This window comes from Physeter macrocephalus, chromosome 14 (assembly GCF_002837175.3).
Source record: "Physeter macrocephalus isolate SW-GA chromosome 14, ASM283717v5, whole genome shotgun sequence".
NCBI lineage: Eukaryota > Metazoa > Chordata > Mammalia > Artiodactyla > Physeteridae > Physeter > Physeter macrocephalus.
Genome location: NC_041227.1, coordinates 57,742,547 through 57,812,789, shown reverse-complemented (window position 1 = coordinate 57,812,789; position 70,243 = coordinate 57,742,547). Strand labels below are relative to the sequence as shown.

The 70,243-nt window shown below is 50.8% G+C and overlaps 1 protein-coding gene and 3 long non-coding RNA genes across 14 annotated transcripts; 1 reads left to right on the top strand and 3 right to left on the bottom strand.

The window, feature by feature from the left end:
* Positions 1-13,792: 13,792 nt before the first annotated feature.
* LOC114487751 (uncharacterized) lies at positions 13,793-24,157 on the bottom strand. Of its 5 annotated transcripts, none has more exons than XR_003683118.2 (3): positions 23,823-24,157; positions 20,275-20,397; positions 13,793-19,735 (listed from the first exon to the last, which is right to left on the bottom strand). It is a non-coding gene; the product is annotated as an uncharacterized lncRNA (long non-coding RNA). The 5 variants fall into 5 exon arrangements; XR_003683116.1 differs by lacking the exon at positions 23,823-24,157 and adding an exon at positions 21,217-21,346 and having other exon boundaries at positions 20,275-20,409; XR_003683114.1 differs by lacking the exon at positions 23,823-24,157 and adding an exon at positions 21,217-21,346.
* Positions 24,158-27,484: 3,327 nt separating this feature from the next.
* Positions 27,485-29,646, bottom strand: LOC114487752 (uncharacterized). The gene is made up of 3 exons (XR_003683119.2): positions 29,574-29,646; positions 28,464-28,616; positions 27,485-27,936 (listed from the first exon to the last, which is right to left on the bottom strand). It is a non-coding gene; the product is annotated as an uncharacterized lncRNA (long non-coding RNA).
* Positions 29,647-38,035: 8,389 nt separating this feature from the next.
* LOC102973165 (uncharacterized) lies at positions 38,036-63,609 on the bottom strand. 7 transcript variants are annotated; one of them, XR_003682881.2, is made up of 8 exons: positions 63,311-63,609; positions 50,535-50,575; positions 48,704-48,867; positions 45,466-45,605; positions 44,843-45,026; positions 43,219-43,443; positions 41,390-41,476; positions 38,036-40,739 (listed from the first exon to the last, which is right to left on the bottom strand). It is a non-coding gene; the product is annotated as an uncharacterized lncRNA (long non-coding RNA). The 7 variants fall into 7 exon arrangements; XR_003682877.2 differs by lacking the exons at positions 43,219-43,443; positions 50,535-50,575 and adding an exon at positions 61,508-61,556; XR_003682876.2 differs by lacking the exon at positions 43,219-43,443.
* On the top strand, positions 51,139-53,358 carry LOC112064834 (cytochrome c oxidase subunit 7C, mitochondrial-like). Its single transcript, XM_055090126.1, has one exon. The coding sequence runs from the start codon at positions 51,257-51,259 to the stop codon at positions 51,446-51,448; it is 192 nt and encodes a 63-aa protein (XP_054946101.1). The 5' UTR covers positions 51,139-51,256; the 3' UTR covers positions 51,449-53,358.
* Positions 63,610-70,243: the final 6,634 nt, after the last annotated feature.

Below are 70,243 nucleotides of genomic sequence, written 5' to 3'. Positions count from 1 at the left end.
CCTGTGACTCACTGTCCCAACACTGGTTCCTTGATGTGCCAGCTCAGTGGAGAAATCGCGCTGCCCCTGCCCATCCCAGCCTGGAGCAGGGTGCCCCTTCCATCTGTGGGGTCTGGGATCACACAAACCCGGTTCCATTCCAGGCTGTGTCCTGCCAGGTGAGCCCCATCACCCCTCTGAGTCTCTTTCACCCCCTCCCCCGTAAAATAAAGGGATTATGTGGTCTGGGACATAGCCTACCTTCTGTACACAGTCACAGGGATGTCGACACAATTCCCTCCTGGCCCTTTATCTTGGCAGAGATGTAGGACCCTGGACTGCTCCAAGGATCAGAGTAGGGGCTAGGAGGTCTGCATAGAGCTTGCCAGATATTCAACCAGCAGACGCCCGCCATTCCTGTCCCCCTGCCCAGGTTAAGCATGACTGACACGCACGCGCACGCACACACGCACACACGCACACACGCACACACGCACACACACACACACCCTGGCCCTTTATCTTGGCAGAGATGTAGGACCCTGGACTGCTCCAAGGATCAGAGTAGGGGCTAGGAGGTCTGCATAGAGCTTGCCAGATATTCAACCAGCAGACGCCCGCCATTCCTGTCCCCCTGCCCAGGTTAAGCATGACTGACGCGCACGCGCACACGCACACACGCACACACACACACACACCCCTTCCTTCTGGCCCCAGGCAACAGGAAGCCCAAGTGACCCTGGGCAAATCTCTCCTCTTCCCGGCCTCACTTTGCTCATCTCTGGGGACAGAGTTGGATCCAGTGGTCTTGAAGGTCCTTCAGTGTCCAAACTCAAGGATTCTTTTTTTTCCTTTTTTTTAATTAGTTAATTTATTTTTGGCTGCGTTAGGTCTTCGTTGCTGACCACGGGCTTTCTCTAGTTGTGGCGAGGGGGAGCTACTCTTCATTGTGGTGCATGGTCTTCTCCTTGCGGTGGCTTCTCTTGTTGCGGAGCATGGGCTCTAGGCGCAAGGACTTCAGTAGTTGTGGCACATGGGCTCAGTAGTTGTGACTCACAGGCTCTAGAGCGCAGGCTCAGTAGTTGTGGTGCATGGGCTTAGCTGCTCTGCAGCATGTGGGATCTTCCTGGACCAGGGCTCGAACCCATGTCCCCTGCATTGGCAGGCAGATTCTTAACCACTGCACCACCAGGGAAGTCCCCCCATTTTTTTTTCTTTTGCGGTACGCGGGCCTCTCACTGCTGTGGCCTCTCCCGTTGTGGAGCACAGGCTCCGGACACGCAGGCTCATTGGCCATGGCTCACAGGCCCAGCCGCTCCGCGGCACGTGGGATCTTCCTGGACCGGGGCACGAACCCATGTCCCCTGCATCGGCAGGCGGACTCTCAACCACTGCGCCACCAGGGAAGCACACCCCATTTTTTTTTAACAGTTGTATTCAAATATAATTCATATACCATACACTTCAGCCATTTAAAAGTACAATTCAGTGGTTTTTAGTATATTTACAAATATGTGCAACCATCACTACTATCAATTTTAGAACATCTTCAACATCTCAAAAAGAAACCTGGTACCCATTAGCTATCAGCCCTCCTACCCCCGTCTCCACAGCTCCAGACACTACAATCTGCTTTCTGTCTCCTAGATTTCCCTATTTGGACTTTCACATAAATGGAATCATAGAAGATGCTAAATGGCCGCTTTCACTTAACATCACGTTTTCATCCATGTCCTGGCCCGTGTCAGTACTTTTTATGGCTGAATGATATTCCGTTGTATGGAATTACTGCATTTTGTTTGTCTGTTTGTCTGTTGATGGACATTTGGGTGGTTTCTGCTTTTTGGCTCCTATGAATAAGGCTACAGCAAACATTCATGTACAAGTTTTTGTGTGTATGTAGTTCTCTTGGGTACATACCTAGGAGTGGAATTGCTGGGTCATAGGTTAACTCTGTGCTTAACTGTTTGAGGAACCACCTGACTGTTCCACTGAGGGTTCCATTCAAGTTTTCCTAACTCCTCTGTTAGAGTTCCTGGGGTTAAGAAGAAAAGCGGCCCCCTGTGCAGCTCTACAGCCTGACGGATTGTTCGGGCCTGTTTGTCCATTCACATCCAGCCCCACCTTCTGGACCCCGCAATGCACCAGCTCTGATGTCAGGAGGAGATCAGAGTGAAGAGAGGATGAGGATCCCAGAAAGTTCCATGTCCATTGCTTTAATCTTTGCCAGAGTCTACCACGCAGGCACTGTAATATCATGGCCATTTTTTGGATAAGAACATTGAGGCTGGACTTCCCTGGTGGCACAGTGGTTAAGAATCCGCGTGCAGGGAACATGGGTTCGAGCCCTGGTCCGGGAAAATCCCACATGCCACGGAGCAGCTAAGCCTGTGGGCCACAACTACTGAGCCTGCACTCTAGAGCCTGCGAGCCACAACTACTGAAGCCCACTCACCTAGAGCCCGTGCTCCGCAACAGAAGCCACTTAATGAGAAGCCCGCACACTGCAACGAAGAGTAGCTCCCGCTCGCCGCAACTAGAGAAAGCCCTTGCACGGCAACGAAGACCCAACACAGCCAAAAACAAAACAAAACAAAACAAAACAAACTTATACATTTAAAAAAAAAAAAAAGAGGAAAGGTGCCACCATCTTGTCATTGTTTTGTCATGCTTCTCAGCCCCCACCTGTACTGCCGTATCAATATTCAAGGACGAGGTAGAATCACAGCTTTATTTCCACTGTATAAAGCTGGTATGACGTGACGGATGGGTAAGAATTTGTATTTAAACATCTATAAGGTTCCTTTCAGGCTTCATTTCCCTTTCATCAACTGCAGGCTACATTTACATGGGTTTTTACTGAAGATAATAATAATATAACAATTATTGAGCAACTATGGTATTCAGGTGACTTTACACACTACTTTTTAGTCCTTATACAACTTTGTGCAGTAAGTAGGACTAACCTACATGACAAAGAAACTTAGGTTGAGAGAGGTTCAGTATTTTGCTCAAGATAAGTCAGAGCTTGATCTATTTGCTTTACTAAGAAGCTTCACTTGGTATGTTTAAACTGTGATACCTGCCTTGATTTCAAACTATTTTACAAAGCTATAGTAATCAAAAGAGTATGGTATTGGCATAAACCTGACACATAGGTCAATGGAACAGAACAGAAATCCCAGAAATAAACCCACGCGTATATGGTTGGTTAATTTTCAACAGAGGCACCAAGAATATACATGGAGAAATGCACGGCAACGAAGACCCAACACAGCCAAAAATAAATAATAAAATAAATAAATAAATTTATTTTAAAAAAAAAGAACATTGAGGCTCTGAGAAATGATAAAACTCACTGGATATCAAACAGCTACGTGGTGGCCAAGCTGGGATTTGAACCCAGACTGGCTGAGCCCAGGGTCTGTGCTCGTAACCACCAGTCTACACTGCTAGCACCCGTTGTCCCTGCGCTGGTACGGACTGAGGTGCCCCTCTGCCCTCTGGCATCTCATAGGTACAGGGTTCCTGTTCTGCTCGGAAAACTTGGGGGGTGGAGTTCCGATGCTGATGTCTGTGACCCCAGGGGACAGAAGGGGTGGGGAGGGGCCTGCCCCAGGCCCCTCGTCTCAGTTGGCTCCCATGTCATTTCGTGTTGCTTAAGCCATCTGGCTGATTAGCTATGGCTGTGTTTCCGGGAACATGAAAATGAGCTGATTCCCCAAACAGCTGTGCCCCTTGCTCCCTTGGCTCCCCTGCCTGCCTCCCCCTGGGGTGTGTCCTCAGCTAGAGGGCCTGGGAGGTGGGAGGGGACAGCTGGGCAGGACCACACTCACGGTCGCCCCAAAAGGGAGACCCCTTCATCCTACTTTACAGACAAGGAAAAGTAGGAAGGCCACTGGGGGCGTCACACAGGCCGGGTCTGTCCAGGGCATCTCCAGCTACCTCTCTGGGTCCCAGGAGGCCTTTTTTTTTTTTTTTTTTTTTTTGCGGTATGCGGGCCCCTCACCGCTGTGGCTTCTCCCGTTGCAGAGCACAGGCTCCGGACGCGCAGGCTCAGCGGCCACGGCTCACAGGCCCAGCCGCTCTGCGGCATGTGGGATCTTCCCGGACCGGGGCACGAACCCGTGTTCCCTGCCTTGGCAGGCGGACTCTCAACTACTGCGCCACCAGGGAAGCCCAAGGCCTTCTTTTTAACAGCTTTATTGAGATTTACTTACATCCCCCAAAATTCATTTGTTTAAAGTGCACAATTCTACCAATTTTAGTAAATTCACGGAGTTGTGCAATCATCACCACAGTCTAATTTTTCAACACTTTCATCACCCCAAAAAGAAACCCCGTGCCCATTTGCAGTCATTCCCACAGCTACCCCCAGCTCCAGACAGCCACTAATCTACTTTATGTTTCTATAGACTTACCTTTTCTGGACATTTATATGCATGGAGTCATATAATACGTGGTCTTTTGTGACTGGCTTTTTTTCACTTAGCGTGTCTTTGAGGTTCATCCGTGTTGTAGCAGGTTTCAGAATTCACTCCTTTTTGTGGCTGAATAATATTCCTTTGTGTGAATAGACCATGTTTTGTTTCTCCATTCATGAGGTGATGGACATTTGAGTGGTTTCCACTTTTTGGCTATTGTGAATAGTGGTACTATGAACATGCTCCTACAAGTCTATGCGGATGTGTGTTTTCAGTACTCTTTCATTTCATAGATAGTCAGGTGTGGAATTGCTGGGTCATATGGTAATTCTCTGTTTAACTTTTTTTTTTTACTTGAAGTCTAGTTGATTTACAATGTTGTGCCTATCTCTGCTGTACAGCAGAGTGACTCAGTTATACATATAGAGACATTCTTTTTTTATATATGTTCTTTGACATTGTGGTTTATCACAGGATATTGAATATAGTTCCCTGTCCTATACAATAGGACCTTTCTGTTTATCTGTTTAACTTTTTGAAGAACGGCCAACCTGTTTTGTAGAATGGCTGCTCTATTTTACATGAAGTTTCCAGTTCCTTCTATATCCCCGCCAACGTCTTTATTATCTGTCTTTTTGATTCTAGACATCTGAGTGAGTGTGAAGGGGCATCTCATTCTAATTCTGATTTGCATCTTCTCTGATGGCTAATGACGCTGAGCATCTTTTCATGGTCTTGTTGGCCTGTTGTAAAGCTTTTTCGGAGAAATGTCCATTCATATATTTTGCTCACTTTTGATTAGGTTATTTGTTTTCTTCCTGTTGAGTTGTAAGAATTCTTTATATATGCTGGATATAAATCCCAGGAGGGCATTGAATGTCTGTTTCCAGTGCAGGTCCTGGGGGTGGTGAGAACCCGCAGTGGGTCTCTGCCTGGACCACTGAGTCAGCTCTTTCTGGAGCCAGAGTCCCAACTGGCTCAGCTGGGGAGGGCTCAGAGGAAAACCTCAGGGGTCCCGGGGTCTGTGGGCCCCAGCTGGCTTGGGATTGTGCTCAGAGTCGGCAGTAAGTGGGGGTCTGTTCTTCTGACAGATGGGGAGATCCTCACCTCTGACCCCTCACTCCTCACCTTCTCCCTTCTAGTGAGGGGGTCTCTGTAACCCTGGCCTTATCTACCTCAGAGCCTCCAAGCCTGACCTTGACCCCAGCTCCCACCAGAGGGCCTCAAAGTGGCCTTTGGGGTTCATGCCCAGCTACAGAACCCCAGTCTGCGAGCCGTCAGCTCTCCAGGGCACCCTTTCCTCCCTCCTTCCCCCACCTGGCCCCCCAAGCATTAGGAGCTGCTGCTTTGAAGATGCCCATGTGAGCCCAGAGGCAACCAGACCCCGTTTTGTTCGCCCATCACAGACACGGGGAGAAGGGGGTGTGTCTGCCCCCCAAGGGCTGTGGTCCACCTTTACTGCTTTGGGCCTGGGTCCTGTGAACATGTGACCCTTTGCTGGAGAAAATCCCCCAGCAAAAGGGGCTTTCCAGGGCCGGGCAGCAGGCCTGGCTTTTGCTCTGGCACCTGATGTGGGTTGTGGCTGAGAGCAGCAGTGAGAGGCAGCCTGAACACTTGACACGGTCCTGTCCCAAAGTGATGGCGTTAGAAGCCCTGGTTCAGATCCCCTCCCTGCCCCTTGGCGGATGGCACTGTTAGCTCTCTGCACCTCAGCTTCTTCTCCTGCACGATGGGACATGATCCATCCCATAGTGCTGGCTGTGGCCAAGGAACCAGGGAGTCTGGCTGGTCAAGAGATAACTGAGACAGTGGTTCCGGGGTGACCCCGTTCATCACCTGACTCCTCCTCCCTGAGCCCCACCTGGGCGTCACCTCCACCACCTCCTCCAGGCGGGGTGATGGAGTTGCCCTTTGGGTTTCCGCGGCCCCCGGTATGGCCTGGGTCACAACACTGGTCACGCTGTCTACCCTTGTCTGTCTGTCTCCGTGGCTGATCTGGGGCTCCTGAGGGCAGGGGTATGCCACGTTCACTTCTGTGTCCTTAGCTTCTCACCTGACCTGTCCCAGAGTGGGTGACCAGGACCGAATGGCTGAACCAACAACCCCTTCTCCCCTGGTGAACCTGGGTTCAAGGATTCCGTTGGCCGGGCACAGGGTCTTAGGATGGGTGGGCTTCATCCTTGTCTTAGGTAGCCGGGGATGGTGCCGGGCTGGGCTCAGGGCCAGCAGGGGAAGCCTGCGGGGTTGGCCTCTTGCTCTGCTGTCCCGGCCGGTGTGTGGGCGGGGATTTTCTTAGAGCAAGGCCAGCCTGGGCTGGGTGCATCTGCACGCTGATGCTCTGGGGCCTGGGGCTTCTCACCATCCTGGCTTGGCACTGATGAGGATTCCCCGCTCAGCCCAGCCCTGAGTGGCTGGCGGCTCCTTCTTGCCAGACTAGATGCCCAGTGGAGTTGCACCCCCCGGCCCTGGGGTTTGCTGTCATGACTCTTCCATTTCCTAAAAGGAATGAAATCTGGTAGGCAGGGGACCAGGACAGGGTGTGTACAGCCGGGACCTGGGTGGGTGGCCCGACCTCCCTATTCCCGTCCCAAACGCAGCGGGTGTCACAGCACCATTGCGCTCTGTGTGTTTCTTCATCTGTAACGTTGAGGTCAAATGCGTATTAATCACTAGCAGTCAACACCCCCATCCCCCCATCCTGTACCCCCTGTACCAAGATAAGGGATGTGCATACATTTTAAAGGGGTAGTGTGGTGGCCTATCCCCCAGGAGCTGAATTGCCTGGGTTCGAATCCAACCTCGGACCGTCACCAAGCAACTCTCTGAGCCTCGGTTCCTCGCCTGTTCTGGCTTTCTCTCGAAGATACAGAGTCATAATGTACGTGAGGCGCGCTCAGCGTGGTGCCTGGTGCACGAGTGCTCAGTGAATGAAGGTGCCAGGCAGCGGCGGAGGAGCCCGTGCAAAGCCCTGGCTCTCCGAGCCTTCCTCCAGTCCTCGGTGTGCTGGCTGTCCTGTGGCTGCCTTCCCTCACGGGTGTGAGGTGACAGCCAGCGGCCAGGGGGCCACCTGCTTCTTGCTCGCCGTCCTGGGTTGGGGAAGCTTTTCTTCCCACAGTTGGCTAATGAGAGTCCTAAGTAGGGTTGCCAGATAGACTACAAGACACCCGGTTATTCAGATCCACAATGAGTAAATGTTTAGTGTAAGTATATCCCAAATGTTACATGGTTATACTTATACTAAAAAAAACATGTATTTGTTGTTGGGCTGAAATTCCAATTTAGCTCGGTGTCCTGTATTTTTATTTTTGCTAAATCTAGTCCTGATTGTGACCCACTCCCACCCGGGGCCTGGGGCCAGCCCTGGGCTAACTGATTTAGGGTGTGCACGGTTGGGATTGATCTAAGCTAATTAAGGTTCAGGCTGGGGTTGGGAATGGGGGTGGGGTCATCTCTCACAACCACTGGCTGGAAGGGGCTGCCGGCGAGGTCACGCTGGTTCTCCACGACTGGGAAAGTGCCAGTTACTGTCTCTGCCCACCTAGAGAGAGACTTCGCCTAGAATGAGAAGTCTAGAAATTCAGGCGATGTCTGAATCTCACTCCCGTGGCCCTTATGTGGGCCAGGGGCCTGGGGCTCCCCATCCCTAGGCTGGGGCCCCACGGAACAGACTCCGGCTGCTGACATCTGGGGGAACCCCTCAGGGCTGCCTCAACTTCCCTCTGGGTCCCCCCACTGCTTGCATCTGGCCCACGTGTGCTCTTTCATCCTCTTGGCAGGACTCTAGGGGGCAAGGTGTTGTGAGCTGTGACCCATTTTACAGATGTCTCCTGGCCAACTGGTGTGTCTAAAGTAGCGTGAAGTTCAGACTGCAGGGGCCTGGGTTCCAGCTCCACTACCTCCTCGCCGAGTCTCTTTGAGGCCCTGTACAAATTAAATAAGATAAACTAGAAGGGCACGTCTTGCAGGGCCTGGCAAACAGCAAGCGCCAGATAAGTGCATATTTTTGGTGTTGCTGTTGTTCAGACTCTGGTCTTCCTTTGTCCTTCATTCACACGCATTTTGGGAGTGTCCCTAGACATCAGGCTTTGGAGGGACAGAGAGCCAGATGCCCAGCCAGGTGTCCTCAGGGAGGAAGGCAGGTGACAGGGTGGTGTTTCCACCCACCCTCCGCTCCTTCCTTGCTCGGGCCTGGGCCAAGCTCAGGTGATGGAATATGATGTCTGGGAGACCAAGAAATGGGACAGAGACCCTTGGGGTCAAGCACTGTCTTAATGAACGGTCAGCTCTGGCTGGTGGGAGGGGTCACCCTTGTCCGTGCTTCACTCTGTGGGTCTGAGGTGCTTCTTCTAGGGGACGGGTCCCCAGCTAAAGGCCAGGAGGAAGGAGGGGGATCCCTGGGACACGTGGAGACCTGGCGTGCCATCCCTGGACGCTGCACAGTGCGCCATCCTTCCATTGTGGGAATGATTTGATAGCAGACATGGCCTTGACCCCTTCCAGGTGTCAGGAGCATGGCTAAAGGTACAGACTTATATACCACTGAATGGGATCCACTTTTAGAGGCACCATGATAGAACTGACACTGGGTCCACGGGAGCTAATTCTGCTGGGGGAAGAGGGGGTGGAAAAGGGGCAGGGAAAGTTTCAGGGGTGAGATGTCTGCAGAGGACTTGGGACAAAGCAGTAAATTCAGTCTAAAGGGCTACTTATACTACCCCCCCGCAAGGTGGAGGGAGCAGCCTGTGCAAGGGCCCTGGGGTTTGAAAGCACTGTGATGTCAGCCCAGTTGGGTGGCATGAAATTCATCAAACTGTTGTTGCTTTATGGATGGAGTAAGGTTGGGGTCAGCTGAGAGGTGGGTGGGCTGCCCTTCTGGGACGCTGGGCACTGTGTGTCTCCCTGCTCCCAGCGCAGGTTGGAAGATCACGGTTTTTGCAGAAAATGTCTCAGTGGCTTTCTCTCCCTGAGGAACGTTGTCATCTGGGGTCTAAAGAAGAAGATTGAGCCTCTTAGTACTCCCCGTGTTTGCAGACCAGCCAGAAGGGTAGCCCCTCCCCAGGTCTGGGGGCAAAGATGGTGTCCCCTGTAGGCTGGCCCCTGTGAGCAGAGCTGTCTGTGTGCCAGGCCCTGCTGACCCACGGCCTGTACGTGTGGATCAAGACACCCCCCAGGCCGCCTCTGGGGCCACCCCAGCAGGGCCGCGGGCAGCTGCTCCCTGGCCTGCAGCTGGGGCTGCAGTGGGAAGGCTCCTGGCTTCCTGCTGGTTCTTTCCTCATCTCCTTCCCCTCCCCTGGGGCATATAGGGGAAGGTAAATTGGGGGAGTGGGTCTCGTGCCTTTTCTGCTGTGTAATTTTGATGGGAGATCCTTGGCCTCTCTGAGCCTCAGTTTCCTCATCTGCAAAGTCGGGACACCACAGCCTGCCCCCCCAAGTCTGTTACAAGTGTGAAACGAAGCAGAGTTTGCCTGGAGCCCACAGAGCTGGACTTGGGACTCAGGCAGCTGGCTGTGGGGCAGTGCTTCAACCTCTGCAGAGAGAATCAACACGGGCATGTCCCGTGGGGTGTAGGGGCGCCCAGGAGGCACTATTTCAGACACAGCACTGCCTTGCCACTAAGACATACTTTTTTTTCTCAGATGTGAATAATTTCTGAAATCTGAGTGTCTTCCGAATAGCATCCCTGTTTAATGGGCACTGGCATTACATGTGTTTACTGGTGCCCAGGTGCTCGTGGGGCACCTGGGAATGCAGCAGAGAAGGAGACAGATGAAGCCCCTGGCTTTGTGGAGCTCACGTCCATGGTGCGGGGAGGTGGAGAGAAAGGAATACATTAGCAAGATTATGTCAGGGAGCCATGAGTTCCAGAAGGAAATAAAATAAGGCAAAAGGAGAGAGAGCAACCAGGGAGGGACCTTGGGGAGACCTGCCCTGGAGAATTTTGGAGGTAAGGGTTCTCTAAGGAGGTGACTTTTGAACTGAGCCCTGAAGGGGGAGAATTAATACAGGGTCCAAAGATAGGCATCCCCGGCTGAAGTTGCCTGGGCAAAGGCCCTGAGGTACAAAATAGCCTGCAAGTTTGGCCCGATTGTGTGGCTTGAAGCCAATGAAGGTGTCACTTTGCTAAGGAGTAGAGTTGAGGTCTGCGGAGAGATGTGTGCTCCCCACCACCCACACCCCCAGCTCAAGCTGTGGCAAGATCTGCTGAGAAAGCATTCCAGGCAGAGGGAATCGCGTGTGCAAAGGTCCTGAGGCAGGAGGGAGCTTGGCACATTCAGGAGATGAAAGAGGGTCAGTGAGGCTGTTGCAGAGTGAAATGAGGGAGTGGGTAACACTCAGAGAGGTTGCCAGGGGCCACGTCATTATTGGACCTGTAGGCCTTGGAGATGAGTTGGGATTTGAACCTGTATATATATATATATATATATACACATATATATATACATATATATGTGTATATATATATGTATATATATATATATATATATATGTATATATTTGTCTCTCTAGATACAGTTATCAGATCAGTAGCGGCTTCTCTAGATACAGTTATCAGATCAGTAGCGGCTTAGAATGGAGGAAGGGGGTTACTTCAGCCCCGTGTGCCGTGTGCTTTCAGTGGAGGCTCTTGGGGGCCCCAGGGAACCAAGTCCCCTCACCCTGGGGAGCTCAGGGATGCTGTTCTATGAGGCGAGGCTCCCAGGGTGAGGGGTGTGGAGGCAGCTGGAAACCACTGGCTGTGTCAGGGGAGCTGCTGCTACTTCAGGAGGACAGGAGAAAAGGGAGAGGGGGACCTGGGGAGGTGGCCAGAGGCCGGCCATTAGGGCTCCACTTCATCTGAGGCTGAAGGGCAGAGCCAGACTCAGACAAGCTTTGTGTGGCTTGTACGGCACCTCGATTTCTCTGTCTCTGTCTCTCTGTCTCTCTCTCTCTATATATATATATACAAATTGCAATGTTTAAAAACCAGGATTTAAAATAATCCAGAATTCTGACTTGCTTGAACAATGGGAATCTCTGGCAACCCTGGACCCACATTCCTGCCTGACAGGCCCCAGTTGGAATTGAGAGACAGCTGCCCAGTGTCGGGGGCCTGTGACGTCCCATCATCCACAGTCTCCACCACTCCCCGTTGTCTCCCGCCAGCCTCCTTTCACTCCTTGGTCCCTGGCCTGGTCCCTGAGGGCAGGTGAGTTTGTGGTTCTTGCTGGGGGCAGTGGGGAGCCATATTAGGGTTGAACCATTGAGGCCAGAGTGGAGACTTGGAGGAGATGAGGGGTGCCAGGAACCCCGGCGTGGTGATCACCACCCCCCCCCTCAGGTGCCAACAAGTCTTGAGCCCAGGCAGTGGGCACGGGATGGCAGGATGGCGTGTGCCAGCCTCCAGCCCAGACTGGTTTCATGACGACACTCCGTGGGTTTGTCTCCTTTTCCCAGGCTGTCTTCATCCCCTGCCCCATCATGCCCTTCTAGCTGACCTTTCATCCCACAAGGGACCTCTTCGTGTCTGGATCAGACTGTCCGTAAACTGTACTGTAAAGCTGGCCGGAAGGCTGTCATCAGCAGTAATTGAAGGCTTTCAACCCCCCCACCGGGGTCACCCCCTGCGCAGGAGCCTCCTTCCTGGACGCATGGGTGGCAGGGAGGCCTCTGTACAGTCCCCAGGGCATCGCAACCCCTGCGTTCGCCCCACGCCTGCATGTTCCTTCTTCCTTAGTCATGAGCCACTGACCAGGGTTCCCGGTGACTCAGCACTCCATTGCCGACTGTGGAAACCAGAGTTCCCCAGACCTTTGCAGAAGGAGCCTGTAGGGCCCAAGATGTTATTTCTAGTCTGGGGTCTGACCTGGCTGCGCTGTGGAGGGGGCATGGAGGGAACAGAGTGGCACGGGGCTCTGTGGGCCTCAGTGCTGTAGTCACCTCTGCATGCTTCTAGCTACTTCTCTCTGCTCGCACACCGGCCCTTGTGTTCTTGCTGGGTGTGGCCTTCTTTGTGAGGAAGGAGTACTTCAGGGAGAAGGAGAGATGGATGGCTGCAGAATGAGGGGGGCACTGGCTGCATCTCAAGGCCTCCCAGGCAGGAGGCCTGGCTAGCCCCATTATACAGAGGGGGAAGTTGAGGCTCAGTCCCACAGTGATGCACAAGCAGGTGTTGTTTCTGAGCTTGACAGGCAGGAGTCCTCACCTCCACTTCAAAGTCCCCCCTGTCATCCCCTTGCTCCTCTGTGACATGTCATGTTGAGAAGACCAGGCACTGAGGTGGGCTGGCTGGGGGCTCCCTTCCTCCCCCACCCCGACTGGCCATGTCTGACTGGTCCTTTCTGGTGGAGTGCTGGTCTTTGGCCTGGGCTCACTGGGCCCTCTAGTCATCTTTCCAGCCCAGCTGGTGGCAGGTCTTCAAGGGGGAACAGAAAGGCGTTTTCTACCCTGTATTTCCCTCCCAACTCATGCTTCAGCTATGAACATGCTTTAAAACTTAAAATCATCCCCGTAAATAACATTTAAGTACCGAGGGCCTAGAACTCAATGCTTGACCTACAGGTTCCTGAACGTAACAGCTGTGTGACCTTGGGCAAGCTTCTCAACCTCTCTGTGCCTTGGTTTCTCATCTGGCAAGTGGGGGTGGTAACAGTGCCACATATTGAAGGATTTAATGTGCACAGAGTCCTTAGTGCAGGGCCTGGCACTAAGTCAGCTTTATGTAAGGCTGTGGCCACCATACTTGACCTTCACAGAAACACCGTGAGATTTGTGCTGTCATTGGACCCATTTTCTAGCTGAGGAAACTGAGGTTCAGAGCAAGTAGTGACTTCCCGCAACGTCAAGCCATCACTTAAAAATCTCAGGAAATAATAATGCCACTGAAGGGATCAGGCAGGCACAGCTGCCCACCCAGGCACACTGAGGGATCACGCCCCTGTCCCCTGCAGTGACAAGCCCCCTCCCCAGGCCTCCCTTTGCCTAGGAGCCAGCTCCTCCCCAGCCCCCAGACTCTGGGGCCGCCTGGGGAAACTGTTGTGGATCTAAGCCCTTCTTGGGAGTCTTCCTCTCCCAACACCCTCTCCCATAAGGAGCCATCTTAGTCACACCACCCCCCCACCGCTCCCAGTTTCCAGAAGATTCTCTATGGGAGTTCAAAACAGCCTTTGGACCCCTTTGAGCCCTGCCCTGCAGATGGCCTGACGGTCATGCGACCCGGTGTGGCTGGATTCCACAACGGTGGTTAAGCGTTATTTATTTCCTTAATGCACGTGTATACACACACAGCTGTCTGGAAGGATTCCTGGGCTCGGAGGGGGTGTGAGTCAGGGCTCTCGGAGCACGCCTGCACGCCGGTGTCTGGGCCTACGTGAGCCCACCCGTGCATATCAGCATTTAAAATTTAACAGCTTTATTATGGAAAATTTCAAAAATGTACAGAAATCAAGAGGACCAGACAGTGATTCCCTCATCCCCACCCCTTGGCATCATCATCAGCAATGTTTTGCAATCTTGTTTTATCACCTCCTTGCGGGCTCCCCCTCTTTCTTTTTAACCTTTATGGCTGGAGTATTTGAAAGCCAATTGTAGACATCATACCATGCGTGCCATTAAAAAAACAAACAAACAAAAACACACTTTTACTTCTGAAATAATTCTAGAGTCGCAGGAAATTGCTGAGACAGTACAGGGTGGTCCTACATACCCTTCACCCAGTTTTAATGGTTACACCTCACATAATTATGCTACCATATCAAAATTGACATTGGTAGAGAACACGTGCGTGTGTGCGTGCACAGTTCTGTGCCATTTTGTCACCTGTGGATTCACTTCACCACCGTCACAATGAAGACTAGAACTACTCCATCATCGCAAAGATCTCCCCATACAGTCACACCCGCTGCCCTGCCCCTGACCACCTCTGACCCCCTGGCAACCACAAATATGGTCTCCATCTCTATAATTTTGTCATTTGAGAATGTTATATAGATGGAATCATCTAGCATGTGCCCTCGGAGGTTGGCTTTTTTTTTTTCCACGCAGCACAATGCTCCTGAGATCCATCTGAGTTGTTTTGTGTGTCAGTGGTTCATTCCCTTTTATGGCTGGGGAGTAACCCACGATGTGGCCATGCCACAGACTGCTTAACCGTTCACATCTTGAGAGGCGTCTGGGCTGCTTCCAGTTTGGGGCTATTCTGAGTAAAGCTGCTGCAGGTTTTTGTATGGATATAGGTTTTCATTTCTCTGGGCTAAATGCCCACCTAGGAGTGGGATTGTATAAATGTCTGAGTTTATGTTTAGTTTGAGAAATGGACAAGCACTTTTCCCAAGTAGCTGTACAGGTTTATTGTTTGGAAGAGAGGCATCTATCAGGAGGAACCCAGTGAGGCTGCCCCAGGATCCTGAGCAGCCTGTGTGCTGTGCTAAGTTCCTTTCCCACAGGGGGCGTTTAGTCCCCTCTTTCCAGAAGAGACAGCCAAAGCCCAGAGCTAGCAAGTGGGAACATCAGAATTTGATTCCAGCCCCATCTGGCTCCAAAGCTGCGGGCTTGGTACCCTCCCTTGCTGGGTGGCAGGAATCGGTGTGGAATGCCTTGGGGAGCGAGCAGTGAGCAGACCAAGGGAGTTGGGGAGGAAGAACCTGGCCGGGGGAGCACAGACCCTGGTGAGAGGAGGGGAGACAGAACCTGCCCACTCTCTCGTTGCCAGGGTGAACCAGCTCCCGCCTCCTGGCCTTCACACTGGCCCTTCCTCTCTCCATCACAGATGGGGCTGTTGATCTGTTGCTAGCTGGGTCTCCCTGGCCCCAGTGGGTGGCCCTGCCTTCCCTGCCATGTAGGTTCCTGCAGGAGGGGACTCCCCGCCCCCCCAGCCCCATCTGCACCCTGGGACCTCCAGCCTTCCCCTATCAGACTGAGAAGGGTAAAGCACAGAAGACCCATTCTTTGCAATCCATCCTCCTCTGCAGCAAACTCTGGGCCTCTTTGCTGTGCTTTGGTGTCATGAAGATGCTATTGGTGGCGAGGATGGCAACGCCTACGGTTTCCCAGGCACTGTGGCTGGTGCTTGAATACACGATTTCATGTGATGGGCATGACCACCCTGTCGGCAGGCTTTATAGCCACCGCTTTAGAGACACGCATGCAAAAGCTCCCACAGTTCACAAGTGGCAGAGCTGGGAGTCAGAACCGTGCCCTCTGACCAAAACCTGGGCATCTCCTGGCTGAGCCAGTTAGGACAGACTGTCACCAATTCTGCTGAAGGAGTCTTATCTTTTGAGCCCAGGATGGGCGGGGCTGGGGCTCTGAGAGATCTAGACTCCGCATGAGGGGTGGGGGGGGTGGGGGGGGTGGGGGGGCCCGTCTGCCCAGCTGTGGGTCCATGGTGGTCCAGGTGGCAGTGGAGGGGCCCTAGGGATGAAATCTCTGCCCGGCCCAGGGTTCCAGGCCTGCCCTTCTCCTCAGCTGGCCACTTCTTACCTTCCTAGCTGTGTGAGCCCAGGTAGGTGACTTGGACTCTCTGAGCCTCCTTATCGCCTCCATGTGGGGAAGTCAGCCTTTCCCCTCCTGGGCTGGCCTAGCCCCCAACAGGTTCCTAACCTGGAAAGAAGCCAGTTGTTAGAAGGAGGACGAGTGGATTGGCAGGTGAGCCCCCTGCCTGGGATCCCAGCCCTGGCCCTAGCACTCACTGTGACCCTGGACAAGTCACTTTAGCTCGGGGCCTCTGTTTCCACTTAGCAAACATGGCTACCACGACAGGATTGAGCTGACTCGTGACGGCTCTTTGTGGACCATGATACACGACATAAATATGGAGCTTTTCTGTTCTATCAAACCTCAAGTCTAGGGCTCTGTGTTTTTATTTCTGAGCCTGCTTTGCTTTTATGACTCCCATTTCATTTTTTAAAGTTGAGCTGGGCAAGTATCTTTCTGATCAGATCACATTTTCTGTACGCTGGGGGAGTGGGGAACAGAATCCCCCCTCTGTGTGCTGGCGTTGAGTTCACTGGCATTTCCTGAGTACTTTGAGTGCCAGGCTCAGCGCTGGGGATGGAGACGGGAGCCGGGCATGGTCTCTGCCCGCCAGGGGCCCACAGCCCACTGGGGGGGGTCAGGAGTGAACAGACCACCATGACACAGGGTGGTCTGGGGGTGGGGAACCTGGCAGGCCAGGTTAGGGAGAGGAGGACCTCTCAGGTGCCTTCCTTGGGACACAGAAGTCCAAGAAGAGATATAAAAGATTGAGTGGGAGATGGGCAGGCAAAGAAGTGGAGAGGGTGTTGTAGGCAGAAAGAACGGCACAGGCCAAGGCCTGGAGGTATGTAAGTGCAGTCACACGCCCGCCCGCTTCTCCATGAGTCCCAGCTGTGTGAATCGCCCACATCACTGTCCACAGTGCTTTCCGGGCTGGAGGCTGAGGTTTACTGTAAGGCTGGGCTGCTTCTATCATGCCCAGTTGGCACCTTGGGCCTGCGAAGTGTCTTTCTCTATCCTTAAAGATTTATGACTCCATCTATCTGTTCATCCATCACCCATCCATTCATCCATCCGTGCATCCATCTCTCTGTTCATCCATTAGTCATCTGTTCATCCATCTATCCGTCTTGTCTGTTTATCCATCTACCCATCTTGTCTGTTTGTCCATCTGTGCATCTATTCATCCATCCATGCATGCATCTGTCTGTTCATCCATCCATCCATCTATTTATCCATGCATCCATGCATCCATCCATGCATTTGTGCGTCTGTCTGTTCATCCATCCATGCACCCGTCTGTCTATCTGTCCAACCATCTATTCATCCAGCCAGCCAGCCAGCCATACATTCAACAAGTATTTATTGAGCGCTGACGACATGCCAGGCCCTGCTGGGCAGAGCCTTCTCTGGGGCGCTGCAGGGCAGGTGATGAGCAGACATGAGCTGAGGTTTGCTTCACTCCCTGCCGGGGCCCTGCCCAAGACAGGCGCAGACTTGCCCCTGGAGTCCCTCCCTCCCCATCCTGGGCTGCCTGGTCTTGTTAGGAGGGAGGTGGCCCTCGGCTCCCAGCTTGGGAAACTGTCCCTGACAATCTGCTCTTGAGAGCGTCACCTCGTCAGACGAGGGTGAGGAAATCACCCCAGATCACAGACAGCTGCACACCCCCCAAGGATGTGGGCTTCCTGCCACCCTGCTGAGAACACCACCCTGGCTGCCTTTCTAGGGATGTTAACCCCGGGCTCGGGCTCGCTGAGTCACTGCTGATAACGCTTTCAGCTTTGTCTCCCCGCCCCAGGCCTTTGTGTTTGCAGACAAAACCCTAAATGCTCACGCTGCCCATGAGAGCCCATCCCAGCTGGTCCCAGAGCCTCACAGCAGCCTTTTGAGTTATGTGACTTAAAGCAAGTCCCTAGCAGTGGTGCTTGGGAAAGCCAAAGCTATCACTAACCTTCCTGTGGATCCCTGCTGGCGTCCTGAGCCCAGAGATCCATGACCTGGGCTCCTATCTGGCCACTCAGAGATTTGGAAAATTTGAGTCCTGTTTTAAAGTAGGGCCATTTCACACAGAAATGTGAACATCTGGCTTGTCCTGTAAACAGGAGGATTGGCCAACACTGCGCCCAAGTGCCAGCCTACTGGGGGACGGGGGCTGGGGCTCAGCAGGACTGCCCGTTTAGGGGAAGGTGGACTCCCTGGTATCCTGTTTCATGATGGAGAAAAGCGTGGAGAGAGGCAGGACTGAGTTGGTCAAGGTCAAGAGAGGAGGGACAGCGCTGCCTCCTGCAGGTGCTCTTGGTGACCCCGGGTGTAATGACGTTGCAGGGTTGGGGCCCACTGGGGTGGCTTTATTTCAGCTGGAGGGCCCGACCATTCCTTCTGGGAGGGGTGAGCTTCCTGTACGGGAGTGAGTTCCCTGTCCCCCAACCTGGCGATAAATCCATCCTGGGCCGAGAACACAGCATGGGGAAGGTAAGCCTCAGAAGCAGGGTCAGAAGTGACCTCCTGAGGCTTTGGGGTGTTGTGGGCCTGGATCTCAGGGGGCATAACTGTGCCCCCCGCCTTTGAGATGGGAGGTGGGTTCAGAGTAAGACAGGTGGGCTTCAGAGGTGCTCTGAAGATGGGCCTGGGGGCTCTGAACAGAGCGCCACCACCTTACCAGCCACCGTCTGTGGCTGGTAAGGGCCAGGGCGGTACCTCCAAGCCCCGATCCCTGGGTACATGGAGTGAAGCCTAACTTGGGCAGCGTGGATGAAGTTTTGATCCTGGGGGGATCCTGGTAAAGTCACTATAATTTGGATGCGTAATGGAAACCTGACTCTTTGTTATCACAGGCCTTGTCTTTGGGACATGATTTCTGTGATACATGCTTGTTGTGTACCCACTTTGGGGGTCCTCAGTTCAATCAAAACACCGTTCTTGCCTCAGGGAAAACACAGTCAGGGGCATAGGGAAGGCTTCCTGGAGGAGGTGATACCTTGGTGGGAGTTGAGAAGGATGCAGTGAGCATTTAGCCAGGTGAAGCCCAGAGGGGAAGGGGCCCAGGCAAAGGGAACAGAAGGGACAAAGGGAGAAGGCACTGAGGCATGATGGCTCCCAGCCTGTTGGGGACAGGAGGACTGAGGGGAATTGGCGCCGGGGGCTGAGGCTGGTGCGGTAAGTGCTCACTGGAGGCTGGATCAAAATGGCCTTGTCAAGAGGCTCACGAAGTAGGAGCTAGAAATTTACCCTGATGCCAGTGGGGAGCAATGAAAAGGTTTTCAGGAAGGGAGTTGGGTGCATTTTATAGAGCCCTCAGCTGGGTATGGAGAGTGTAGAGGGTGGGGCGCACCATTGCAATGCCAAGAGGCGGCCATGGGTGGTGAGGAGAGGAGAGATGCGGAAGAGCTTTAGAAGGAGCCCTGGGGACCACTGGCCGGTGGGGATGTAGGAGGTCTCCTCTCTGGGAGGTGGGGACACAGAGCCAAGACCTTGGGAGTGACAGACTCGGGGGCAGTTCCCTGGAAGCCTCTCCCCCAGACACCCTACGAAGAGGTCCCGAGATCACTGGTGTTACAAGGTACATGATGTAGGGAGGCAGGGAATAGTTTAGATCTGAAGGATGATGACGAGCGCATGTCGAGGGGAGAGTAGAGGCATCTTCGGCAGATGGCACAGCATGTACTAAGGCCCTGTGGCCACAGAGACAGAGAGGAGAAGGGCCAAAATGTGGCCTGAGTGGCCGAACGGGGAGCGAGGTATGAGATGAGGTGGGAGGGTACAGGAGCCAGACCACAGGGACATGGGGGAGCCACTGAAGTGCTTTAGATGGTGACGTCATCTGATGTGTCTGCCACGGTCACCAGGCTGCAGGAGGTGTCATTCTTAGATCCGTCCAGGAGCTGGAGGTGAAAGGTGAACTCATATGACTCCCATAACCATAAAAAATACTAAACTGCATACATCATATGTATTCATTTCCTTGGGCTGCCATGACATACTGTCACAAACAGCGTGGCTTAAAACAACAGAAATTGGAAGAAATACTGTTCAGTGTTAAAAAAAAAAATAAAAAATAAAAACAAAAAAAACCCAGAAATTGTTTTGCTCAGAGCTCTGGAGGCTAGAAGTCTGAATTAAGATGCTGGCAGGACCACACCCTCTCTGAAGGGCTCTAGGAAAGGACCCTTCCTTGCCTCTTCTAGCTTCTGGTGTTTGCTGGCAATTCGTGGTGTTCCTAGATTTGTGGCTGCATCCCTCCTTCATCACATCATGTGTCTTCTTCCCTCTGTCTGGGTCTCTTCTTATACGGATACCAGTGATTGGATCAGGGCCTACCCTAATCCACAGGGACCTCATCTTGACCTGATTATATCAGCAAAGACCGTATTTCCAAATATGGCCACATTCACAGGTACCCGGGCTTAGGACGCAGACATACCTTTCTGGGAGGACACAATCATCTCACAACGTCGGAGGATCCTGATTTTGTTTCGAAAACACACACGTGGTCACTCTCGTTCTGTTTCTTGATGTGGATGCTTGTTTCACAGGAGTTTTCACTCTGAAAATTGAGCTATACATTTATGATCCGTGCATTTTTCTGCACATGTGTTCTATTTCAGTTAACACATTAACATATACACACATGCCGAGAACAGAGGGTGGCAGCCACTGTACCATGATGTTAATAGAGGCTTCCCCTGGGTGTTGGGTTTATGGATTAATTTCATTTTCTCCCCGGATGTTCCAAATTTTCTGCCATAAGCATGTGTTAACTTTATTGCATAATAAAACCATGTGTATCATAAAAGAAGAGCTGGGATGGAACCCTTACTCACCAGTCCTTCCCTGAACCCAAAGCTATTGTAACAGGAGGTGGGGTTTGAACAGGAATTTGGCCTGCCCTTAGAATCTGTTCCAAATAGATATTTTTAGCCTCATTACCCACTCCCTTCAAATGTCCTGCTTATGATTTGTGGCTCTGATGATCCAAACAGACGTTCTTTGGAGCTTGTGGCTTGGCAGTTACCTCACCTGTGTCCCCTTCCGGAGGGAGGATGAAGGTAATAATAGAACTGACCTCATGGGTGACTGGGAGCCTTCATTGGAATAATGCACGTGAAACCTTCTGCACAGGGCGGGGCTGCCACGAATACCCTCCTGATTAGGAAATGCCCAGGGTATGGTGGCAGGCATCTCGGTGTCCTAGTTTAATGGTTCAGCTGGTCAGGGAAAGTCCAGCAAATGAAACCTCGCCCCACTGCACGTGGTCATCCCTCGGGAATGGTCGGGGGTGATGGGGGCCTCTCTTCCCGGCATGCTTTCCCGTTTTGCCCCCTTTTAATACAGCTTGGTGCTCTTCCCCTGCTGGCCTCCTTACCTGTTGCAGCTGTGTGCTATTTCATCGCGTTTAAGGCTGTGCGCTGCCATGATGGTTAAGTCATCATGGGAAGATTTAGAGGGGGCAGGTGGGGGTGAGGTGAGAAGGTGGCTGGACTAGAAGAGCCAGTGTTGGTGGGGTGAGGGGGAGGGGCTCTTCTTTCTGCCCTCCACACCCCGCCCAATGCCATGGGCCTCACCCACTGTCATGGACCACGCCCCTGGAGATGGTGCCTCGCTAGGTCTTTGCTCCACCCGACCCGCAGACCGAGGGCTTTGGAGTCTGAGCTGTGCCTTATTTGGAACCTGGTCCTTCCTTTGGTAATATCTGTCCATATTACAAATGCAGAAACCCTCTATCCCAGCTGGGCTGCTGCCCAACAATAATCCTACAAATAAACTGGAACTCCTGGGACATTATTTATGTACCAGTTATCCTTTGCAACATTGTTTGTAAAAGCCAGATACTGAAAACAACCTAAACCCTCCATCAGTAGGGAGCTGATTAAAGACACGGGCCCAATCCATATAATGGAATACTGTACTCTGCTGTTGTAAAGAACAGTGAGGAACAGTCTCTAAGCTTTATTAGGTGAGAAAAGCAAGATTCAAGACAGTATATAGTATATACAGCTTTGCATAAAAAAGGGAGGGCTGAGTATATATTTGTATCAGCTAATATTTGCATGAAGAAACTGTGGCTAACCACCGAATGACTAAACGTTACCTGTGGAGGTGGGGGTGAAACTTAGTGGTTGGGGCACACGGGAAGGGGAAGGGACACAGATTTGTTCATAGCCTGTTTTCTTTTTTGGGGACCCATGTGAACTTTCTAGTTTTAAAAATTGCTAATCGGGCTTCCCTGGTGGCGCAGTGGTTGAGAATCCGCCTGCCGATGCAGGGGACACGGGTTCGTGCCCCGGTTCGGGAAGATCCCACATGCCACAGAGCGGCTGGGCCCGTGAGCCGTGGCCGCTGAGCCTGCGCGTCCGGAGCCTGCGCTCCGCAACGGGAGAGGCCACAACAGTGAGAGGCCCACGTACCACAAAAAAAAAAAAAAAAAAAAAAATTGCTAATTAAAAAAAAGAAGTAGCATCTTTGAAACAAAGCACATTTTAAAGCAGCAGCTTGGGCTCAGGTGTCCCATTGCATCTCACTTCAGCCTCTGATAGCTGTGTGACCTTGGGCAGGTTACTCAACCTCTCTGTTCCTTCATCCATGAAATGGGGGTAATAGCAGTTCCAACTTTGGGCTGTTGGGAGCATTAAATGAGATCAATGTGCCCAGTGCCTGGCATGCAGTAAGCAAATAACAAGAGTGAGTTGATGGTGGCAGAGGGTTGGCTTTCTGAAAGCAGAACAGTTTGGAAAAGGCCCCAGGAAGCAGTATGTGAACTTTAGTGCTGCTGTGAGCCCTCTTTCTCTGGTGTCTGTGTCTTCCTTCTGCCGCAGGGGCCCTGGCCTGATGGGAGCCACTTGTTAAGTGACAGTGGAGTCTCCTCCTGCTTCCCGTCCCCTTGCTCAGTGCAGGCAGCATGGGGAGATCTCACAGCCCTGAGTCCCGAGTGTGCATCTTCTGGGAAGCAGGGAGAAGGGGTTGAGTTCAAGCATGTGAAGATGGGTTGGGTTGCTGTGAATAAGGACTCAAGAGTGGAGAGTGCCCTGGTTCTGGCCTCCTGCCCTGTCTGACCCATTGGCTCTACTTCCTGGAAACTGTAAGTGTGAGGAGCCCAGGCTGTAGTTCTTGCATTGAACCCCACAACTGCCCACAGCCCTCATGCTGCATGGAGGACGGCAGCAGAGAGGGCACTGCCTGCCCAAAGTTGAGCCGTGAACACAGAGTGAGCCAGACTCCAGCCCTCGGGTCAGAGGCCTTCTCACCTCCTGCCCAGGGAGGGTTTTTTCCAGAAGGTTCTACCCACCATGGCTTTGGGGGCTGGTTTCATTTACTAAACAGCCCCTGTGCCTTACTTTGTTCACCTGTGAAATGGGGGTGATTGCCCTCCTGCCTCCTCCTCTTGAGGATAAGGTGAGGCTGGCTGTCACTTTGGAGGGACCCGGGGACCTGTGCCCTCATTTGTGTGTCTGCCTTTTTAAAAATAATTAATTAATTAATTAATTATTTTGGCTTTGCCAGGTCTCAGTTGCAGCATGCGGGATCTTCGTTGTGGCACGTGAGATCTTTTGTTGCGGCATGCGGGCTCATAGTTGTGGCATGCAGGCTTCTTTGTTGCAGCATGTGGACTCTTAGTTGCAGCATGCAAAGTCTTAGTTGCGGCCTGCATGTGGGATCTAGTTCCCTGACCAGGGATCAAACCTGGGCCCCCTGCCTTGGGAGCGTGGAGTCTTACCCACTGGACCACCAGGGAAGTCCCTGCCTTTACATAGTGGAGATAGTCCTGAAGTCCAAGTCAGTGTGGCTTCTGTCACATGACTGCTCTTTAAAATAAAGTGGACTTGTCTACTACATGTAGACATGTAAGACACAGCTCCAGACTCAGGTGTCTTGGAATTTGAGTTTTGTATAAATTCGTTCCATTTCTGTTGATGCCTCCATGCTGCCAGGCTGGCAGGAAAGTTTAGCCTCGGTTTGTCAGGGCTAACCCACCTGTGGGAGTGCGTGCTGTGATGCACGGGGCGTGTCAGTGGCCCCTTGAGATCTGGAGGTTTGGAGCTGCTTGGAACAGGACCTTGTGGTCAGGGTCATCTGTTTTCTCTCTTGTGGTCTCTCTGATCCTCAGGAATCAGAATGGGTGTCCCTTCCTCTTCTTCTTCCTCCACTCAGCATAATCTTTATCCTATTGCTTCCAACATGTTCCTGGTCCAAACATGGTGACCTGGCCTCAATTCCCTGGAGGCCCAGAGGGCTAGAACAGGGGTTGGCAAACTTTCTGTAAAGCACCAGATAGTAAATATTTCAAACTTTACAGGCCTAGTATACTCTCTGTAGCAACAACTCAACTCTGCCCCTGTGGGTCAAGAGCAGCCCCAGACAATACATAAGCAAACGGGCATGGCTATGTTCCAATAAAACTTTATTTACAAAAATAGCATAGCAAAAGAAGCAATCTACTTGGGAAACAGTTCAAAAAATTAAAAACAGGGAGATTGGGATTGACATATCATACTACTGTATATAAAATAGATGACTAATAAGCACCTAGTGTATAGCACACGGAACTCTACTTAATACTCTGTAATGGCCTATGTGGGAAAAGAATCTAAAAAAGAGTGGATATATATATAACTGATTCACTTTGCTATACACCTGAAACTAACACAACATTGTAAATCAACTATACTCCAATAAAAATTAAAAAACAAAACAAAACTGGAAGTACCACATGATCCAGCAATTCCAGGTCTGTGTATACACCCAAAGGGATTGAAATCAGGATCTTGAAGAGCTATCTGCAGCCCCATGTGTGTTGCAGCATTATTCCCGACAGTCAATATATGTTAACAACTTAAGTGTTCACTGACAGATGGCTAGATTAAGAAAATGTGGAATATACGTACAATGGAATATTATTCAGCCTTAGAAAAGAAGGAAATCCTGCCTTTTGTGACACCGTGGATGTACCTGGAAGACATGTTGAATGAAATAAGCCAGTTACAGAGAGATAGATACTGCATGACCCACTTACATGAGGAATCTAAAATAGTCAAACTCACAGAAGCAGAGGGCTGGTTGCCAGGGGCTAGGGTGATGGGGAAAGTGGGAGTTGCTGTCCAATGGGTATAAAGTTTCAGCCATGCGAGATGAATAAATTGGAGAGATCTGCTATATAACATAGTGCCTGTAGTTAATAATAATGTATTGTGCACTTCCACATTTGTTAAGAGGTAGATCTCATGTTAAGTGTTCTTACCACATTAAAAAACAAAAACACACACCAAAAAACCCAAATCAGGCTGTAGCTGACAGCTCCCTGGCTTCGACCTTTGCAAGCCAAAGCCTTTGTGTAAAAACCCAGAAGGTGTTCCCGAAGCACCGTTGTACTTCTCCTGGAGGCCATGAGCTAGGGCAGGCTCTGCTCAGAAAAAAGGAAAAGGAGAAAATGCCCAGAGGATTGAGACTTTGTAAGTCAAATACTCCCTAATTTACCTTTCGGGTGGGGGCGTGGTGGGGAGGGGGGGATACATTTTCCTACAGTGATTTGCCTAAAGCTACCTGTGCTTGATCTGGGGTCATCAGATTCTCAAAAGCTCTTTTGTGACCATCCTCAGTTCCGGTAAGTCCCAAGCACTCCCAGATGTGTGACTAAGGCCTCTCAACTAAAGCCAGTCTGGGGTGGAATCCTGGTCACATCACCTTCTGCCTTTGTGACATTAGGCCAGATAACCCTGCTTCTCTTTGTCTTGGTTGCCTAATCTGTAAACTGAGGAAAGCCACACCACCTCTGCTCAGGGTTTTCCCAAGGCTCACATGACACAGTATCTGTCAGATGACCCACACCAAGCCTGGTGCAGGTGGGTGTTTAACGAATGGGAATTGCCAACCCAGCCTCACGTTCTAATTATCTTGGGGAGAGACTTTAAGGCAACCGATAAGAGAGATGCTTAGAAGTAGAAATGGCAGGATTCGGCAAGTGAAATCATTCAAGTCCCGCTTCCTTCTGTGTGTCTGTGGGCTCGCTATGTAACTTCCTTGAGCCTCAGTTTCCGCATCTGTGAAATGGGGATAATGAAGAGGCCCAACTTTTGGAGGACTTCAGTGAAACAGTGCACAGCGCCTGGCATGTAGTCGGTGCTTCATAACTGGGAACTGTTTAGTGTTAACCTCTGCTGGGTCCCTTCCTCACTGCCTTGTGCTTACGTTGACTTATCTGGGTTTCCCTAGCAGCCAGTAACCCCTGTAGACAGGCTCCAGGTCTTGGCTGGAGCAGCGAGGGTGCTTCATCCCTCGGATCACTCAGGGAGAGCGTCTTGTGCTGAGGCTTCACTAGCCCAGAGCCTGGACACCAGCATCTGCTGGAATTTATAAAATCATTTCATCTTCATCATCTCTATTTGCACAGTTACCTGCTACCTATGGCCAATAGTCCAGGCTTTTCACTGTGATAGATGTGTTCTGAGTCCTTTAAGAATTTTTTTTTTTGGTTTAAAAAAAATGAGTTGGTTTCAAGAAAAATATTAAGCAAAGAAAGAGTACCGGAGGAAAAATCTTACGTGATTCAAGTTTGGGAAGGCCTGGAATAGCATAAAGAGCAGGCCTGGGTAAACATGGTGGGGGGATCGGGGATGGTGAAATAGGACCCAGATTTTGCAGGGGGACAGGGTGATACTTCAAGGACTTCTACTTACTTAACATCTCCAGGCCTCAGTTTCCTCATCTGCAAAATGTGGGAGGTGATGATGGTGAGAATTCATTAAGGTCAAGCACATGAAAGGCTTGGCATGTGTAACACTCAGGTGTTAATTTTTAGGGTGGGGAGGGGAGCTGAATGTGACATGGTGTCCTGGATTGGGTCCTGGAACAGAAAAAAGGGCATTCGTGGAAAAACGGGGGAAATCCGAATAAAGTCTGGAGTGTATGTAGTTATAATAATGTACTGATATTAACGGCTTAGTTTTGACAAACGCTAAGTCACGTGAGATGTTAGCATTAGGGGAAGCCGGGTGAAGCGTGTGCGGGACCCTCTGTACTATCTTTGCGACTCTTCTGTCAATCCAAAATGTCTCCAAAATAAAGTTTATTTACAAACATCCAAATGAATGGGGGCCAAATGCTATAATCAGAGAAGGGAGGTGCTGAGTCCAGCTTAGGAAGTTAGGGCAAGGCCTCCCGGAGAAAAGGAAGGCTGAGTCTCGGAGGAGAAAATGAGGAGGGAACGGCTGTCTCTGGGTGAGGAAGCAGGAAAGCAAGCCCTTCCCAGCCTCCTGGCCTTTGCTTCTGTTTTCCCCAACCTGGAGCTGCTGTTACTCACCTCCTTCCCTTAATCTGGTTCAAAGCAAGTGTTAGCCCCTCGAGAGCTCTCCTGACTCCCTGCCTGGGTCCCCTTCACTGCCACATGCCCTCAGGCCCTCCGCCCCAGTGCTTTCACTTCTCAGCCCGTCTCACCGTTGTGAGATGAATGAGTTCTGCATGGGATTCAGGGCCGGCCATGTGGGTGGGCATCCTTTGTATTCACTGGTTCACAGCCCCTTGCTGTCAAGGGCCCCACTCTTGGTTGAATGCCCTGATGTCATCATTTTGAAATTCTTAATAACTTTTACCACCAGGCTGAGGGCTTATAACAGCACAGCTTTTATTATCTTACAGTTCTGGAGTCTGAAGTCTCACATGGGGCTGCAGGGCCGTGTTTCTTCTGGAAGCTGTCAGGGAGAATCCTCATCCCTCCTTTCCCAGCCTCTGGAGGCCGCCTGCATTCCTTGGCTCGCGGCCCCTTCCTCCATCTTCAAAGCCAGCAGGGCTGCATCTCCTCTTCCCTGTGACCTCTGCTTCCATCATCACATCTTCTCTCTCTGACTCTGACCCTCTTGCCTCCCTCCTAAAAGGAGCTGTGATTAGGCTGGGCCCAGATTATCCAGGATAATCTCCCACCTCAAGATCCCTAATTTACTCACATCGGCAAAGTCCCTTTTACCACGTAAGGTAACATATACACAGGTTCCAGGGATTAGGATGTGGGTATCTTTGAGGGGCCGTTATTCGGACTACCACCACCGTGATAGCTGGAGGGCAGGGCCTTATCTGCTCACCGTTGTATTCCCCCGACCTGGGAAGTTTAGAGTAGATGCTCAATAAATAATTGAATGAGTGAATAAATGAATGAATGAGGCATTGTGCTCAATAAATAATTGAATGAATGAATGAGGCATTGTGCATGGCTGGAGCATTCTGTGTGAGGACAAGGAGGGCAGGGTCTGGACAGTCACTTTGCTGGGTTGGAGCTCTATGTGTGGGTGTGAGTAGCAGCCACTGAGAAGCTGGCCTTAAGCGACAGAGGCCCAGAGAAGGTGGCCAGTTCCCATCCCATCGTGGGCCACCCTTGGTGGTCCTTGGCCTTTCCACGTCATCCCAGCGAATTCCCTGGCAGTCCAGTGGTTAGGACTCTGCACTCTCACTGCTGAGGGCCCGGGTTCAATCCCTGGTCGGGGAACGAAGATCCCACAAGCCACACGGCGCAGCCAAATCGACAAACAAACAAAACGAGGCATCCCAGTGTTCCAGGTGGTCCTCAGTGTCCTTGGCTGCCTGGTCACAGGACACGTGTGCTTTGCTTTCCTCCCCCTACACCATCACCTCCTCTCCATCAGGGTCGCCCTCCTCTGCCTTCTGGGGTTGTTGGATGGGGACGGGACCAGTGAGACAACCATGCTATCACAGCGCTCTGAGAGGTACTGCATCACGGTGGGGCGGCAGCAACCCAGGGACCTGGAGGTCACTCAGCGTGTACTGTGGATCAGAGGAAGAGTCAAGGACACAGGTCAAGGCCGTGACCTGGAGGTCAAGCCCGAAGCCCCTGGCCCCTCCTCACACCAGCCGTGCGACGGTTTTTCCTTTGGTTCCAGCGAATGCTGAGCACCGACTGCATGCAGGCGCTGTGCTAAGTCCGGGGATGGTGCAGCTAGAAGGCTGGCTGAGCCCCTGTGCTCCTGACATCCCAAAGCTCCCAGGGGACACTCAGCACAGCCCGGGTAGAGGTTAGAGGATGAGAGGAAGAGGCAGGGGCGCTTCAAGGTCATTTCAAAGAGAGCAAAGCGCTGTGAACAAAGGACAGCAAGATGAGGGGTGAGGGACCCCCCGAGACAGGCTCATTCAGGCCTCTTTGAGCAGGTCCCGTCCGAGCCCAGCCCCGAAGGACAGAAGCAGGAGCCAGGTGGAGAGCACGGGACCCAGAGCTTCGGGCAGAGGCAAAGGCCTGGGCGAAGGAGGCCGAGGGCATGCAGACCTTGAGGAGCCAGGCTCTGAGATGAGGGCCGGGGGATGGAGCTCCTGGTGGCCTGGGGATGGAGGCGGCTTTAGGGAGCGCGGTGGGAGGCTGGGCAGGTGAGGGGTTCCAGGTGACCGGGAGAGGAGGGCTTGTTTGGAAGGTGCACTGGAAGTCAGCCCCCGGGACTGTGCAAAGGGAGCCCACTCCCTGCCAAGCCGCCCCTCGGGTCCTCCAGCCAGGCCCCAACCCCAGCCCCGGGCCTCTGGGTGTGAGGACTGAGCCTCCTGGCTCCATCCTCAGCGCTGACACTGGGAAGCCGGCCATTCAATCTGAAGCAGGGGCCCGGGCCCACGCCAGGGTGGAGGATTGGGTCCCCTCCACCTCTTCGTCCCTCCTCCCCGAGCCATTTGTCCCTTAGATGGATGTCTGGGGGGACATTGGTAGCCGTGGGAGCCCAGGAAGGCTCCTTCCCACCTCACCCTGGGTAGACAGAGAGCGCCAGGGGTATCCCTCCAGGGGACCCCCTAGGAGGCACCTGAGCACTCCCAGAGCAGCCGAACCTCTGAGGGCCTCAGCGGCCCACAGCCTCAGCTATTCGTGTCCTTCACCCCCAGAATAAACCTCCCAGGGAGGTTATGGCTGACCCCACAAAGCCCGTGCCAGGGCAACACCAAGCGCCAACCAGGGATGGGGCCCTGTACTAGGAGCCAGAGTCAGGAGGTCTGGGTCTCCTCCAGGGCCCAGCTGACCAGCTAGCTCGAGGCGCCTGGCATAAAGCCTTTGCCCAAGGCTGTCCTTCCACCTGGCGCTCTCTTGCCACACTATTCTCTTGGGTCACTCTTGTTGATATTGAAATACTGAAACACTTCCAGACTCAGCAAATAGCTGCAGCCCAGAGATCTCCCAGAGCGCCCCCATCACCCCAGCCACCCTGGCCCCACCCCTGGAGCTCCCATGACCAGCACCAAAGGGTTAGTGCTCAGCATGGGGCAGGCCGCAGGACAGTGACGGTACACACTCCGATAGGTATCTGTGGCGTCAAGGTCAGATACTTTCAGCGTTCGCCCTGCTGCCTCTCAGCTCCCTGACCACCTTCTCGGTCCTTGGACGGCTCATTTCCTTGTCTTCCCGGCTTCCTGGGGAAGCTCTGGGTTTATTTTGCTCACCTGCAACGCACGTGTGTTGAATCAATGACTACATGACAGTGTGGGCATTAGATACCTCTTCTGCTACAGGCTTTGCCTGTGTCACTTCATTCTGACTCTCCAGGAAGCCTTACCCCCTTTCTAATGAACTTCTCCCTCACTTTCCTGCAGGAATGTGTGCCTAGTATTACAACAATTCTTATTTATTAGTAGTTGCTGCCAAACCTTTGTCCATTTGTTCATTTATTCATCCGTCTGACAGATCTTTATTGTGGCCCTACTACGTGTCAGCCGCTGTTCTGGGGGCTGAGGGTCCCGCAGTAAGGGAAGTGGTACAGAAGTCAGGGTGGGGCAGTCAGAGAGGGTGGGGGTGGAGTTATTGGTGAGGGGGTACAACATCCAGTTACTGGCGATGGTAAGGAGTAGGGATTAGCCCCAGGGGTAGGTGGCTGGGATGGGGAGAAGGATGGCACGCTGGAGCCAAAAAGATCACCTCTTGCTGAATCCTCACAGCAAACCCGGGAGGGCTGGACACGCTATTATTATCCCCACTTCACAGGTATAAAGACACATCCAGCAACTTGCCTGAGGTCACGCCTCAGTCTCTCATTTATAAAACAAGGGATGAGATCCCTTCCCTGCCAGTGAGCTGTGGAACCTTAGGCACCACGGTGCTCCAGGGGCTCAGCCTGCACCAGGCCTTCTGGCTCCTTAGGTCAAGGAATTCTTGTCGGGAGGCTTCTCTGACCACTTGGTTCCGCGGGGCAGGCAGCCCTCTGCTGCCTCCTAATCTTGTCTGTTTTGCCACTGGAGCCACCACCTGTCCCCTGGAGCATGGGCAAGGGACGAGGGTGACATTTGTCTTCATTTGTGCCAGCTTGGAGACAGCCATGAATCCAGCCTTGTGTCGGGAAGTGATGCCCCATGATAATCCAGAACCAGGGTCACCTCCAGTGCCCACCTGTGCTTGTGGTTCTTCCTACTTCCCCAGGTCTTTCGTAAGCTCCAAAAGTAGGATGTAGAGCTTTCTTTCTCCTCCTAGTGGGTGAAACCATGTCCCTTTTGTTGGCCGGAGTGGATGTCTGCCCTGCTGAGGCCATCAGGACCCTAGTGGGCTTCTGGAGAGAGCAGAATAAATTTGGGGCTGCCCACCGTCATTCAGTCACTCAACACACACTGTTTGAGCAGCACATTTTTATTAAAACAAAACAAAACAAAACGGTGTCCGTTGACCCCGTTAACCTCACTCTAGGGAACCTCTCCTATAGAAATGAAGAGGTGGATGCAGGGGGGGTCAGTGCAGCATGGCTGGCTGAGTGAAGCACTGGAAACACCCTAAATAGCCATCGGTGGAGGGGGGAGGGGCAATAGCTTTCAATATCACCAACGAGGAATATTAGGAAGCTGCTAAAAAGAGCAGGATTGATTTCTATTGTACTGGCCTGGGAGAATATGAATGGAATTAGCTCATAGCTGCACAAATGAAAGAAATAAGCCACACATAGGCAAATGGATGACCCTGCAAAGAAAGATTTGGAAGGAAAAATGCCCACTGTTACCTCCTCTAGGGACACGTGGGGTGTGTGGAAGGGGCTTGTACGGTTAGACTAAAGGCACAGAAGGAGATCTGGCTTTTTCTCTGTTCACCTCTGTGGGTTGGGTTGTTTCAAGGAACATATATTGCCTCTGTAGCTTGGAAGGAAAATCCAATAAACCATGTTTTTATAATTGTACCAAACTAGGTTCTCTGCTAGCCCAGTAGTGGCTGCATTTACCTGGTGGGTTCTCTGCACCTGGGGCTGCACTCGGCACTCAGAGACCTTAATGAACACGATGGGGTGGGTGCATTTATCACCTTGATATTTCGGATGAAGAAACTGAGGCTCAGGGAGGTCGAGTGACTTGCCCAAGGGGGCACAGCTGGCAAATATCAGAGTTGGTGCCTGGGGACAGAGGAGGGTCTTACGTCACATTATCCAGGTACCACGTTTGAGGGGCCACAGTGGGTTAGGAGGAACGAACAGAGTTGCCTCTCTAGGGGTTGGGTGAGAGCATCTATATCTGCTGCAGAAAATGGTTCTGGAGATCTACGGTGTGAAGCGGGCTGGGTCGCATGTGAGAACCATGCCAACCTGCTCACCTCCAGATGGGGCGAAGTTAGAACCTAATTATGTCAAGAGTGGTTGGAAACATCTAGTTATAGTTAGAAACCATATGGGGAAATAAGGTATTTTGTCACTACCGTAAACAGTGACAACCAGCCCTCAACCAGTGACTGGAGAGATCTGGTGTATAAATACCCCAGTTCCCTCGCCTCTCAGATGGATCCATGCTAGGGTATGTGTTCAACATCATCTCCCCCAGGCTCCTCAGTGGGAATGAGCACTGGCTGCCCACAGAAGTAACGTGCTTTGTGACAAGCCCCCACTGTCTTCCTTTCCTGTCTCCCTTCCCCCGCCTAGGCTACCTCAGATCCCCTCGTACACAGATTACTTCTACTGCTCTAATCCTTGTCTCAGCGTCTGCTTCTGGGAAGCTCAAGCTAACATCGGATACTTCTTTTCATGCCCAATCCAATCTCTAAGCCCTATCAAGTCTTTTTGCAGAACACATCTCAAATCTCTTCTTCAACTCCACAGCCACCGCCCCAGACAACATGTCTTCCTGGACAACTGCAGGGACATCTTTGTGAATGTCCCCCTTTCCGCGACCTCCCTTCAATCTGTCATCCACACAGTAGAGGTATCCATTGAAATCTAAATAAAATCATGTTCCTCTTCTGCTCAAAACTTCCTATTGCTGTCCCATCACACTTAGAGAAAATTTCCAGTTGTTTCTCATAACTTCTGCTTTAGACTGAATGTTTGTGTCCCCTGAAAATTCATATGTTGAAACCGAATCCTCAGTGTGATGGTATTTGGAGGTGGGCCTTTGGGGAGGTGATTAGGCCATGAGGGTGAGCCCCCACCGATGGGCTTAGTGCCCTTATAAAAGCGACCCACAGAGTTCCTTTCCCTTTCTGCCATGTGAGGATACAGTAAAAACATGGCCATCTATGAACCAGAAGCAGGTCCTCAGCAGACACCAATTGGCCAGCACCTTGGCCTTGGACTCCCAGCCTCCAGAACTGTGAGAAATAAGTGTAATTGTTTATAAAGCGCCCAGTCTGTGGTATTTTGGTTCTAGCAGCCCAAAGGGACTAAGACAGCCTCCAAGGCCGCATGATCTGGCCTGACCCACACTTTCTTCTTTGTCTTCAGCCACTCTCCTCCTCACCTACTCTGCCCCCACCTTACTAGAAATTCCAGTTCTCCATCCTTCCTCAGGACCTTTGCTCATGCAGTTGCTTCAACTTGGATTATTTTTCCTGTAACTCTTTTCATGTCTCTCTGCCATTCTGGTGGATTCAGCTTAAACATCACCTTCGTGGAGAAATCTTTCCTGATCACCGGAGCTAAAGTTACTTCATTCCATTATTTTCTCTCCTCAAGGCCTCTTGGTTTCTTTCACAACATTTTTCACAACTTGTCATGGCTTGGTTACTGGTTTACTTTTGTCTGTCTTCTTCCCTAAATTTCAGGCTTCCTGAGATCAGAAATCTGTTGCTTGCTGCCACATACCCAGCACCTAGTATAGTGCCTGTCACCTGGTAGGTGTGCAGCATTTGGTTGCTGTATAAGTGAAACACGTAAGTCAGTGTCCCAGGAACCTACACCTTCCTTCACACGGATGACCCAGCAGGGTCTTTGTTGGAGTGTGTGTTCCCCGAGGTCCTCACAATCAGGGGCTACATCCTCTTCAGCTCTGTGGTCACAGTCTCTGCCTCTGAGAGGCCCAGATTCTAGAAATGGGAGACCTGGGTTAGAACCTTGGCTTCGTCTCTTACAACATCTCTTAGTTAGCCTTGGCTACGTGACAAACACCCCCCAAAACATAATGGCTTAAAAACAACAATTTATTACTTTTCATGATTCTGTGATTAGCTTAGTGCCTCATCTGTTGGTTTTGACTGGGTTCCCTCAGCTGGAGGATCAGCTCGGCTGGAAGGTCCAGATGGCCTTCCTTGCATGTGTGGCAGCTGGTGCTGGCTGTTGGCTGGGTGGCCTCAGTTGACCTCTCATCTTCCAATGGGTGAGACCTGCTTCCTTTTGTGGAGGTTTCGGGTCAGCAAAGACAGAAGCTGCCAGGCTTCTTGAGGCCTGAGCTTGGGGCTCGAACAACACTACTTCTGGCACATTCTATTAGTCAAAGCAAGTCATGAGGCTAGCCTTGATTTAGGGGAGTGGAGAAATAGAATCTGCCGCTTGGTGGGAAGAGCAACAGGGAATTTCTGGCCATATTTGATCTTCCATAGTAGGCTGTAAAGCCTTAGGCAAGTGACTTAACCTCTCTGGGCCTTGCCTTACCCCCTCTGTGAACTGGGTCTATTGGCATCTATTTTATAGAATTATTTGTGAGAATGAAACATGATGCACACAAAGTGCTTAGCACACAGTCTCTCTCATTGAAAGTGCCCATTGAATAGAAACTGTTATTATTGCTGTTAATGTTATTACAGTGTTGATAGTGGGAACTTAGCAAATGATGGATGGATGGATGGGTGGGTGGATGTTGGATGGATAGATGGATGGATGGGTGGATAGATGGATGGACAGGTGGATGGATGGATAGATGGGTGGGTAGATGGACGGACGAATGGATGGATGGATGGAAGGATGGATGGATATGGGGGTGGGTGGGTGGATAGGTGGATGAACAGACAAATGGCTTTTGGTATTCAAACAGTATGTAACCCTGATGACTTATCTGGAGATGAGAAGTCATCTCATTTCATGAAGTTCAGAATAAACAGCAGCTCTTTGCTGTTGAGTTCAAACACTGATTTCTAGAGAGACCTGCCCTCTTGCTCAGTTTACGTTTTTGTCATCTGTGTTTGGGAAGTGGGGAAGGTCAGGCAGTCCTACAGCAGGCTTTGTGCACACTCTCTCTTTCTGTCTCTCACACACACACACACCCACCGTGTCGGCCTTGGTTAAATGTAACCAAACACACTGATTTCTAGAGAGACCTGCCCTCTTGCTCAGTTTACGTTTTTGTCATCTGTGTTTGGGAAGTGGGGAAGGTCAGGCAGTCCTACAGCAGGCTTTGTGCACACTCTCTCTTTCTGTCTCTCACACACACACACACACCCACCGTGTCGGCCTTGGTTAAATGTAACCAAACACTAACACTTGTGACAAACACAGCCAAGCTTCCCACTGGAACACTGAGCAACAAACCACATGTAGTTGCAGCCCAGGGGGGTTTGTTGACATACATTCCCCCAGGCGCTGGCTGGTGTGGGTGAGGCTGGGACGGGCGGCGGTGAGGGGCTCCCCAGCTGGCTGTCCCAGAGCAGAGCCTGCCTCCTTCTAGGTCCTGCTTCAGGGACCTGGCACATCCTCCTGGAGCCAGAGCCTGTCCCCACGGCTGCCACGGGCAAGGGTGCAGAAAATCTTCCTGGAAAAGATGGTCTTTAAGAACATTTTGCCTCTGGGATTGGCCAGGTGAATTGTGAGAGGGACCTGCTAGTGACATTTTTTCCTACACCAGCCTGACGCCAGGTGTGGGAGAGGTGGGGGGTGGATGGGCAGGGAGGCGCGTGAACTTCCTCGGGCTGCCATAATGGATCACCACAAACCTGGTGGTATAAGACAACAGAAATTTACCCCCTCACAGAGGGGAGAAGTCTGAAATCAGAGTGTCAGGAGGGCCATGCCCCCTCCAAGGGCTTTAGGGAAGAATCCTCCCTTGCCTCTTCCAGCTTCTGGTGGCTTCCCATAACCCTTGGTGTCCCTGGCTTGTGGCAGCATCCCTCCAGTCTCTGCCTCCATCTTCACATGGCCTTCTCCCTGTGTGTCCTCTCCTCGTCTAAGGATGTCAGTCATTGGGTTTAGGGCCCACCCTAATCTAGTATGACCTCATCTTGATGACATCTGCCAAGACCCTATTTCCAAACAAGGTCACATTCTGAGGTTCTGGATGGACATGAACTGGGGGGAGCACCATGCAACCCAGTACAGGAGGTAAGGCAGAGGCAGGCAGGTAGGGATCGGGGAGGGTCAGGATGCAGATAGCAAGGGTTCCACAGTAGAAACCGGAAGGCTGTGAGCAGAGCAACACTGCCTTTAGACTCGGGCAAGTCTGGCCCTGTGACTTGGAGGGGCCCACACTGGTCCTTCTCCAGCCAGGCCCCTTCCCACAAGACAAGGAGCCATGGAGCCAGGGAGATGCGCCCACATGGTCCCCACGACTCCCCACTTCTGGGCCAAGACCTAGGTGTCCAGAACTCTGGAACTCCCTTCCTCAGCAGCACTGAGCCATTTCCAAAGGCTGCTCAGGTGTCTCCCCTAGCTCTGCCCTGCTGAGGGCAGACTGGCTTCCAGTGTGTGCACCCCTAAACCTAAGGGGGGCTCAGGGGCAGGCATTTGTGGGGCTTAGGACAGAACTTGGACTTTTAGCCTGGGGTATGTTCACAGGCCCCTCAAGGCAGAGTGTGGGGAGAGAAGCGGGTGGTCTGTGGAACTCCAAGGAGTCTGGGAGAATTCTGAGTCCAGATCGGGCCTTCCGGGTCGTGGTGAAGGTGTGTTCCTTAAAGAGGGAGGCTAGGGCTTCCCTGGTGGCGCAGTGGTTGAGAGTCCGCCTGCCGATGCAGGGGGACACGGGTTCGTGCCCCGGTCCGGGAAGATCCCACATGCCGCGGAGCAACTAAGCCTGTGCGCCACAACTACTGAGCCCACGTGCCACAACTACTGAAGCCTGTGCGCCTAGAGCCCGTGCTCCACCAAGAGAGAAGCCACCACAGTGAGAAGCCGGCACACCGCAATGAAGAGTAGCCCCTGCTCGCCGCAACTAGAGAAAGCCCACGCGCAGCAACGAAGACCCAATGCGGCCAATAATAATAATAATAATAATAATAATAGTCACTGCTTCATAATGTTACCAGAGGAGCAAGAGAGCGTGTGGATGCAAAGCCCGGAGTGCAGGGCCCGGCCCTCAGCAAGCACCCTGTGAGCTTTGCTCAGGCTGCTGTTGGTTGTCTCTGGAGCCCCAGCACAGAGGAGGGTGCCCGGGAGGTGCTTTGCAATGCTTTGTGGAATAAATGACGGAGCGGCTGAGGATGCAGGGGACTGTGTCCTCCCCAGCTCTCGGCCTTGCTGACTTTGTTCCTGAAAGCCAGGTTGGACCAAGGGGTTGCATGATTCTCAAAATGTCCCCAGAGGCAAATGTGTGCCATCAGATCAATAAACGCAGGCTCTCCCAGCAACGCTTTATGACCAGATTGGCATTTTGAGCCAATTCCTCTGGATGCCAAGGGGAGCCATATTGGAGGAGGGGGCAAGAGTGTACGTAGGAGTGTATATAGGTGAACCATATGGGAGGCGGCTCTAAAAGGCCGAGGTTTTGAGAAATGAGGACAGCTTGGGTAGGGGTGGAGAGGTGAACGGGGAAAGGAGTAAACTGTTTGCTTCCAGGGCTGCCGAGCAGGTCGATGGACAGGACTTAGTGAGGCTTGGGTGAGGCTGGGAGGGGTCAGGGATGACACCTGGTTTCCGGCTAGCCTCACCAGACAGAAGGAGGTGCTATCCCTGAGGTGGGGGGGCCCTGGGGGAAATCAGCCTTGAGGGGAGGCTATCAAATTCAGCTTTGGACCAGTTGAATTTGATAAGCCACCAAGACATCCATTAGACCAGGTTTGAATCCCTGAGCACATACTGGCAGTATTGTCTGCACCAGCCTCCCTCACTCCTCTGAGCCTTGGTTTTTCTATCTGCAAAACAGAATACCTCACCAGGTGATTATAAGGACCCTATGTGGGAATACATGCACATTGCCCAACCCAGAGCCAGGCACCATGAGGAGAAAACTATGTGTCAGTATTATTCACTCTTGTCAGTTAGAAGCAACAGACACACAAGGCAAATTGGCTTAAACAGACAAATAATTTACTGTTCCTTTAACTAAAATCCAAGAACTAGATCTGAGATCCCCAGAGCTGCATGCAGAACTCAAGCATTGTCACAGGGGCTCCTTATCTCCCTCAGGCACCTTCCACGTGTGTTCACAGTGGTCACTAGCTCAGCAAATCCAGTGGCAAGAGTTGGGGCTCTTTTCCTATAGTTCTGGCAAAAAAAAAAAAAAAAAAGGCACAAGAATGATTCTGATTGGCCCAACTTGGTTATGTGCCCATCCCAGAGCCAATCACTGTGGCCAGGCTTGGGTCACATGATTTCCCCTGTGGCATGACTCCCCTGTCGGTGAAAAATAAAGCTGTGCAAGGAAAACCAGCAGACGTCCATCATGTTCTCTGTCTGTCCGGTGGGAGTTTCAGGATGGGAGGAGATGTGTGTGTAAAGTTTCTAGCACAATAGCCAAGACATGGAGTCAACTTAAATGTCCATTGACAGATGAATGGAGAAAGAAAATGTGGTACATGCAATGGCATATTCAGCCTTAAAAAGAAGGAAATTCTGAACTATGTGAACACATGGATGGACCTTGAGAACATTAGCTTAAGTGAAATAAGCCAGACACAGGACAAACACTCCATGATACCACTTATAGGAGAAATCTAAAATAGTCAAACTCGGAGAACCAGAGAATAGGATGGGGATTTCCAGGGGGTGGGAGGAGGGGGAAATGGGGAGATATCGGTCAAGGGGTACAAAGCTTCAGGTCTGCAAGGTGACTAAGTTCTGGAGATCTAATGTACAGCACGATCATGATAGTTAACACTGTATTGTACACTTAAAATTTTACCAAGAGGGTAGATCTTATGTTAAATGCTCCTATCACAAGAAAAAATAATAGTAAAGAAGGTGGGAGGAAATTTTTGGAAGTGATGGATATATTTATGGCATAGATTGTGATGGTAGTTTCACAGGTGTATACTTATTTTTTATTTTTATTTTTAATTGAACTATAGTTGATTGACAATGTTGTGTTCATTACTGCTGTACCGCAAAGTGATTCAGTTATACATATGTATACATTCGTTTTAAAATATTTTCCATTATGGTTTATCACAGGATATTGAATATAGTTCCCTGTGCTATACTGCAGGACCTTGTTGTCTGTCCATTCTATATATAAAAGCTCACATCTGCTGACCCCAATCTTCCACTCCATCCCTCCCCCAACCCCCTCTCCCTTAGCAACCACCAGTCTGTTCTCCATGTCTCACGGTGTATAGTTATCTCCAAACTCAACAAGTTGTATACATTAAATATAGATAGCTTTTTGTATGTCAATCATACCTCAATAACGTGGTTTAAAAAATAAAAATAAAGTTTCTGGGGCAAAGTAGGAGCTCAGTTCACGGTGGCTGCTTGCATCAGGATTCTGGAGGTGAAACATCAGAATGGCCCTCCACGGTGCCTTTACCGTCTACATGTTTTAAAGTCCTTTACAAATGCAGCCTCTCCGCAACAACCCCACATCCAATGGCACCTACTTTTCCTCAACCCCCTTCAGCCTTTCACCAAGCTTAAGAGATGGCACACGAGAGGTCAGTCAGGGGAGGATTGAGGCATGTCCCAGCCCATGGCAGGGCACCATGCTGTCATCTTTGGTCAACCATGGACAGGCCGTGGGCATTTCTGTCGCTGACCCCAACCTGGAGACCCAGGGACTCCCTATTCCTCCAGGACCAGCGGGAAATTCCAGGACCTCTGGCATCCCCCCAACAGCCTGCACTCCAGAGAGAGGCAGACAAGATCAAGAGAACGGGTTTTGCACAGTTAGACAAAGACTTTGATGGTTCATAACATCAGGGAGAAAATTCCAATACCCCGGGGCAAGCTACGATGTAGATGTTCCTTTCAGCAACCTGCTTCTGATTGGAACTGCCCGGAGCCTCCCTGCCAATCAGCATGGGCGCTGAGAAATTGGAATTTTATAGCTTAGCAACGAGAAATCTGGAGGAACTCTGGAATTAATTTAAGGAAACTGGGAGGAAAAAAAAAAACAACGAAGAAGGAAGTTAGTAGCCAAATGATCAGACCGCCTGATTTTATTATTACCTTTGTGGCCAAGGCAAGTCATGAACATTTTTGGCATTAATTACAAGCAGAGAGGGAACCAGCCAGCCATCTTGTCTCAAACTCTGCGATAATGTTTTGTTTTTGTTTTGTTCTCCTGCACTGGTGCTGGGATGGGGATGTGAACAGAGCCAAGAAAGAACAGACAAAACAGGTACAATAATTAAAGAAAAACCACACCCAGTCTTGTCTGCCATAGCTCCCTCCAGGAGCCTTTTGGCCAGTGTTTCTCTGGAATCATCTTCTGTCATGTGACATCATGGATACCAGCCTGTCTGAAATGGGAACTGGAGGCCACGGCAGCTATAGAGGGTTTCTGCAATTTCAGATGGAGGCCCAGTCAGAGGTGATGATAGTGTTGGTTGGTCCATTCGATCACTGTTTATTGAGCGTCATTCATGGGTCACCGTTGAGTCAGGGGCTGTAAAACAGAAGTGAATATCACATACTGGTCCCTGCCCCCGTGGGTGGAGAGTCTAGCTGGGGCAGGGGGGGCCTAGATATTAATAATCAGTTAATTATATAAGGCATGAAACCCCAGTACTTCTGTGGGGACTTGGTGCCGGTTCTCACGTCCTAGAAAACATCCATTTAGATGCCTCGCTGTGAGACAGCGTGATCAACTCATCCCAGTTGGCCCAGGACTTCCCTGATTTAAGCACCTAAAGTTCCCAGTCCTGGGAAACCCCAGGATGACTGGTCACCCCACCCTGGGACAGGATGAACTGGGGAAATAAGCCTCCCTTACCACGTGGGGCTTCCCTGTACCTTCTCCCCAAGCAGCCTGGACACAGGTTAAGCAGCCAATTCAGCTTGTGTCTTGGAACAAGTTACTTGGCTTCTCGGGGCCACTGCTTCCTCATTTGCAAAATGGGGTTTGACCTGGAGAGCTTTTGGCCTCCTGGTAGTTCTGGTTTCCCAGCCCTGCTGCTGCATTTCAGAGCTTAATCAATGCAGAGGGCCGAGCAAAGAAGACAGCGCCATGCACCCACGGTGCAGCCGTGGGCAAGTTATCTCACCTCTAATGCCTAGTTTCCTCCTCCATAAAATCGTAGTGATAATAGTACTTACTTCATGGAAATATGAGCACTCAGTTAAGTGAAAATATTCTGTAGGTCTGGCAGAGCAGATAGTCAGTAGTTGGAAAGTGTGGATATCCTGGTTAATGAAAAGTGTGATTTAGAGTTATGATCTTTCATAAGTAGTGACTGCCAGTTTTCAAAAAAAATTTTTTTAAACATGTACTTTATCACAGTACACACTCTTAAGATTGCCTTTTACCTCCGGGTGTCTAGTTCCATAAGGTGGAGACTAGGTCCTTTTTGCCACTGTCCCCCCCATAATAAAGATTTGTTGAGTTCGTTGAGGTCACATCATGCCCATTTTACAGGTGAGAAAATTGAGACTCAGGGAGGTTAAAGGTCCTGCCATTAAGTGGAGAAATCAAAAATTGAACTTGGATCTGATTCAGGGTCCTGTCTCTCCACTAATTGGTCTCTACTTCCTCAGGGGGTGCGTAGGGAGAGCACAAGTGACAGCAAAGGGGTGCAAGGAGGCAGATCTGGTGGGGGTGGGTGGGACTGTGAAGATCTGACTAGGAATTCTCCGAAGGGAGCAGCCACGGTGGGCCGAGCACAACACCAGCAGCCTGGCCGGATCCTCATGTGGACAGGAACCTTTTGGATGCTGCTTTCTCACCTCACTGGTTGCCATGGAGACAGGAGAGGGTGTGCACACATGCATGCACTGAGATGTATCTCAAACCTGCTACCCAGGCTTGCCCAGAGATGTCAGCAGTGATGGGCAGGTCAAACCAATACACAAGTGCACACAAGAGTAGAGTACATGGTACCATAAACCCCAGCTATCCATCACCCAGCTTCAATAATCACCAACTCTCAGCCAACCTTGTTCTACCTATACCCCTTTCCCTCCTCCCTCATCCCAGATACTCAGATACTAAGCAAATTCCAGACATCAACCATTTCTTCTGCAAATATTTTCATTTATGACTCCAAAAAAAAAAGGATTTTTTTTTTACCACCATCACACCTCCTAAAACTAACAGTAATGCTTTAATATCAGCAAATATCCAGTGTTCAGAATTTTCTGGTTGTCTCATAACTGTTTTCTTTACAGTTAACATCAGGATTCATATAAGGTTCATACATTGTGACTGGTTGATACGCCTTTCTTAATCTGTGGGTTCTCCCTCCCTCCCTCTTTCTTCTCTTGCATTTATTTGTTGAGGAAACTGGGTTGGTTGTTCTGTAGAGTGTTCCGGTCTGGATTTTGCTTACTGCATCCCCGTGCTGGTGTTATACGTGTTCCTCTCCCCACTCTGTTTCTTGTAAGTCAGTAGTTAGATCTAGAAGTTCACTTAGATTCATGTTTGTTTTTTTGTGTTTGTATGACTACTTCCTAGTGGCTGTTCTGTATTTCTGTTTGAAGGCACATAATGTGTGGCTGTCCCTCTTCATGATGTTAGTAGCCATTGATGATCACTGTCTAGATCCATTAGAGGTTGAAAATGGTGGCTTACTAATTCTATCCTTCTGTCTTTGTTAGCTGGAATATGTCTATAAAGAAACTTCCCCTGATCAGCCATTTGGTTACTGTAAAGTATGGTTCATACCAGAAAGGATAAATGCTTTACTCTTTCCCCTGTATTTGACAGTTTTCAAAATCAGAAGTTCATCCCCGGGAGTTCCCCGGTGGCCTAGTGGTTAGGATTCCGGGCTTTCACTGCCATGGCCCGGGTTCAATCCCTGGTCTAGGAACTGAGATCCTGCAAGCCATGCTGTGTGGCCAAAAGGAAAGAAAAAAGAAAAAGTTGGTCCCAACATCCTCCAAAGATGACAAATGAGTTTATGTTTTTCTAAGTATCATTGTGAACTTACAGATTTGGACATACATAACACATTTCCATCCATTGCAGTTATTATTCTTATTGATGTTCAAAATGTCCCATCTTTGGCCAGTGGGAGCCTCTTCACGTTGTCTTCCTGCTTCCTTTTTGATATGTCCCCATAACAGCTTCTGAGCTACTTGGATGATAAGGTGTTCCAGGCTCATCTTGCATATTTCCCGCCTCAGACCTCAAATCAGCCCTATCTCCACAGAACCTGCAGAGAGCACTTCTAGTTGGAAGTGGTGTTTAGAGACCACAACATGGGTGCTGGGAATGCTCACTGTTAGTGAATTGCCCATTATCTCTAACCTTTTCAGTGGACAGGGGTAGGAAACACGTGCTTTATTTTGTAAGGCAAAATACTGATGCTTCCCATTCAAACTGCGGACTCCAGGTTTTTCACTTCATCTCTGTGATCTTACATCCGCATCTCCTTTCTTCCATGAGTGTGACAAAGCCTGTTTCTAAAAGCAGAGCTCCCCATTGTGTCTCCCACCGAGCAGGAAGCATATGAGAAAGCACTTAAGTCTTTCCCTCAGAAATGAACCTGAGGTCTCTGATGAGGAGGCTTAGAAGTAGCTCTGAGAGAAGCCCATGTCAGGATCCACAAGGGACCACATTCTCATGGCAGACGAACCAGCTCCTTCCACCATCCTGTGTGTGGATCCTCTCATCTAACTGCTCTTAATCCTGGCTGCACACTTGAGTCACATGGGGAATTATAAAAACCCCTCTCAATCACAATTAAGTCAGAATCTCTGGGCCTGGGACCCTAACATCGCTATTGTTTTGTAAAGCAGTCCAGGTAATTTTAATATGCAGCCAGGGTTTAGAACCACTACTCTAGTCCTTGCTTCTCAGCCAAAGGAAGAGAAGGAAATGAGGGGTATGGCAGATGCTGCCTTCAAAGCCCATTAGCTTGGGATTGAAACCTAGCACTGCCAGTTTCTACCTGTGAAACATCTGGAATGGCACTGAGCAGTAGAGCCTTCTGCAGTAATCAAAATGCTCTATATCTGCACCGTCCAGTGTGGTAGCCACTAGCCCCATGTGGTTATTAGTGCAACCTAGGAAGTGAATTTTTAGATTTAAAAAATTTTAACTAACTTACACAGAAATAGCCACAAGTGGCTAGTAGCTACCATCTGGGACAGTGCCACTCTGCAAAATTACTTAACATCTCTGTAAAATAAGGACAAATAAGAGTGACTTCCTTGGGCTGTTGTCAGGATTAGAGATAATGTATATTAAGTGCCTGGTGCACATAAGACATTCAATAAAATGCTGCTTATTTTCCTTATTAACATCAGCCTGTCACTCCTTAAAGAAAAAAAAAAAAAGCTTGCCTGGAAAATGAGTGTTCAAAAGCACCCCACCACAGAGACTAAAAATTCTGAGCTGTTCCAGAAAAACTCTCAGAAAATATTCCTTAATTGTAGAAGTTCAATTACAGCAGGAGGTTATCAGTTGCAAGGGCTGTATTTCATTACAGATCTAGCCACAGCTCAATAAATTAAGCAATCACTCAAAATAACATGTTGCTTTAATCCTCTCTTGGAACAAATTCAAGTTGCTTGGTTTTATATTAGCACAGCTCTCGAAAGGCAACTCACATTGGCCTCATTTCTGTTTTCTCAATTCATCAGCCCCTTTCTGGATAAATCTTTGCGTCTGCTGACTAGCAGGATGGAGGATTCCAAGCCGAGCAGACCTCCTTTTATCAAAACCGGAGTGTTTTCCATCCTCTGGCCTCGACACATTCCATGTTTCATACGCTGAAATTACTGGCAAGTTTATCTGCAGCAAACAGAGAAAGAGACCAAGAGGCAAGAGCCCAGTTCTGAAACACCTCTCAGCAGCCCAGTTCGGATGTGCAAAGCAAACGGTGGCGACTTTTCCACCCTCATCTTCTCTCTAGTGGTTTATCCTCTCACAGTAGAATTTCATTTCCCCTAGAAACTTGGCACTGGAGGTGTCAGCCCGGGAACATATTTGTTTGTGTAAATTAAAAGGAGAATATGTTTTGACCATATTTAAGTTCTGACCGCCCTAAAGAAATAAATACTGAGTTGCACAATGCATCTGCTACACGGTTCTGGCCCACCTCCCCAAACTCTGCCTTTGTTTATAAAACCCAAACGAGAACTGTGAATGGCTTAGCACCTCAGAAAGTCACAGGGACAACCTTGGAGGCCGTGTCCACCCTCACCCAGGTCCACATGGAAAGTCCACTTACCTGAGTTTGAGATTTGCTTCCTCCTGACATGCTGCATCCTTGCCAAGGTGGGCAAGGGTGTTGGAAACAGACACCCTCACTTGTGCATTGTAGATGGGTGTGTGAATGATGCCACCTTGGTGAAGGGCACTGGGCAATAGCTGTAGAAATTTAAAAATGCACATATCCTCTGACCTAGAAATTCCACTTCTAGGAATGTATCTGATGAGGATACTGGGACACAGGCCAGAGAGTATATATGTTACAACGGCAAAATCCTGGAGTTAACTGAAGTGCTGGCCAGTGGGGGACAGGTTAAGTATGGTGCATTGCTAGAAGTCATTAGAAAGATTGTGGTGGGTCAGAGGGCTGTCATGTCTTCAGGATATATTATAACGCCCAACCCCTCCAATTTTCTTTTTTTTTTTTTTAACATCTTTATTGGAGTATAATTGCTTTACAATGGTGTGTTAGTTTCTGCTTTACAACAAAATGAATCAGTTATACATATACATATATCCCCATATCTCCTCCCTCTTGCGTCTCCCTCCCTCCCACCCTCCCTATCCCACCCCTCTAGGTGGTCACAAAGCACCGAGCTGACCTCCCTGTGCTATGCGGCTGCTTCCCACTAGCTATCCACCCTACGTTTGGTAGTGTATGTGTCCATGCCACTCTCTCACTTTGCCCTCCAGTTTTCTTAATGTTAGGAGCCAAAAAAGTATATGCTCTCGAATATGGTTAGAAAATTTATGAAGATTATGCAGACTGCATACAGTGGTTACATTTAAAAAGTGAAAATGGAGTTAGAGAAAAAAATGCAAAGGGGCTCCTTTATTTCCCCTATTTTCTCTGACCAGGGCAATGTAATACAACAATAATACTCTTTTTCATTACATATGTGTCAGGCCAATGGAGTAGTGGTGGGAATCTTTGCCTTTCTGGTCTTTATGCCAATCATACACTGGACTGAATGGTGACCCCCAGAGAGAGAAAAGCTATGTCCACTTCTCTCCCAGAACCTTCACAGGTTTCCTTATATGGAAAAAGATGTGATTAAGTTAAGGGTCTTGAGAGGTGGAGTTTACCCTGGATTATTCGGATGGGCACTAAATGCAGTTACATGCATCCTTGTATGCGAGAAGCAGAGACAGACAGAGAGAAGAACGTAGGAAGATGGAAGCAGAGATTAGAGTGATGCAGCCACATGTCAAGGAACACTGGAGCCACCAGAAGCTGGAAGAGGCAAGGCATGGATTTTCCTCTGGAGCAACTGGGAGGAGTATAGCCCTGCCAGAGTTTGGACTTCTAGCCTCCAGAACTTTGAAATAATAAATTTCTATTGTTTTAAGCCACTCGGTTTGTAGTAATTTGTTATGGCTGCCCTAGGAAACTAATACATCACCTGACACCTGTAAAACACATGAAGTGCATAGGGAGAAAGAAATTTGGCAAGACCGTGGTTTTCGGTGAATTCATTCATTCCACAGATATTTATTGAGCATCTACTAGGTGCTGAGGATACAGCAGGGAACAAGTCAAAGATGGCTGCCCACCTGGAGCTGACATTTCAGTGAGAGAGAGTGGGAGAGAGAGAGGAGATAAAATAAATAGGACATGGAGAAAGACTGATGGTGGTGGAAGGGAACAAGAAAGAGAACAAGAAAGCATGGAAGAGGGGCAGGGGTCAAGAAAGGGACTGGGAGAATGCAGTTCCCAGGTGACACTGAAGTAGAGGCCTGAGGGGGTTGGGAGCACAAGCTGTGTGTCCACCTGAAGGAAGAGTATCTGGCGGAGGAAACAAGTATAGAACTTGACCCTCTGAGTGATCCATCTGTTGACCAGACTCAGTAGGAAGGAGTGACCCTTTCTCCCCTCCTCCTCCTTTCCCTCCCTCCCTCCCTCCCGCATTTGCTGCCCACCTGCTGTGTGCCAGCTGCTGGGGGAGCAAAGATGAGTGAGACGCGGGTCCCCAAGCTCAAGGTCATGGGGGGTAACAGTCATAAGTAAATCATTGCAAATATAATGTGGTGGGCATTGGAGCAGAGGCCACAGCAAGCTGCAGGCTCCATCCTTGGTGGAGAGGGGAGGTGGGTGCATTTTGGGAATGAGGTCGGGGAGAAGCGAGCAAGCAGGAAGAGGGCAGGAGTTGAAGTCCAAGAATAAGTGTTTAGCTCGGATTCAGTGGTAAATTAATTGGAGCGGGGGAGCATGGAGATGTCTGGGGAATCTCTCATTCCCAAGTACAGCAGGCAAACCTAGGGGAGAATGAGCTCTGAGGATAACCTACCCCTTTTAGATTCACACAGTCCATGAAGAGGGAAAAACAGTTCCCAAGTCCTGAATTGGGATGCTTTGGACCATACAGAAACCAGAGTTGATCTGATTGAGGAAGATGGGAGATTCATTACTCAGGTAGCTATGATGAAGAACGAAAGAGGCTGAGTTGCTCTTGGATCCAGGGACAGAACGCGGCGCCAGTCTCTCTCTCCTCCCCATACCCCCATCCCAATCCTCATTTCTCCCTTCCTCCATACTGGCCTCAGTCTCTGTGGTCACAGATAGCTCTGGATGCTGGAGAGGGGGTGGGAAAAGCAGCCTTCTCACCAGCTCTAGTTAGGGTAATCCTGGATTGGCCCTGCTTGGGTCACATGACCACACCTGGACCAATCACTGCAGCCCAGCTCAGAAGTGGGCTGCTGTGATTGGTCGTATTTGAGTCACATGTCTGTGTCTGGACCAATTACTATAGCTGAGGATTGGGTGCTGTAAGCGGCCATCTTTGGCTATATTCCCACTGGGCATCGTGTCTGTTAACAGAAGTGGGGGGAGAAAGTGCTGGCAGGTGAAAAACCAAAAATAAAACCCTGAGCCATCTACCTCCTCTGGAGGCTTCTCCTGGCTGTGCTGCTTCCACACTCACTCTGCTGAGAATTGCCAAAATCCTGAGTTGGGCTTTGCTTTAAGATCCACTGTCTATAAACCCCAAAGCTGCCAGCCGAATTTACTCAGACCTGTTGTGTTTTTTTGCCGTTGTTATATTATTTTAATCAAATGTAGAATGTTTTCTTCCTCTTTGGTTTAGGATTGCATCTCCTGCCCCTAAGGGTAGGAACTGTGTCTGTCTTGTTGACTATATTGCTTATGCCCGGTACTCAGTGTCTTATGTATAAGTCCTCAAATAATTGAACGAATGAATGAAGGTTCACTCATTCATTGAACATGCCACAGAGAACAGGAGGTGCTGCAAGGTCCTTACCTGCTCTCTTCAGTGAGTCCCTCTCTTCCACTCTCTCCCTCCTTCTCAGGCGTGTTGCGTTCCCCTTCATGACAAGGTTCCGTTAGTATAAGCACATCCTTGCAGTGTCATCCCAACACAAACTGCAGGCTCTGAACCTCTAGGTGAATTCTTGGGTTGAGAGTCTAGATAAGCACGAGAAATAAGGTTCATTTGCTTGGTGGAGGCTATCCTTTGAGAAGGATAATGGAGCTCTGTCTGAGCTGGGAGGGACTGGGTGCCATGACGGTTGCCAGTGTCTGCCACGGCCACCTGCCTCTAATGGGTATCCCTGCTGCTGCTCTGGATTGTTTGCTCGCCAGCAGGCCTCTGTCCTGCAGCCCTGTCATTTGCTGTGATATCACGGTACACTCAGAGTCCAGGACAAAATGGTGTGGCCAAATAAAACCGCCACAGTTTCTTAGGGAAGAAGGCTTAAGACACATGGCTATTTTTTTAAAGTACTTATAACCCACATGTCAGCTGGGGTCATCTTATTTTTGGAGATTCCAATGGAACGGACTTAAATGCTGTCCCACGTGCCATGAGAGACCCAACTCTCCTTTCCAGAGATTGGGGGTGAGGGATGCTTGTGTCTCTCCTAGGCACCCAAAGCTCAAAATTCCTGCAGCCAATGAATCAGTTCTCAGTTCTGCTTGGGCGCCCTTTTGCTGGCCTCATGGGCACATGACTTGTGCTGTTGTACAGGGTCTATGTTAAGTTTGATGTTTTACTGTTGTTATCTTGAACTTCTTAGTAATTTCTGAACAAAGGGCTCCACATTTTCATCTTGCAAATCCTGTAGCTAGACTTGCTTCACTCAGGAGCATTCCTTTCCCACCCCACGCTGACTCACTCTAGACTATGCCCCAATTCCTCCACTGTCCCCAAATTCCATCCACACAAGGATACGGGTATAGGAGACTTGGCCTGAAGGTTTGGGATGAAAGGAAACGTTGACCTCTCAGCCAAGTTAACGGCATAAAGTGCAGTGTATGAACTGGCTTCAAACTACTCAGTGGGAAACAATGGTGGAGGAGGGAAGGCAGGTGAAACAAGACTGGCAAAAGGTTGATCGTTGTTGAACCTGGATGATGGGTACAGGGTGCTTTCTCATTTTCAGTATGGTAGGAAACTTCCATAATACAAAGTTGAAAAAGGCACTATATGATGTGCCTCCGGCAGGTCCTCAAAATGTTAAAATGGAGTTGCCATATGACCCAGCCATGCTACTCTAGATATATTACTCCAAAGAAATGAAAACATACGTCCACACAAAAACACATGAATATTCATAGCTGAATTATGCATAACTGCCAAATGTCTATCAACTGACAACTGGATAAATAAAATATGGATATTATTTGTCATGAAAAGGAATGAAGTTCTGATATGGGCTACAGCATGGATGAACCTTTATAAAAAATTTTTTTTAATTTATTTATTTTTGGCTGCATTGGGTCTTTGTTGCTGAGCATGGGCTTTCTCTAGTTGTGGCGAGCGGGGGCTACTCTTCCTTGCGGTGGCTTCTCTTGTTGCGGATCACGGGCTCTAGGCACGTGAGCTTCAGTAGTTGTGATGCGTGGGCTCAGTAGTTGTGGCTCGCTGGCTCTAGAGCGCAAGCTCAGTAGCTGTGGTGACAGGCTTAGTTGCTCCGCAGCGCGTGGGATCTTCCAGTACCAGGGCTCAAACCCATGTCCCCTGCATTGTCAGGCAGATTCTTAACCACTGTGCCGTCAGGAAAGCCCAGCATGGATGAAGCTTGAGGACACAAATGCTGAGTGAAAGAAGCCAGTAACAAAGGATCACATACTGTATGATTCCATTGGTAGGAAATATGCAGAACGGGCAAATCTACAGAGACAGAAAGTAGATTAGTGATTGTTTAGGGGTGGGGACTGGGGGAGGGACTGGAAGATTGGGGTGGGGGGGTGACTGTTAAAGGGTATGGGGGTTTCTTTCTGAGGGGATAGAACTGTTTTAAAATTGATTGTGATGATGGTCGCACAACTCTGTGAATATACTCAAAGCCATTGAGCTGTGCCCTTGAAATGGGTGAATTACATGGTAAATGAATATCTCAATAAAACTGTTGGGGGAGAAAGTCATGTCCTCCCCCCTGACCCCCTTCTCCTGCCAGGAATCCTTAGGCTCCAGCCTCCTGCCTTTGGGAAATCTCTCTCTCCTCCACCCTCTCTCTGCATGTGTGTGCGTGTGCACACACACACACAAACACACACACACAACTTTCCATCACCCCTTCCCGTTACCTTCTTCTGCCTTAAGACATTTTTCACTCTATTGCCATTCCCACCAACTACAGAGAAGTGCCTTCCCCAAAGAGAAGTTCCTTCCACAGCCAAAGTGCCCCATAGAGGTATTTTCCTAAACGCTTTGCTCTTTAAAAGTTACTCACTTCCCTTTTGGTCCTTGCACACAGGGGAACAAGGTCGTGAGGAAAGGAGCACGAGGTGTGCTGCCTCCATTTCTTCTGCGTTCGGTTTCTGCGCTTTTCGCAGGGCTTCCAACAGCGCTATGTTGGGACAAAGCATCCGGAGGTTCACAACCTCTGTGGTCCGTAGGAGCCACTGTGCGGAGGGTCCAGGGAAGAATTTACCATTTTCAGTGGAAAACAAGTGGTGGTTACTAGCTATGGTGACTTTGTACTTTGGGTCTGGATTTGCTGCACCTTTCTATATAGAAAGACACCAACTGCTTAAAAAGTAATCCACGAGACAGATACGAAGAACATTTTAAGTGTGCAGTCTCTTTGAAGAAAGGATCAAACACTTGAACTCAGCATCCTAGATATGTTTGTAAATAAACTTATGGCATAAAAAAGTTACTCACTTGACAGCTATTAAAATTACGATTTTAAAGTCCCGTGGTGATCTAGCATGGCAGTCACTAACAAGTCCTAGTAGTTGTAAATTCCAAGAGCTTCATAATCCCAAGGAAAAGAGGGGCCAACTCAGCTTCTCCCAAGCCCCACTGGTCTCTGTTCTGAAACGTAACTCAGTCACCTCACAGGTGGGGAGAGAGGGTGAGGAAGATCGTTGCCAGGGCCAGGTTCTTGCAGGTTTTGGGGTCTGGAACAGGGTGGGCAAACTATAGCCTGTGGGCCAAAATCAGCCCACTTCCTGATTTTGTAGATAAAGTTTTATTGGAACACACAGCCACATCCATTCGTTTACTTAATGTCTCTGGTTGGCTTCTTGTTACAACAGCAGAGTGGAGTAGCTGTGACAGGGACTGTATGGTCTGCAAAGTCTAAAAATATTTAGTATCTGGCCCTTTCCAGAAAAGGTTTGCTGACCCGACATGGAAGATCCAGGCTTGAACTCCAGCTCATCACATGCTGGGTGTGTGACCTCGGACAAGTCAGTTCCTCTCTTTAAGCTTGTTTCCTCATCAGGAAACCAGAGGCAGTAACAGTGCCTCCCTTATAAGTTGCTTGTGCAATGAAAATGACTTCATACGTGTAAAGTGCTTACTTCATATAAAACACTCAATATATGTTGTGGTTACGATGTTATTTAGAAAATAAGGGCAGTAACTCCTACTTCGTATGGTAATTATGTGAAGTGATGGAGATCGAGCCTGTGAAAACAGTTGGCCAAAAACACGTTTCTTATTGTTATAAATATCTTAAAGGCTCTTGAGAGAATTCTTTGCTTCTTAGTAAAGCTAAGTTAAGTTTTTTGGGGGGGCAAATTTGGAACTGTGAGAGTGTAGAAAAACTCTAATTTCAGAGGAAAAGAGGACCCTTAACCCCCAAATCCAAACTCTCTCATTTAGCAGTCCAGGAAACTGTACCCCGTGATCCTCAGCTGGGACTTGAACCTGCCCAGAACTCAGGTCCTCTTTTGGCTGAGCTCGGCATCTTCCCCAATAACAGGTGCTCAGGAATCCAGGCCTGCATGTCTTTAAACACTTGTGTTGCCTCTGAGGTCCCCACCAGAACCTGTTTAAACAGTAATCTGCTATAAGGTATTGACATGCAGGTTTGCGGCCTGGGTTTGCAGCCAGGGGAGGGAAGAGACCTGTCTCCACACCCTTAAGGGGATTGTCCAGAAGCCAGCTGAGGGTAGCCACCATTGATGACCTGATATCCGGGATGGTGTTATTTAAATTGGGTTTAGTTCCGGAGATACGGCAGCCTCCCATTCATTCGCTTTGTTTCACAGTGATTTACTGAGCAGCTAATACATGCCAGGCCCTAGGGATATAGCAATGAATGATTCACCCCCTGCCCTTGGCAACTGCCCCCCTTCCTTCTGATGGGGGCGACAATCAAATAGGCATCTGGGCAATTTGGCCCCATAATAAGTCCTGTATTCTCCCCAGGATTTCAGTCCCACACTAAATACTGTACCAATGAATTGGAAAACCACTCTGGGCCAGCTGTATGATAGATGGATGGTAGGAGTTAAGAGTGCCAGCTTTGGAGTAAGTCAGATCTGGGCAGGACTGGCTCTGTAATTTGCTAAATGAAAACGTGGGCACCTTGTTCGAAAATTATTCAAAATTTCAGGATGACAACAGCAGAGCACTGAACTATGCAGGGCCCACACTGTGAAGCTGGCCCTGCACCTGGGGTCAAACTGCTTTCCAGCTGGGTACCATTGGACACATCTCTTCACCTGTCTGAGCCTCCATTTCCTCATGTGAACAAAGAGGTGCTAAGGCCAGTGTGAGGTCTGGTTGTGGCTAGTAAGTGAGATGAGGCAGGTACAGCGCTGAGCAGGGAGGGCAGGCTCAGCAATATCACTGGTGTTCTCAGCCTGCAGTGACGGCTGCATTTCATCCTATGAGAAGAGCACACATTTATGATTCTTAGATAATAGCTAAGACTTAGACAGCAGACGGTTGATGCCAGACACTGTCTTAAGTTCTTTACGGATGTTCATTTCATCCTCATTACAACCCTATCATGTAGAGATGGGGAAATTGAGGCCCAAAAAGGAGGGGGAACTTGCCTGTGATCTCACACCAGTCAGTGGAAAAATCAGATTCAAACATGGGACATCTGGTCCCTGGGTCTGTGCTCTCAACCGACTGCGTGTCCCAGGAGTCGAGACATCCCTGACACGCACACTTGCATACACACGCATGTATGCACGTACCTTCTCTGAGATGCTAGCACAAAGAGTACAATGTGGAATTGTCCCCATTAGATGGGATTCTTTCTCTCTTTTTAAAAAAATTATTTATTTATTTTTTGGCTGCATTGGGTCTTTGTTGCTGCAAGTGGGCTTTCTCTAGTTGAGGTGAGCGGGGGCTACTCTTCGTTGCGGTGCACAGGCTTCTCATTGCGGTGGCTTCTCTCGTTGCGGAGCACGGGCTCTGGGTGCACAGGCTCTGTAGTTGTGGCACACAGGCTCAGTTGCCCTGCGGCACGTGGGATCTTCCCAGACCAGGGATTGAACCCCTGTCCCCTGCATTGGCAGGTGGATTCTTACCACTGTGCCACCAGGGAAGTCCCTTTTTCTCTCTACTTGCTCTTTTGTCTGTCCCCTGCGACTCAACTTGGAGCCCCATGAGGGCAGGCACTGTCTTGCTTCCTGCTGTACCTCTGGCACCTGGCACTGTGCTGAGCACACAGTAGGCCCTCAATAGACATGCACCAGTAAAGGCAGGTGGGAAGCAGGCATCCAGCCAGAGCGCTCTGATCCAGAATCAACAGCGGCAGTTCCCAGAACCTCAAGACTGCGGCCTTAAGAACTTGTTTGGGGGCAATCTCGTGGCTAGAGGAACCATTTCATCCCCTCCTGGCTTTTCTCACTTGGGGTCCTCTCACTGTGCAAGACAAGGGGGTGAGAGGCATTTAAGGGGTGCCCTAGGGCCCAACCCCCATCCTGGCAGGCAGCAGGGCGAGGGCACGGGTTGTGCTCTGGCAGCTGGGCCACAGCTGTCTGCCAGCCTCTCGGTGCCTGCCCCAGCTGGCCAGCTGGGCCCTGATGCCACCCCCCGCCCCATGACACAGCAGAAAGTGAAACCAGAGCCCGCCCCTGCTGGCTGGGACCCGGTGCTTGCTGTTTCCCCATCCCAGGGGGTGGGTGGGGAGCTGATGCCCAGGCCTGGCACCGGATGGCCTGTCCAAGGAATACCCTCCAGGCCAAGGGTGCCGCTGTGCCCCTGCCCATCCCAGGGCCTCCGGTGCCCACTGCCTTCTGAGCCGTGCCCTGTTTGTGAACCATCATAGCAGCTCAGTTGAGTCCCATTAAGCCCTGATCTTCACATTGCTCTGAGACGGGGGTTAAGTATTCTCCCCATTTCACTGAGAAAACTGAGGCTCAGAGAGGTGCCTCGGCCAGGAAGGAGGGTGCTGGGGCAGCAGGATCTTAAAATAAAAGACAAATCAGAGCTATGGGTGGGCATAGGGGCAGAGATCCAAGGGGTCTCACTGGTGTTGGCGAGCAGGGCAGGAGTTGGGGTGGGGGAGAAGACACGTGACCCCCAGGTTGTCACAGGTCGAGCCCCCTGCAGATTGGAATTGGCAACCTACCCCTCCCCACACCAACTCCACGGGTGCAGAAAATCCCTAAGACAAACAAGAATTCTTAAGAGGTGGACTATGGGGGATTCCCTGGTGGTCCAGTGGTTAGGACTCTGCGTCTCAATGCCGAGGGCTGGGTTCAATCCCTGGCCGGGGAACTAAGATCCCAAAAGCCATGCCACGCGGCCAAAAAGGAAAAAAAAAAAAAAAAAACTTTGAAACTTAACCTACCCCTCCCCACACCAACTCCACGGGTGCAGAAAATCCCTAAGACAAACAAGAATTCTTAAGAGGTGGACTATGGGGGATTCCCTGGCGGTCCAGTGGTTAGGACTCTGCGTCTCAATGCCGAGGGCTGGGTTCAACCCCTGGCCGGGGAACTAAGATCCCAAAAGCCATGCCACGCGGCCAAAAAGGAAAAAAAAAAAAAAAAAAGACTTTGAAACTTTAGAAAGTATCATCTTGAGTTCTGCCCCATCCTCAGGCCACCCGTACTCTCCTTTGCTTAATATTTTTCTTTCAAGCAACTCACCCTCTTTATCTTACATAAATTCATGTAAAAAAGAGCCCTTCTACCCCTACCCTAAACTGAAAGCCAACTGCTTGCCATAAGTAGAAATGTGCTGTACAAAGAAATACCTGTTAGAATAATTTACGTCTCTAGCCAGATACCACTTAAAATCATGTGCATATCAGACTTGGGAAACTTCTATTCCAAAACATAGGTTTCCTACGTGAGGAAATGGAGGCCCAGAGAGGTTGAGTCACTTGCCTGGGGGTCACACTGCGAAAGAGTCGCAGGGCTGGGGCTGCCTGATTCCATGATTCTAGAAACCTGTGCTTACTGCTTGGCTGTAGTCTCTGCTCCTGTCCAAGCTGTTTTAGCATATGAAGCGTGTATTAGTTAAGTATCAGCACTAACAGCTTCCATGTTTCATGCTTTGGCATCACCACTTTCAAAGCACCTTCTGAGCTTGACTATCACTTGAACTCATGATAACGCTCTAGGTACAGGTGAGAACCCTTTCAGAACAGAGCATGGGGTGTTGCCCCTCCCTTGCCAGAGAAGGAAACCGAGGCAGAGAGTGGGGAAGTGGTCTGACTCAGGGAGCTGGTGAGCCAATCAGGACTGTCCAGAGCCCCTGCCAAGGTGAGGATCCCAGAGGCTCTGCTGGAAGGCCCAGGCTGAATGTGAATCGCCTTGTCAAACAGGTAACACTTGTTTCTTCCCCACTTTCCCCACCTCCCCCGCCATGAACCCCCAGAGCAAACGCTGACAGCAGCCTCAGCTGCCCTGTTTCCCAAGGCTGATCTCCAACATTCGGCCGCTGGAGGGCAAAAAGCATGTTTAGGAACTGGTGTCTGCGGATGGCATCTTTTTATTTTCCATGGTGATCACCAGTTCTGAGCACTGTTGAGGGGAGCTCTACCAGGGACCAGAAGGGAAGGTTTGGGGGAACATCTTTGGCTCTTCTTTTAGTTGCTGGAGAAACTCAGCTGCCACAGCTGGCCCAGGGACCCCCGAGGAATACTGCAAGAGCAATAAGGATTTTTAGGGGCATTATGATAGCGGAATGGAAACACATCTGCCCCCAAAAGTCCCTCATTTTCCCTGCGGTAATGAACCAGCTGGGCAGGAAGTGGTGGCTCTCGGAACTCCAAGAGCCAAAACTAAAAAGGAAAAAATGTACAAAGTTAGAGCAAACTTTAAACAAGCCGACGCTTTCCTGGTGCACAGGCAGTGGCTCCACCCAGGCTCCCGAAAGGCTGATAATTGGCTAAATGTGTCTCCACACAGTGGCTTCAATATAGATGCGCCTCCTCTGTGCCCAGAAAATCAGGATCTGGAATCCCAGAGCAGGTGATGAGGATTAGTCCCTAAGGCCAGGTGACTCCCAAGAGCCAGTGCCATCTCCCCAAGACCCCGAATGATTATTCCAAACCCTCGTTAATAACCCAAGTGAATCACAGATCCTTCAATCCCTCCTTCCTCTGGAATGTGGGAAAGTTATCAACTTGGAAACCCGGATGAAAATATCTGGAAAGCAAGCAGCTGTTTCCAGGGCTGTATGAACAAGTGAAGGGCGAGAGCTTGGGTCGGGGAGACTGGCGGTTATCACTGATGGGGCCAAAGGGGGAAAATCACAGCTAAGGTCCAGGGTGCCGACTCTCAGGTCCAGCCACTAACGACTGAGGATTAAGGAGTCAAGGGCAGGGGCTCCCCAGGGCTTGTGGCCTTCAAGGTCTTTAGAGACAAGGCCCTCCCCCAAGCCAGCCGGCACCCCCACCCCGCCCGCCTTGAAAGGGTTAACACCTCTACCGCTGCTGACACCCGAGGAGGAGGCTGCTCACTCAGCAAGCTGGCATATCACACTGGGCCATCGCGGAAGAGAGGGGCTGAAAACAGCCTCTGTGAGTTCTGTGAATGGAAGCGGCCTTATCACCATCGGAGTGAAAAATGGGGCAAAAAGCCTTCCCAACACAGAACCCGCGACCTGGGCGCTCGCTGGCTCCTCGGCACCTGTCGCGTGGCCCCGGAGCTCTGGCAGGGACTCCGGGCATCTGTGGCGGTGAGCACCCGGCCACCTCAGCCAGACCTGCGAGGGGGCGATTCTACACTTGCCATGTGACAGCCGGCAACCGGGCCTAGATCTCGCCTTTCAAGCAGCACCTAAAATATTCTCCGGGTGAACCTGGGGCTAAATATGGCCTGGCCTACGAGTGCCTGGTCTGGACCTTTTAATGCCACTCAAAGATACAATCAGGAACCCATGGGGCCTTTTGGTGGCCTGGAGTCCAGTTACTGAGGCCAAACGGGAGGCCCGTGGGCTTGGCTGACTCTGGGCTGGGTGCAACTTCCCCCAGAGGATGCGTCCCGGTGCCAAGGCTGAGCAGGCTTCTTTCCTGCATGTTTTATTCTGGAATGGCCAAATGGTTCTCTCTCTGCCGGCCCCCAGGGTGGCTTAGATGTAGGTCCCCTCATCCACCTCCCTGGCCTTCCCTCCAGGCCATCTGATGGCCTGCCAAAGCCTTCTCCCCACTTCCAGGCTGCAGCCCTGCCCCCCTGGCCCGGGTTTTCCTTGCACCCTGATTGAAAGAAGAGGACTCAGCTCCCCAGGTGGATGGGAGGCTGCTGGCTGGAGAAGGCAGGCGAAAACACACACACACACACACACACACACACACACACACACACACACACACACACCTGCAGGGGGTAGATTGCACGGTAGCTTAGATGTGTCCCCGCTCTGTGGCTGGCCCCGTGCCACCATACCACATACCACACATCACACACACACCACGCACCACATACACCACACACACACACACACACCCCCCTGCAGGGGGTAGATTGCACGGTAGCTTAGATGTGTCCCCGCTCTGTGGCTGGCCCCGTGCCACACCCCCTCGGCCCACCCCAAACGGCAGGATCGCAGCCCTGTTGCTGGAGGGCAGAGAGAGCTTCAGCGGGGCTGCAAAAGCACAGCTCTGCTCTGGAACCTGCTAGCCTGGTCTTGGCAAAGTTGGGTTCTGCCCTCACCGGAGGCCACGTGGTAACCGGGACAGTCAAGAGTCTCTGGGGAGGCTGCTCTCGGGAGCCTAACACCCCCTCCAACCCCGCTCCCTGCTTTTAGCCAAGAAATGCTGCGGGCCCCGAGGGCCCCAGGAGGAGAGACCCCAACCCCCAGCCCCAGCACCTGTCTGGGGCTTGTTTGGGCTCTGGTGGTGGCTCCAAGGCCACGTTCAGGCCTAGGCTGGCAGCGGTCCAGGCTGTTTTGGGCAGAGATGCCAACAGACCCGGGCACCGATCTCACGCATGATTCCAACAAGACAGCCTGGTTTTCTGCACGTCTCTCAGAAAACTTTCACACCACCCTGCACAGCTACCTTACGGCTCCTTTCCCGGCCTGGGCCAAATCCTCTAGCAAAGGCCACATCTGCCTCCCTCTTCCCAGTCCCTTTTGACAATGGCTTTCTTGGGACACCAACATCAGTTTTCATTTTCTAGGTGTGCTTCCCTTACATGCTAGTGGTGCAGCCTTTCCGGAGACACTGAGAAAGGAGTTTGCTTTGTGGTTCCTTCAACTTGAATGTTTTATATAAGGAAGATGATGTAAAATCGGTAACTTGAAAGCTTTGTAAATATCTGCACACGCCCCCCCCCCCACCCTACAATGGAGGACGCTGGGAAAGCAGCCTCTGAGGACTGGGTGCTTTGGAAAGAGACCCCGAGGAGGCGTGGGGGACTTGGGGTGACAGGGACCCCGAAGTCCCCTCCTTCCAAACTCTCTTCAACATGTACCCTTTTGCCTGAAAAGTCTGCATGGCTACTAGGCCTAAAGTCTGTGATCGTTTTATATCAATTTCACGACAGTGTTTCTCTTCAGCGTTTACTTTTACCTTGTTCCAAATGTGAGAAGCAAAAAGGACTTTACATTTTCCCAAGTTTGGGATGCTGGGCAAGAAAGAAAATGGATTATTTTGTTTGGGTGTGCTCTTTCTGGCAAGTGGTTCTAAGGACCAAGTCTGCCTTCACTTTCATCAGACCCATTTCTATCCTCATGACTAAAATAGCCATATTTACAATATCACAATTACAAGAGGCTGAGCTGCTCTTCTATAAGGTAGTTGTAAGTTTATCTGGCAAGAATCTTCTTTCTGCTCTTAATATAAGTGGGTGGGAGGCTGGGAAGCAAGAAATAGAGGGAGTGCTCCCTTAGGGACTTTTCCAACTTTCATTGGTTTGGTTCAGAAACGCATGTTTTATTTTTAAGGAAGTAGGAGTTTCATTGCAGCCCCTCTGCTAAATATTTTACCCCCCCAGCTATTCCATATTCTTTCTGTTGAAACATTTTTTTTCCCTGTGAGAGTCGGCTATGGCTTGTGTATTGCTAAGACCGACATTCAAATTTGCTTTTTTTTTTTTCTTTCGAAATCCATCCACACTTCCTTGGAGGGAAGAGTAGCAACTGCTTCGTGAAATTTCACACAGTGGGGCAAAAGGAGAAAAGCCAAAATGTATTTAGCAGTTCCACAGCTGAGCTTTTTTTTTTTCTTATTGGTCAGGGTCGGGGTGGGGGGTGGGGGAGAGCAGTGGTCAGAATATGAAAAGAAGCTGTGATTCTTTGCTGAATTAGTGACCACTTCTCACTGCAAAGTACTGACTTACAATCTCTTCACCATACTAGTCTGCCTGTTTCCAGACTCGGGCAGGGGGAGTTTGCGAAATGTATTCATAATTACATGCACCCTTGCAGAGGGCCGAGTGTAAGCAGGGGCTGTGCTGTTTCGAATGCTCGAATTAAAGCAGCCCCCGGTTCATTCAGCACTAAATTCTTATTTTCCACACTTGACAATTCAGCAATTTTAACATGCTGCTTCATCGCCACGATTATAGATAGCTCAGTATCTTGGTGCGACATTTGGTGTTCCAGTCTCGTTAATTCACGTAAAACACCCTATTTGTAGAAGTATCATTAGAGGCTAATTTGGTGAGATGTCCTTATTTAGCAAAGCAAATAGGACCTGACAGTCAGCTCTCTGGCGCTATGATGGGGGTGACGATTCAGCAATTCACAACGTGACAATTTCCCATCGCCCAGCCACGCTGGGATTGTGGACTCCTGAAAATTGTGCTGTTTCATCGTGTCCCATAACAAAGGAAAAGAACTCTGAAAAGTAAAGAACTGTTTTTTGCCAAGGCCCCGGGAACGCGAATGTCACCAGTGTGTCTATGTGCCATGTCTATTCAACACGAATCTTCTATAAGGGACTTGGTGTTCCAGAGTTTTTCAGGTACAGCTCACTTTTCTCTATGCCCTGCCGTGAACACTTGATTGAAATCCAGGTTTGCAAATAAATAAACTTAAGGTATGTGGATCTCTATATAGTTTACAAGTGGAGGGTAGGGGTGTGTGTGGGGGTGTGTGTGTGTGTGTGTGGTAAATTAACAGAACTTAATAAGGTTAATGGGAGGGGCATTTGTACCCCCACCACCCTTGCCTTAGAGAATTCCCTGACAACAGATTATCCAGCGTTTCTTATAAAATGACTAAGATCAGCGTAGCAAAGAATTGCAAAGAAATACTGCGATTCCACGTGGGAGCAAGCAAGCAAATCTAATGTAACTGCAATTCACGATGTCAGTGATGTTTGATTTTTGAGGGTGTCAAATGGTTTGACACAACCCATGTGTCACTCATTCCCTTAAAATCCTGTTTAAAACATCTCACTAAACCACTGAGGGTGGGGTGGGGTGGGGGAGTACTTTTGCCTTCTCATACCTTCTTGGCCTCCCAAAGAAAGGTCCTTGAAAACAGCAGCTTCAACAGACTGAGAACACATACACACACATATATAAGACTATCCCCCAGACGGCTTTTCAGTTTTACCAAAAGAAGCAAACCTCCCCCCTTTCCTCCGACCGACCTTCGGAGTGCAGCTAGCTCTCTGCCCCCTCCCTCCAGGGACTGCTGGGGCCTGAATCCCTCGCCGTTTATAATGACCCCAAAAGCGGGACTTTGTGGGCCAGTTGGATAAAACATAAACTCATCTCGCCCTCAAAACCCCGATTCTGGGACCACAGCCTCCAAAACCTCCTTTCTCCAGAAGGGTGTCCCCCTTCTCAGCTCACAGCACTGGGGCAGGCTGCCTTTGAGGCAGGATTTTGGAGAATCCTGGATAATTAAAGGAATCATTACTGCGTTTTCCTACAGGAATGATGGGATGACAGTTCATCTCATCCAAAAGCCAGGGTTGCATGGTGGGGACGGAGGGCGTATTTGCCTGCCCCATGGGGGTATCTTTTCCCTCCCTTGCCCCCAGACCCATAGCTGGGCCTGACATCGTCCCAGGGAAGACGCTGAGCGTCCAAAATGGCCCTTAGGGGAGCGCAAAAGGAGTGCCTGGGGGGGGGGGCCCTCCTGCAGTGCCCCACCCCCACCCCTTCCCAAATCCAGCTAAAGTTTAGTTATTTGTGCCCTTAATTGTCTTATGAAAGTCAAATTTGCAGCTTGCCCAGACTGGAGGAAGTGATTTCCATCTTAATAGCTCAATTAGCCTCTGGGTTCTGGAAAGGCCACCCCGATACACACACCTTTTCTCCCATTTTAAACCCCCTCCCTTTTTCACAACTTCTCCTAAAAATAAATTATAAATATGGATGTGTCCTCAGAGGATCTGAGCGGCACATTCCAACGCTCCCCACGGTGGGGCTTGGAAGCAGGAGAAACCAGAAACGCCGCTCCCCCCCAGCCCCAAATCAAAAATGCCTTTTCCTTTTTTTCTCCTAACTTTTGCCAGAGCAACTTGGTGTGGTCTCGGGCCCTGACACCCCGATCCGCACCCCGGAACCTAGTTTTTTTTTTTTGTTTTTTTTTTTTAACTCCTGTCCAGCGAAAGCTACAGCCAACGTGCTATGGCCGCCTACTCCTCGGAGGGAGGGGGCAGCCAACTTTACTTCGGGGAGGTGGTAACTCTCTGGGGACTATGCTCCCGGCTTTTCCGGACGTCCCCAGGGCCCGGCCCCCGGAGGCTGGCGCTGGCCCCCCTGCCCGTGCCAGCGCGGCCCCGGGCGCACGTGGAGTGACGACGAGGTGCGGCGGGCGCGGACGCGCGAGCAGGGCGGCCTGCTCTCCGCGCGGCACTGATATCGGGGTCACGCAGCGAGTCAGTTTCCCGAACCGGCTTTCCGGGGTGGGGGCGGGGTGGTAGGCTTTCAACCCGCCTCGTTAATTTCCAAGCCCCGGCATTAGGGAGGTGGGGGGCTGCCTCGCCCCCATCCCACCTCCACGCCTAACACGCCCCTCTCGGGAGCCAGGGAGGGGTGGGGGGGGGAGGGAGCCCAGCCCCGCTGCCTCGGGGGGCGGCAGCGGCGGCGGCTTCACTCCCAGGCAAGCGTCTAGCGCCGGGTCCCAGGAGAGCCGCGCGTTTCCCCCCCGCCGCCACCTCCCTCCCGGCTCGTGTCGCCACCCAGCCCCCAGGCAGCCACCCCGCACCCCCTTCTGTCCCGGGGGCCTGGACACCCACCTGCCGCGGCCCCCGGGCCCGGGGGAGGGGTGCCGTGCAGGAAAAAGGGGGAGACTCACCGCCGCTGCCTCCTCCGGGGGTGCAGGGGCCCCCCCGGGGCTGCGCCTTCCAGGGCTCCCGGGAGGCGTGCGTGGGGTGGGGGGCGCCCCGCGGGCCCTGCAGCCTCCTCCTCGATTGGAGCCCAGCCTCAAATCCTTCACCGTGGGTGGGGGGGTACTTCCAGAAAAAAATCCTCCCCTTACCCAGATCAGATCCAAGTGATGGGCAGGGGGCATATAAAAGCCTTTTCTGCCGAGAGCGCGGAGCCGACGGGGCTGCACCCGGCCTCCACGGTCCGCTGCCGCCACAAAGCCGCGCCCCCGGCCCGGCCCCCACCCTCCCCCGCTCCCCACCCCCCCACGCCCTATGGCCGGCCCGGGGCGGGGGCTGGGCCGGCCCGGGGTTGGCCGCGCTGGGGAGGCGGCAGCGGCGGCCCAAGCGGCGGGGCGGCTCCTCCCCGGCCGGGGAGAGAGGGTGAGAGCCTAGAAGCCGAGCGCGCCCGCCTGCCCGGGGCGGGGGCTGCGGCGGGGCCGGGCGGGGCGGGGGGGCTTCCTAGAAACCCTCGCCAAATATAGTCAGCGGATAGGGGCATTCCTAGAAATACGGCGGCGACGTCAGCCTCGACCTATGGGGGCAGAGCCTGGGGTTCTCCAAACTCGGGGGGGGGGGCGGGGACGGGGAAGAGGGGAGATTCCCCACTTCCAATACCCCGGTGGCCCGGAGGAGGGAGCCTAGGCTGGGCCTCCCTCCTGGGGGGCGGACAGGATTCCTCCACATGCGCTCCAGGGATCCCTCAGCCGGGGGTGTCTGAATGGGGACGCATCTACTTAAGATTCCGACTCGCCCCCAGATCCGCCCCCCCCCACTTTCGGAACACTCAGTGACAGTGCCAGCCGCTTTTAGCCCTTCCTCCGATTTTTCTCACTCCTCCCTACCCGCTATGAACAAACAGTAGAAGTTGGAGCTGCACCAAGTCTGGCTTCCACACCTGGCCGCTCACCCCTTGGCGGCCCCTAACCTCCTCTGGGATGACTGGAGTCCCTCAGAAGCCCCGGGTCTGAAATTGGATGGACATGCTCTGTTCCCAAGAACTCCCCAAAATACCAACCCACCTTCAGGCCAAAACATAAAGTTGTGCTTCCCCTTCCCCATTCCAAAGTCCCTCTGTTGCTGCTTTCATGGTCCCAGGCTCTGGGAGATAGGCTGGAAATTGGGGGGTGGGGCATGAGGGTGCCCTCTCCACCTGGCAAAGATCTGGCCTCTTGTGCTGACACCCGTTCCCCACATAAGCTCCTCCCCCTCCATAAAGTACATGAGGTTCCAACAGTAAGGGGGAACCCCCTACAGCCCGCCCCCTTCCTGAAATCTGGCCCCCCCACCCCGCATCCCTTTTCCAGAACCCCACATCATCCCACAAGTGTCCCCTCTTGCCCAAAGAGGATCCACATAACTGAGACATGACTTGTCCCCTTCGACTGCCCAGCCTCTTTTTCAAGTAAACGTGACTGGAATGAGCCTCCCAGGATCATAAAAAATGTATTTGCTGTCCTCTGTTGGCCGACGGGTGTCACACTCAGAAAACACAGCACCCAACCCAGTGGGCACTCCTGATGCCATTAAGGGGGGGTCCTGGGGGCCCCAGTCAGAGAAAGTGAGCCACACAGCCCCCTCCTCTCCTCCTACCTCAACTGCAGTCCTACCCTGCCCCCACCTCCCTTGGGGGTGGTGGGGGGGAAGGGGCGGGTCCTGGCTTGCAGCCACTGCCCTGGACTTTGACCCACTGGCCTTGTGGCTCATGTCCCTTCTCTCTCGTTGGATCCCAATTCCAGAAGTCTGGAGGGCTGTGCTCACGGGGAGGCAAGGAAGTCTGCGGTGGGGCCCTCTGGGCTGGGGGACCCCCAGGGGATGGTTTCTCCAATAGCAGCTTGGAGGGGCAGTGAGAAAAAGGGGGACTAGATTAGACCCCTCTTAAGGCAGAGGACTGATCACTGATAATCATCCCCATTTCCTCCTGAGGACCTACTATGTGCCAAGCACATGAAATATACTGTCTTACTGAACTCACCGCATTACCTTACGGCAGCCAGACAGGAAGACTGAGGCTTAGAGGTCAGTTGTTCATTGAACTAATGCTTGCTTGCCTTCTGCTGATGCTGGGGCCACAGCGGCAAACAGGACAGGCTCTGCCCTCTGGAACTCATCATCTCAGGGAGAGACCCACGTCAGCAGGGGATTACCATGCTGCCCTCGTGGTCCAGGGCATGAGTGCTGGAGCCCAGCTACCTGGGGTCAGGGCACCATGAGAGACTGAGGCTGGGCTGGGACGTCCCTACTGTACCACTCAGTGCTGCCTCCGTCAAGTCTATGTTGTCCTCTGGGGCAGTCCCCTCTTGTGGGGTAGAGCCAGAGAGAGGCTTTGCACCCCCTCCCACTTCTTGCCCCCTGCCAGGACTGGCTGCAAGTCCCTGGGCCTGGTTTAGCCTCTCTGGGCCTCAGTTTCCTCATCTGTAAAACAGGAGTTATAATACTGGCCTTATAGGACTTGTAGGGGGATTAAATGAGACAAAGTCCATGTAGGAGAATTTGGCAATCAAAAAATTTGTTTCTCTTGTAAATATTTTCTTTTTATTTTGTGTTAGAAGCTGCAGTTTTAAGTATATTGACAGAACATACGTAACAAAAGCTTCCTAAGAAGTGGAAAAAAACTGCTCGAAAAATTGGCCTCATTAACATATTTAGACATTTACTTAATACATACTCCATTGGAAATTAATGATATGACTTTATTTTTTAAATTTTTATTGGAGTACGGTTGCTTTAATTGATATGAATTTTATACAAACACTAACATTTCCAAATCAGTCTAAATAGGGGGGCATTTCAGTTCTTTACCATCTATACCCAAAGTAGAAAATCCCTCAGTTTCTGAATGCAATCCTGACAAACATCAGAAATGGTCACTCTGAGATCCTGCTGACTTATTGTTCTGTACCTTCGTCTAAAGATGTTTCTGTTGAGTAAGTGTCCCTACGCTTCTTTTTTCTCTTTGCTCTGATCTTCCTGCAGCTTCAGAGTTATATTTCAGATTTCTTCCCTTTTTGCTCTCATTTTTGCGGGAGGAAACCAGTTTGCCAAATTCATATGTAGTTCAAAATTGAGAACTGGATTTCTCTTAGAATCTTAACATTTGATTGAGAAGGGCCTCTGAGTACATTTACCAGACGGTTGGTTGTGCTTTGTGTTACTACCTGGAGGAGGGGATGTCTGCGCTGAGGCTGGAAAGAGGAAAAAAACTGGGCCAGCGAGAGGGGTGGAGTCCAGGCCGCAGGTGTAGCACGTGCAAAGCCGGCCCTTCTGGGGCGCTGAAGTAGCTCCCTGGAGCCATAGTAGCCTGGTTCAAGGTCCTGTAGGACGCCCCTGCCCACATCTGTGCGCTGAGCCCCAGGATTCTGGAAGCTCACCTTATCACCGCCAGTTCAGACCCTAAGAGCTGGATGCAGAAGGCGGGCCCATGGGCAAGGTCCCACCAAAGGCAGCGAGGGCTCTGCCTTTACCTTGCACTTTAAAAGATGCCCCCGATCCCTTTGAGGCCTGCCCTTGCCCATTCTGGCTCAGCTTCCCATGACTCAAGCTAGTGGCGGGCCTGAAATCCACTTAAGTACCGGAAGCGCCGCCAGACTCCGGAAAACAGCCCGCTCCTCGGCCGGAAGCCCCAGAGGCCCACTCTGGCCTTCTCCCAGGAAGGAGCCCCACCCGCACCCAGGTTTTTGGCCCAGGGAGGATGCCAAGGCCTAGGCCAGAAGTGCAGGGAGGCCACACCAGGAAGAGGGAGCCTCCCAGAAAGGCCTGGACTCCTGGCTCCCAGGCCCAAAGAGATGAGAGAGAGAGAGAGAGAGAGAGAGAGAGAGAGAGAGAGCGCGAGCGAGCAGGATTCACCCTGCCTCTCTGTAGGTTTTCCTCAGGGCGTACAGGAGGGAGACCAGAGGAGGATGCCAATGCCTGGTCACTGCCATCTCCCAAGACTCCTAGAATATCAAAAATGAAAAACTTCCAAAGCAAGCATATAAAAATTATTGTACAATAGGTTTTAAACATTTGCATTGAACAGATGTGGACTTAAAAAACAGGTACACACAAACAAGAATGCAGTCATAGCAATGTAGTTATGCTAGATATGGGACAGAATCAGGATTTACGGAAAATAATTCCTTATGTGCGTCCACCAAGGTTCGTGGGACATGAGTCTGAAGTGGCGTGATGGTTGTGTTCCTCCCTCAACCCCATCAGGAGGTGGCTGTGACCACCCTTGTGATATCTTCTGGAGATAATGTTAAGAATCTAGCCTAAAAAATCTTCCTGAAGATTAGGCCCAGTGGTCCTTACAAGTTAGGTCCAAAGCTCCCTGAAAGCCAGAGGTCGCCCCACCCTCATCCTACCCTGGCCTCGGACCCTCGACAGCATGCTGAGTGGCCGGAGCAACTCCAGGGCCTTTCATCTGGCCCTGCCCACCTTCCACAGTGGTACCTGTGCCCCATAGGGAACAACAGGAACTGGAGCAAAGAGGATGAAAGGGAAAGCAGTTTCCACGGCCCTGCCCCTCCGGCTCTGTGATGTCAGGTGGAGACAGCCCCTGGCCCGCCTGGGTTTTCTTAAGGCCACCCAGAGCCACAGGACCCTGTGGGCCTGGAGCCTCGTGTTTCTTTATGAAACGGAAAAACACGGGGGCAACCTACTCGCTCAGGACCTGTAGCCTTGTTACCCTGCCTTGTCTGGCACATGGTTGGGCAAATTAAAGATTTTTTAGAAAATGAATAAGAAGGAAGGAAAAGTACTGGAAGAGAGGTGGTGAGCCTGGGATGTCATTTCCCAGGAGGCGAAGAACTCCAGGCCCTGAGTAGACAGAAAGACAAACTGCCATTGGTGAGACCAAGGGGTCTGTGGTTCCTGGTGGGCTGGGAACAAGGTCCTCACCTGCTAAGGGGGTCATGATCCCAGAATCCTTAGTCCTCCTGAATTTGTTTCCTCATTGACAACTGTGGGGATGTTAAAAGCATTAAATTTCATGATTTGCATGAAGTGCTTGTCTGGGTCTGGCACATAGCAAGTGCTCAATAAATTGTAGGGATTATCATTAGCTGTTCAATGGGGGTCTTGAACCAGCCATGCCTGGGATGTAGGAATAGATTTACAAGTGCGAGGGCTTCTCCTTTAAGATGTGGTTGGTGTCCCTAGCACCAGTTTCATCCTCACCCCTCAGCCCAGGGAAACCAAAGTGGAAGCAGCACCAGGGTCTGGATGGGTGGGCCAGCTCAGCTGAGCTGGACCTGGTCACCCAGAAAGAGTGTCACCCAGAGTTGGCTTCTTGGAATTTCAACAGGGTGGCCAAATTGTGTCACGAAACTAGTAGAATACTCCACATCCAGCCCAGGTGGAAATGAAAGAGTTGATCAACATCTCCATCAGCATAGAATTCTTCTCTGGAACCCACATGACTGTGGACCCATCACCACCTCTCAGACCAATACCAACTTTAAAATAAATGCTGTTGGATTTGGAGTTTTCTTTTATGAGAGGTTGCAACTGGCAATCCACAGGCTGAGCAGGGCCCACAGATATGTTTCATTTGGCCTACAGAGCCTTTAAAATAATAAAAATAAATTTGATTTGGTGGCCAACATTTTTAAATCAGGAAATTTCTTATTTAAATAATCCAGATTTCTGGTGTCTTTTAAGAAAATCAGGTGATCAAAAGATTTGGCAGGGGGTGGAGTCAAGATGGCGGCACGGGAAGATGCAGAGTTCACATCTCCCCACAACTAGGGTGACTGCAAGATACTGGTGGGGGACCTCAATGCCCAAGGAGATGGGAGGAGCCCCCAAGCAAGCCGCCGGGGGTCAGGCCAAAGCTCCTGCGGTGGGAGCTCTGAGTCCGAACCACTGGACTAACAGAGAACCTCAGATCCCAGGGAATATTCTTCAGAGTGAGGTCTCCCGGAGGTTCTCATTTCAGCACCAAGACCCAGCTCTACCCAACAGCCTACAAACTCCAGTGTTGGAAGCCTCAGGCCAAACAACCAGTAAGACAGAAACACAATCCCATCCATCAAAAAAAAAAAAAGATTTGGCAGCCATGGGCCTGTCTTCCTACAGAGCAGCAGTTTGTTGGAGCAGAATAGTGGATAACAGGATATATTAGTCAGTGAAGGCTAGCTGCTATAATGAACATCCCCAAGCTTTCAGTGGCTTACCACAATACAAGTTCATTTCTTGCTCATATTGTTACCAAGTCTAAGCTCGTACTGCTCACTGACAGGCCAGTAAATCGAAAGACGAGTCGTCGGGGCAAGAAATAACGACTTCATTTGGAAAGCTGGCAGAGCAAGAAGATGGCGGACTCATGTCCCAAAGAACCATCTTGCCTGAGTTAGGGTTCAGGCTTCTTTTATAGTAAAAGGAGAGGGAGTAAAGTCAAACATTTCCTGGTTCCAGTCAGCCTCTGGAGGGGATATGTTAATTTCTTCTTTCCCACAGTCATTCACAGGTGGGCCTGGTCAGGATGTTTCATGTGAGCTAAACAAAGGTATTTTAGCTTAATGCTTGTTACCTGAGATGCAGGGTTCCCAGAGATGGGCCATTATGTATAATTTAAGCTTATAGACAACATCCTTTTAGTGATTAACTTGTGATAGAATACAAAGTTTCTTCCTTATTACAATATCACAGTCCAAGAAGTGGGGGGTGGGGGTGTCCACACATTATTTAGGGAAACAGATGTCTTCCACTTCATGGCTCTGACATCTTCGAGGGATTCATTCTTTCTACGTTGAGCTGGAGGATGGTGAAGGAGGTGGTGGGAAAGCAGACCAGCTTTTAACTGTATCAGGTGGGAAGTGTCCCACATTGGTGAGAACCAGTCATGAGGCCCAACAGGGACCCAAGGGAGCTGTGAAATG

What these genes read in the sequence shown, in the direction of transcription:
- LOC112064834 (XM_055090126.1), top strand. Translation starts at nt 51,257, where the DNA reads ATGTTGGGACAAAGCATCCGGAGGTTCACAACCTCTGTGGTCCGTAGG.